This window comes from Malus domestica, chromosome 12 (genome assembly GCF_042453785.1).
Source record: "Malus domestica chromosome 12, GDT2T_hap1".
Lineage (NCBI taxonomy): Eukaryota > Viridiplantae > Streptophyta > Magnoliopsida > Rosales > Rosaceae > Malus > Malus domestica.
Window position 1 is genome coordinate 21,119,591 of NC_091672.1, and position 72,089 is coordinate 21,191,679.

Sequence of the window (72,089 nt, forward strand, 5' to 3'; positions counted from 1 at the left end):
TCTTCTTCTTCCTCCTCTTCTTTCTTCTTCTCTTCCTCCTCTTTCTTCTTCTCTTCTGGGTTCGGTCCCTTTCTTTTTTTTTCTTTTTTTTTTCTTCTTCTTCTTCTTCTTCCTCCTCCTCTTTCTTCTTCTCTTCTGGGTTCGGTCCCTTTTTTTTTTCTTCTTCTTCTTCATCTTCCTCCTCCTCATTTTCTTCTTCTCTTCCTCCTCTTTCTTCTTCTCTTCTGGGTTCGGTCCCTTTTTTATTTATTTATTTTTTCTTCTTCTTCTTCTTCCTCCTCCTCCTCTTTCTTCTTCTCTTCTTCTTCTTCCTCCTTCTTCTTGTGGGTTCGGTCCCTTTCTTTTTCTTTTTTTTTTCTTCTTCTTCTTCTTCCTCCTCCTCTTCTTTCTTCTTCTCTTCTTCTTCTTCCTCCTTCTTCTTCTGGGTTGCAGGGGTTCGGTCCCTTTTTTTTTCCTTCCAATTTCATGTTTTTAAAAAAAAATTAAAAAATTATTTTATTTACCACGTGGTAAACATTTGGCAGCCACATGACATATATGTGGCAGCCACGTCAGCATTTAACAGATCCATGGATGAAAAATGTAACAGTTGTATGAAATTGAAATAAAATAGTACTTGAGGTATGAAATTGAAATGTTTTAAAAATGTTGTATAAGATTGCAAATAGACCTCAAACCTGATGGGCTACTATGTAATTTACCCAATTTAAAATGTTGAAACATCAATTAAAAGTTTGGAGCAACAATGTGGACAACTAGCTGCACAAATCACAAAAAGAGAAAAAGGAAAATTTCCTAGCCAAACAGTTCCAAATCTAAGAGGTACAGAAGATTGTTGTGCAATAAGGACTTTGAGATCCGGAAAGAGTTATGACAACCGAACAAATGAAGAAATTAGCATTGTGCAACCAACAGCAAAAACATCTAAAACAGTTACTAAAATTGTAGCAGAACACAACCTGGCAGAATCTAACATTCCCACAGTGCAAACTCCTGAACATGTTTATGAGCCTCCAACACCATACCCAGAAAAATTGATTCCAAAGGCTAAGGATCAGCAATTAAAAGATTTTATGCAAACTTTGGCTAAAGTTCATACTAATTTGCCATTGTTGGAAGCCGTTAGAAAGATTCATTCCTATGCCAAATTTTTTAAGGATGTTTGCAGTAAGAAAAGAAAGCTTGTTGAGTCAGAAAAAATTGTGCTAACAGAACAGTGCAGCGCTGTCTTATGGCATAAATTGCCTCAAAAGAAGAAAGATCCAGGGAGTTTTACTATTTCTTGCACCATTGGAAATTGTGATTTTAGTAGTGCTTTATTTGATTTAGGTGCTAGTGTAAACTTAATGCCTTATTCTGTTTTTAAACGTTTAGGTGAAGGTGAGCTGAAGCCAACCTCCAGCATTATTCAATTGGCAGATTGTTCAATTACCTATCCTAGAAGGGTCATTGAAGATGTTATTGTAAAGGTGGACAATTTATTTTTGCCAGCTGATTTTATGGTTCTAGACATGGATGAGGATTTGAAAACATTCATCATTTTAGGCCGCCATTTCATAGCAACAGCCCCGTACTCTTATTGACGTTGAAGTCGGAACACTAACATTCCTGGTTGAAGATCAAACAATTGTTTTTAGGTTGTTTGAAGCTACCACACATACAGGTGAAAAGAAAGAATGCATGCGTGTTGATGCATTAGATGGTTTACCTAGTGCTGAGTTTATGACCAGATCATCAACTGACCATCTGTCCATAAAGCCTCCAAATTTGATTTGTGATTGCATAAGTCCTAAAATGCAACAGCAAAGTGTGCAGCATGATTTCCAACCGATTAACATTAAGAAAAAAACATAAAAAGTTGCAAGGCAGCCCAAACTTTAAGAAATTACAGCCTTGTAAAAAGGTGTGATTGTTGAATTCCAGTTTTAAATTAATTCCAGGGAGACAAGCGTCTCGGTGGAAATGCCCTTATATGATTAAGCAGGTTTTTCAAAATGATTACATGGACATTGAAACAGAAGGCAAGGGTTGTGTGTGCTCAAGGTCAATATGTATTTACTAAAGCCATTTCTAAGGAAGTTTAGTGCAAGCGAGTCATCAACTCTGAAGGAACAAGTAACTTGATCACTAGCCTTCGGCAACGTCTAGCTATGGACATTAACTAAAGCATTTGTTGGGAGGCAACCCAATTTTCTATCTCTACTCTTTCTAGTTTCTTTTAAATTCGATGAAGTATTTTATGGTTGTTAATTTCGTTACTATTTGTTTCACTTACTATGCAAATAAAAATAAATAAAAAAAGAAACTGAAAACATAAAAAATTAAAAAAAAAATTGAAAACTACAAAAATATTTTGTTTTTAATTTATCTTTTTCTAGCAGTATCTCTGTGAATTTGATACACAAGTCTACGAATATGCATGTTGCTTTCAAAACATTCCAAGCACAAACAAGAGACTGAAATGAAAGTACTGGATGCACCCAGCAGCAAGGCTACTTTACTATCAACCACAACAGTTACTTAAAGCATAAATAAATGAAGGAAATATGGAGCAAGTTCGGGATTATACCTATGCAAATGCGCATCTGGGATTTTCTCTTGGCTTCCTAGTAGCTCTAGTTAATTTTGTGTCGTGCTGGACTATTCGAAGCTGCAAACACACAAACCTTGAACATTAGATATAAACTCAGCAGATCATTATTACAGCATTCAAGTTTGGGGGTAGTCAAGACTTAACATTGTAATAAATTTAAGGAGGATGAGTTATACCAAATTTGTGTTCGCAGATCTGTGTGTTTCGAGTTCATAGATCTGTGAGGTTAGGGACTCTTCAAGTATATATCTTCATTTTCCTTGTGGATCTCTAGCCCCTACCATAGAAGACCTTCGATGTGAGCTCGTACAGGGACGAATCACAGGGAAAATAAAATTAGTAAATATGTATATTGCACAGAGTGGGAGGTGATTACCGTTGCATATTCGAAATGGTCTCAATCTGCATGATTGGACTTTGAATCTTTGGGTCTGAGCATCTCAAGCATTGCCGGTGATGATGATCTGAGCTTGAATCCATGATGCTTTGAGGCATGGGAGACGGAATGTTTGGTTGAGAATAATGGCTAAAGGTGATTATTAAGGTGTTATTTCAGAAATGAAAAAGAGAAAGAGAGAGGGCTGAGAGGGATAGGTTTGAAATGAGAGCAATTTGAGATGCTTTTCTGATTTTCTAAACACAAAGAGAGGCCTCGGTTTCTAAAAATAATAATATTATTCTTCTGCAAAGGAGATGGGAATGGACAGCAAAGAGCCGTTTAGCTCTGGGTAGGAGGCTAGTGGAAGGGGATCCGTTGCGTGTTCAAGAATAGCTAGGGTTTTTCAAATGACAAATGCAGCTACTACACTAGGTTATATTGTAGTTGTTGCTAGGATTTGACACATGTGTGGACTTGTACATGTTGGTCAGTGCGTCTTATCAAGTTTCCAAGCTACCACATCCTGCTTTCGAATCCCCCAAAGTGTCCAATAGTGTTTTATATCTCCACATTTTTATCAGCACACCTTCGCAAATTCACAATTTCCCCCCTTTGGATGACTGGTGTGTTAGTTTCTTTTTTTTTCTTTTTTTTTTGTTTTTTGTTTTGTTTTATTTTGTTTTATTGTTTTTATATTTTTCTTTCCCAATTTATTTTCTTAGGGGTTTTTCTTTATCTTTGATATTCGTTCTCCATTTTCTAGGATTTAGTCGTTTTGTTTCTGTTCTTGTTTCTTCTATTTATTTTCCACACTTTGAGGACAATGTGTGATTTAAGTTTGGGGGTGGGAAAGTAAATTTTAGATTTTTAATTTTTGAGTCTTGTCTAAAATTTTTGTTTTTAAGTTAATATCCATAGATTATTTTAAACGTTAGAACAAATGGACATGATGAAGGTTAATCCCACAGTAGGGTCTTTTCTATTTATCGTTGCTTAGACATTAATTCATGAATTATACTTTGAATTTTGCACATCACACCAACATGGTTTGTGGGGAATGAGAACACTTACTTTTTGTCTAAGTATATTTTATTATTTTTGTTATATATAAAATAAAGTTAGTATGTGTTTTAAAGTAATAATTGTTCCACCTGAAACTTTGCCTAGTAACTGGGCCAGTCCTGCCTAATCAGCAGTGATTCTCATGCCAAACGGTAGAGTTTTGGCATGGGGTAGGGTGGTTAGTTGGTTTCGTAGCCTTTTCAGCTCGAGCTAATAAGTCCTTAGGGGTGATCTACACCTAGTGCCCTAAAGCCCTAGTGGTTTGGGAGTCATTGACCTAAAGCTTGCTACATGGGTTGGATTGAAAAAAAAATTATATAAAAAAAAAATTGAAGAAAAAAAAAAGAGAATGATTATATAAGTATGTGAAGTATGAATAAAAGGGATGAGAGGTAAGAGTTTTAGTCGAGTCTCTTTAACTATGATGGTTCACTTTATACTAAATGAAGTTTGTGAATTCTTTTTTAATTGATTCTAAATAGCTTAGACTCTATGGTGGGATTAGGTGGATCGTTTGAAAAGATGTTCTAGTTTTTAAAATTTGATATGGATTGCATCTTGAAGGTGGAAGTTTTGTCTTGGTTAAGTTTTAGCTAGGTGTCTAGTTGTTAAGTTTTTATTTTTGTTTGAGTCTTGTTTTGCTTGAGGACAAGCAAAAAGCTAAGTTTGGGGGTATTTTGATGAGTGAATTTTATATTATATATTCAACCCTATTCTTAGTATATTTTGGTTAATATTTTGGAAGAATTTTGATACTCTGAATTGTATTTCCAATATAGGACTTTCGACTTCATTTGGAGAAAAACATGGTCAAATTGATGAATTTTGGAGTAATTCTAATTGGAGGACGTTCGTGAGTCACTTTGGTTGATCGTGTCAAAATATCAAACTTTTCCACCAGGCGGTTATTTTCTGGCAATAGAATAAAGGAGCAGTGCGCGGTGCTGGAATAGTGACATTTTGGCTTGAATTGCGTTTTTGGAGCCCAAAATGACCTCAGATGGGTTCATAGCCTTCTGGATATGTGTTCAGAACGTCTCGATCTTCAAAACAAGCTATTATGGGCCGGATTTGGAAGAGATTTGTGGCTAAAACGTGGCTGGACAGTTTCCGTGCAGATTGTCCTAGTTTAATTAAAACTCTATTTTCTAAGTTATATTATTATTATTTAGTTTCCTAGTTGGAAGAAGAGACCTATGTCTTAGGGTTTGTGCGATGGCTTAGCAAATATATGGCGTTCTTAGTTTTTGGCTACGCTTTCTTTTATGCAACTTTGGAGACAGAGAATAATTGGTAGGGTTCTTGGAGATTTTCTACTTTCAGGTTGTTTGTACCATATTTGACCAATCCCAAAACTACTGAGCACCGGTCAACGTTATACTGTCAAGGACCCAAAAAAGTTTCACTCCAACCAAGAGGCCAATCACAGTGCGACACATGTCGACATCAAAAGCCAATCATAGCGCGACCCGTGTCAACATCAGAAGCCAATCACAACACGACACGTGTCAATGTTAGAATGAAACTAGAAACTCTCTTCTATAAATAGAGATCATTCTCTCACAATATTTCCTAATGTTATTTGTACTAAATCATTCACTAGTACTCACTAAATGAGAGCTTGAACATATGTACTTGTGTAAACCCTTCACAATTAATGAGAACTCCTCTACTCCTTGGACGTAGCCAATCTAGGTGAACCACGTACATCTTGTGTTTGCTTCCCTATCCCTATCCATTTACATACTTATTCACACTAGTGACCGGAGCAATCTAGCGAAGGTCACAAACTTAACATTTTCTGTTGTACCAAAATCCTCACTGATTTTGTGCATCAACATTTGGTGCCGTATGTGGGAACGACACTTATTCCCACTCTCTTCAGCTTTGTCAAGCTGGTTTCCATTATTCGTACACTCTCTTTTGACTAGGCATCCCTCTCCAACATGGGGAGCGAAGGAAGCCACAGCACACAAAATGACACCTCTCTTGCACCTAGTGCGAAGCAATGAAAGAAGAAAGGAAAGAGGGTTGTTCTTCAAGCTAAAATCGATGAGCTAGAAGCTCATAACAACAAGATAGCAATGAAGAATGAAGTCCTCTAGGAGCAGTATGAGAAGCTCTTTGAGACGCTCCACAAAACTAGGCGTACTCTAACATGCGAGCTCGTTGTCCTTGTGGATATCAACCATCTTCTGGGTGCCCCCAACACGGAGGGTCACCTTCCTTCGACATGGGTATCCCTGATGAGGAGCGAGCTAATCATCAAAACATTGATCAACGTGAGACTTCTCTCAACCCAGCTGCTTCGACTCGAAGCAGGAGAAGTGGAGGAAGACACCTCCTTGCAGAAGGGTTGGAAGGATCAAAAGCCGTTTATCGTGACTGCCGAGACTTCCTAAAGCAACGTCAAGAGAATCCCCTCCACATATGCTCGAAGATCAATGACCCAAGGGTTTCTGAAAGACTCAGTCCCCTCCCACGACCCAAGCCAGCTGCCAATCTAGGGAAGGAACGACATGTCCTAGAGGAACATGAAGGTACAGGGGACTCTGAGGTATTCCGACAGACTCGCCCTAGAAGTCAGTAAGGCGAGTCCAAGGAAAAATCACACGTCCTTGCTCAAACTTTCCTACTTCCAAGAGGCGATAGAAACTTACGAAAGAAAATTCCAATGGTACATGACTCCACTCAGGACTCCCTTGTCCTATGGCTTATTGAGGAAGTAAACAAGTTGAAGGCCGAACGTCAAGCCGAGATACTTAACTGGAACCAACCCAGGCCTGGCTCTCTCACAATGAGGATTCTCGACACCCTCCTTCAAGCAAAGACAAAACAAAAGCTTGGTTTACAATTCTATACTGGAAGGGAAGACCCAATTGAACACCTTAACCTCTTTGAGTCCACCATGGCATATCGGATGCACATCGACGAAGAGCGATGTCTTCTCTTCCCCTCCACCCTCTCTAGCGGAGCTCTAAATTGGTATTGCCATCTTCCACCTGAGACAGTAGACTCATTTGAGAAACTGAGGAAACTGTTTGTCTCTCAACACATCTTCCAGACCGATCGCTTGCATTCTGCAGATGACTTGTACACTATTCGCTAGAAGCCAGACGAGTCACTACGAGAGTATGTCGGTCGTTTCAGCCATGAGTATTCTTGCTGCGCTGAGGCAGATGACAAGACCGCCCTCAAGGTCTTCACTGCAGGCCTACGTGATTGTTTCTTCAAGTACATAATTAATGCCAACACTTGGAAGACTTACTCTGAGGTGATGGCACATGCTTACAACCATGCCTCCGTCGAGGCAATGACATATCAAGGGAAACCCCCCACAACCACCCTTTATCAGCAAGTAAGGAGTGGAAGCCAGATCTAACCAAATGAGAAGACCTCGACCTTCCAAACGGCAGCGATACCTCCCCTGCCTTACTTAATACTTTGCAAAGTCAACAGACATATCAATCTCAGGGCAAAAGGAAAAAATTTCATCCTCACCAGTCTCATTTTAGTAAAAGGAGTAAGGGACACTATCGAGATAACCAAGGGTATCGCCATGATAATCCCCGACCCCAGGCAGTCAACACAATGGGTCAAACACGGGTCAAGACAGCCCTTACCCCGAGGTATGAGGCATACACACCTTTGAACGCCACATGTGTGGCCATTTACCCCAGCATAGCACACTTGATACCGAAGCCAAAGCCGAGGCACCCGGATTACAAGCCCACGAAGAACACGGGCACGTTTTGCTGCTACCACGAGCATAACGGCAATGACGGCGAGAAGTGTAACACCCTTCGTGATCATATTGAAGCTTTGGCACGTGAAGGAAAAATTGATCAATTCCTCCCTCACCCTCCAAGGGGTAACCGTAACCAACGCCAGGTAAATGTGATATATTCCATAAGTGGTGGCACACCTATATCTAAATCTTCCAACAGGACCATGAAAAATAGTGAACGACCTTTAAGGTCTGGCCACCAAGTGTTTCACATGGAAGACATCAGGGGAGGTAAGTATCAAAAGCCTAACTAGGATCCAATATGTTTCTACCCTAAGTAAGAAAGAGGTATCATCTACCCCCCACAACGACCCACTGATCGTGGAAGCTCACATAGCCAACTTTGAAGTATGGCGAATCCTGGTAGACACGGGGTCTTTGGTCAATATCATGTTTGCTGAAGCTTTCAGGGTACTTAATGTAGCTGAACGCTTGCTCGATCGCTCGATTTCCCCTCTGATAAGCTTCTCCGGTGATATCGTGCAACCTTTGGGGAGCATACACTTACATTTCACCATTGGTACAGGCCCTTACATAGCTACCATTACCACTAACTTCCTGGTGGTTGATTGCCTAACAGCATACAATGTCATCTTCGGACGCATAGGCATCAATGATCTCAAGGCCATGGTATCCACACATATGTTGTTGATGAAATTTCCAACCCTCTATGGCAATGGTTACATCAGATGAGATCAACTTAGTGCACGATCATGTTACAACACTTCGGTCAAGCAATAGCACCTGCCTGTGCCCAAGGAAACCCTTTCTATACATGACCAAGTCATAAAGACCAACCCAGACGAAGCCAACTTGGATCTTCACGGTGGCAACAGTCAACCCGACGATCCTCGAGATGACTCTTTCACCCAGCAAGCACAACCCGCTGAAGAGTTGGAGAATGTCTCTATCTCAAAAGATTATCCGGATCGCATGGTGAAGATTGGCACCACCTTGTCATTACCCATTCGATTGGCATTGATCTCTTTTTTGCAAGAGAACACTGAGGTCTTCGCCTGGTCATACGAGGACATGCCAGGCATCTCTCCCAATATCATCTGTCATCGCTTAAGTATTGACCCCAAGACCAAGCCAATGAGACAGAAGCGAAGATCTTATGACGCTGAACAATATAAGGCAATGAAGGCAGAAGTTAAAAAACTCAAAGGCTTAGGCTTCATCCGCGAAGTCAATTATCCAACGTGGGTAGCAAATGTTGTCCTTGTTAAGAAAAATCCGACCAAGGAAAGTCTCCTGCTCCAAAAGGTCTTGTGGAGAATGTGTGTCGATTACACCGACCTAAACAAAGGATGCCCGAAGGATAGTTTTCCTCTTCCTTTCATAGACAAACTTATAGACTCTACGGCAGGGTGTGAACTTCTGAGCTTCATGGATGCTTACTCAGGATACAACCAAATACTCATGAACCTTTCGGACCAAGAACACACAGCCTTCACTACTGACAGATGACTATATTGCTATAAAGTCATGCATTTCGGTCTAAAGAATGCAAGAGCAACTTATCAGAGACTGGTCAATTCAATGTTCGCCGAACAGATTGGGAAGAGCATGGAAGTTTACGTTGATGATATGTTAGTCAAGAGCAAACATGCTGACCAACACATCACCAACCTATCTGAAACTTTCACCATTCTGAAGAGGTATCGAATGAGGTTGAACCCCAACAAATGTGCCTTCGGCGTAGGCTCTGGCAAATTCTTAGGTTTCATGATAAGCCAACGAGGCATTGAGGCTAATCCCGAGAAGATCAAAGCAATCCTCGACATGAAGGAACCGGTAACTTCAAAAGACATCTAGAGCTTTACTGGCAAGGTGGCAGCCTTAACTAGGTTCTTCTCTAAGGCCACAAACAGATGTACGCCTTTCTTCAAAGCACTTAAGGGAAGTAAGAAGTACATTACATGGACTGATAAATGTGCTGAGGCATTTAAGAACCTCAAAGACTACATGAGTAAAGACCATTTGCTCTCCAAACCTGAGGTTGGTGACACTCTCATTATCTATCTGTCGGTATCGGCTTCACCAGTAAGTTCTGTTCTCATTCGAAATGATAGTAATGTCAAACGGCCTATCTACTACGCTAGCAAGGCCTTACAAGATGCGGAGACACGATACTCCAACATTGAGAAATTGGCCCTAGCATTGGTCATGTCTGCTCGAAAACTTCGCCCTTACTTCCAAGCACACTTCATCATTGTGCTTACCAAACATCCTCTTCGACAAATACTTCAAAGTCCTGACACTTTTGGGCGAATGATCAAATGGGCGATAGCATTGTGTGAGTTTGACATCTCCTACCAACCAAAGCCAGCTGAGAAGGGCCAAGCAGTGGCAGACTTCATCGCCGACTTCACATATCATGTTGCTATTGTTTGTACGCCTAAAGAAGTGGTTTCATTACCCTCGGACGCTCAGAAAATAGAACCAACAACCTCAGCATGGAGTCTATATGTTGATGGCTCGTCCAACCAACAGGGTTGTGGGGCAGGACTAGTCCTTACGACCCCTGAAAAAGTGGGGATGGAGTATGCTCTTCGTTTCAAATTCAAGGCGTCGAACAATGAGGCCGAATATAAAGCCCTCCTAGCAGGCTTACGTTTGGCCAAACACCTTGGGGTTAAACGAATTGATATCTTCAGTGACTCCCAATTGGTGGTTAACCAGGTCACCAACAACTTTGACGCTAAGGATAGCTCCATGGCAGCATATCTGGCACAAACACAATTATTGCTCAAGCACTTCCACTACCAAATCACCCAAATTCCTCGAACGGCAAATAGTCATGCAGATGCTTTGGCTCGCCTCGCCTCAGCGGTGGAAGACAAGATTAGGAGAAAAATTCAGGTCGAATTGTTAGCAGCACTAAGCACCATGGTTGCGGAAGTGTGCAACTTACAACAAGGAGATAGTTAGATTACCCCGATTTATAGATTCCTTACTCATGGCACCCTTCTAAATGACAAAGTCCAAGCTAAGCAGATTCGATACAAGGCTACCCGTTACTTGATCATTAATGACCAACTCTACAAGCGGGGTTTTAACCTACCATACCTAAGATGCCTTACGCCCGCAGAGGCAGAAATTGTCCTTCAGGAAATACATGAAGGAGTCTGCAGAGATCATGCTGGATCTCGATCCCTAGCACACAAGGCTTTTGGCCAAGGATATTACTGGCCAACACTCCACCAAGATGCCATCAGAATATCCCGCTCATGTGATAAGTGTCAATGCTACGCAACTATTCCTCACTCCCCTCCCGAGCCGCTCACTCCTATGATCAGCCCTTGGCCCTTCGCCCAATGGGGACTTGATTTGATCGGCCCAATGCCTGCAGGGAAGGGCAAGGTTCGGTATGCAACCGTTGCAGTTGACTACTTCACAAAGTGGGCCGAAATAGAACCTTTGGCAACCATTACTGAGGTAAAAATAGAAGACTTCGTACGGAAGAACATCCTTTGCAGATTCGGCATTCCCAATGTGATAGTCACTGACAACAGACGACAGTTCGACAATAATAAGTTCAGGATGTTCTGCTCTAAGTTCAACATGAACTTATGTTTCGCCTCTCCAGCTCATTCCCAGTCTAATGGACAAGTTGAAGCCATCAACAAAATAATTAAACGAACTTTGAAAACCAGCTTGGACAAGGCTAAAGGTTGTTGGCCATAATTTGTACCCCAAGTTCTTTGGTCATACCGCACTTCGTATCGGACATCAACAGGAGAAACCCCATTCTCACTTGTCTTTGGTACAGAGGCAGTTGTCCCAGTTGAGCTTGAGCAAGCAACGTTCCGAGTCCAAAACTACGTGCAAAACGAAAATGACAAACAACTTATCCTTAACTTAGATCTAGTCGAGGAACACAGAAACCAGGGTCACTTGAGGAATGTCGCCTACAAGTAGCGCATCTCTAACTACTATGACTCAAGGGTCAAACCTCGTTCTTTCAAAGTGGGGGACTGGTTATTGAAGAAAATATTACTCTGTAACAGAATCCCAAGTGAAGGAACACTTAGTCCAAACTGGGATGGACCGTTTGAAGTTGTTGGCATCAGTTGCCCTGGCTCCTACAAGCTTAGAAGCTCCGATGGCAAGACCCTTGGCCATCCATGGAAAGCTAATCACTTGAAGTACTATTACAAGTAAACTCACATTGTACAAATGTTAAGCTTCAGCCGTTCGGCATCTTATGTAACGAAGACTATTTGGCATGAATTCAATAAAGAGGTGATTTACACAAATCGATCCTAATCCTCTTACATTCCTAGCAATGAAACACTCGGGTTCAAAGCTTCAACATGAATGATTCCAACATGAAACAAAGTCTAAGTATATGTCAACAAGACTATACAAATAAACGAACAGTTTCACAGTATATTCATTCAATCATACATTCCAACACATTCATACATAAGCCAACTGTGCTTTGAAAGGGTTCAACATATTTTGTGTCATTCGACACTTGCTACAATGTGCCTAGACACCTTGCCCTTATTCTCACCAACCAGGTGATGAAATGTGAAGAAGGAACTCATTTTCATGTCACCAACCAGGTGATGAAATATACAACCCGTACTCTCCTTCATGCCACCAACCAGGTGATGACATGTACAACCCGTACTCTAATATCATTTGGCAACCTGCCACTCATGTCATCAACCAGGTGAAGAAGGAACTCATCTTCATGCCACCAACCAGGTGATGAAATGTACAACCCGTACTCTCCTTCATGCCACCAACCAGGTGATGAAATGTACAACCCGTACTCTAATATCATTTGGCAACTTGCCACTCATGCCACCAACCAGGTGATGACATGTACAACCCGTACTCTCCTTCATGTCACCAACTAGGTAATAAAATGTACAACCCATACTCTAATATCATTTGGCAACTTGCCACTCATGCCACCAACCAGGTTAAGAAGGAACTCATCTTCATGCCACCAACCAATTGATGAAATATACAACCTGTACTCTCCTTCATGCCACCAACCAAGTGATGAAATGTACAACCCGTACTCTAATATCATTTGGCAACTTGCCACTCATGCCACTAACCAGGTGAAGAAGGAACTCATCTTCATGCCACCAACCAGGTGATGAAATGTACAACCCGTACTCTCCTTCATGCCACCAACCAATTGATAAAATGTACAACCCATACTCTAATATCATTTGGCAACTTGCCATTCATGCCACCAACCAGGTGATGAAATGTACAACCCGTACTCTTCTTCATGTCACCAACTAGGTAATAAAATGTACAACTCGTACTCTAATATCATTTGGCAACTTGCCACTCATGCCACCAACCAGGTGAAGAAGGAACTCATCTTCATGCCACCAACCAATTGATGAAATATACAACTTGTACTCTCCTTCATGCCACCAACCAGGTGATGAAATGTACAACCCATACTCTAATATCATTTAACAACTTGCCATTCATGCCACCAACCAGGGAAAGAAGGAACTCACCTTCGTACCACCAACCAAGTGATGAAAGCAACTCACCATTCATTTCACCTACCAGAAGACGAGTGGTACAACTTGTACATGTGAACTCCTATCATTCACAATAATAAAAAACCCTCAAGTTTAACAACTCAACTAGAGGAGCACTTATGCCCAACAAGAGTTATAGTCACCAACAAAGTCTTATTGCAAGCCAACAACAACTACAGTGCATGACATACGAAGATCAAGCTATTCAGCCCTCTTGCATCTGCTTCAAACATTTCCCCTCTGTAACAATGCAAACACTACAATTTGTAGAAAGCTTCACACACTCTTGATCAAGACAGTGTGAAGGAAAACCAATTTATGGTGCCAACAAGAGCTTCATCAATGCAGGGCAACCACAATTCTCAAAAGCTTCACACACTCTTGATCAAGACAGTGTGAAGCAAAACCAATTTATGGTGCCAACAAGAGCTTCATCAAAGGAGTTCAATTACAATTCTCAAAAGCTTCACACATTCTTAATCAAGACAGTGTGAAGCAAAACCAATTTATGGTGCCAACAAGAGCTTCATCAATGGAGGGTAACCACAATTATCAAAAGCTTCACACACTCTTAATCAAGACAGTGTGAAGCAAAACCAATTTATGGTGCCAACAAGAGCTTCATCAATAGAGGGCAACCACAATTCTCAAAAGCTTCACACATTCTTGATCAAGACAATGTGAAGCAAAACCAATTAATGGTGCCAACAAGAGCTTCATCAAAGGAGTTCAACCACAATTCTCAAAAGCTTCACACATTCTTGATCAAGACAGTGTGAAGCAAAACCAATTTATGGTGCCAACAAGAGCTTCATCAATAGAGGGCAACCACAATTCTCAAAAGCTTCACACACTCTTGATCAAGACAGTGTGAAGCAAAACCAATTTATGGTGTCAACAACAAGAGCTTCATCAATGGAGGGCAACCACAATTCTCAAAAGCTTCACACACTCTTGATGAAGACAGTGTGAAGCAAAACCAATTTATGGTGCCAACAAGAGCTTCATCAAAGGAGTTCAACCACAATTCTCAAAAGCTTCACATACTCTTGATCAAGACAGTGTGAAGCAAAACCAATTTATGGTGCCAACAACAAGAGCTTCATCAATGGAGAACAACCACAATTCTCAAAAGCTTTACACACTCTTGATCAAGACAGTGCGAAGCAAAACCAATTTATGGTGCCAACAAGAGCTTCATCAATGGAGAGCAACCATAATTCTCAAAAGCTTCACACACTCTTGATCAAGACAATGTGAAGCAAAACCAATTTATGGTGCCAACAAAAGTTTCATCAAATGAGTTCAACCACAATTCTCAAAAGCTTCACACACTCTTGATTAAGATAGTGTGAAGCAAAACCAATTTATGGTGTCAACAAAAGCTTCATCAATGGAGGGCAACTACAATTCTCAAACCTTCGAAGCAAATTCAAGGTTGTTCGAAGCAAATTCAATTTATATGGTTCATCCAAACCTTCGACTACTACAAGGTGTGGTTTGCATCACAATCTCTTGCTCAACAGTGTGGAAGCAAAATTTGTATATGTTATCTCTCCCACATTTTCAAATTTCTAGTTTCCCAAAAAAAAAAAAAAAGAAATTCAACAAAGCTTCACCACAAAAGCATCACCAACAAAAGTTTCACCAATGAAGGACAACTACAAATTCTCAAAAGCTTCACACTATCTTGATCAAGATAGTGTAAAGCAAAATCAATTCATGGTACCCAAAAAAAAGCTTCAACTCCAAAGCTTCACCTACAAAGCTTTAACACAAAAGCTTCACCAACAAAATCTTCATCAATTGAGGACAATTACAAATTCTCAAAAGCTTCACACTATCTTGATCAAGATAGTGTGAAGCAAAATCAATTCATGGTACCCAACGAAAGCTTCAACTTCAAAGCTTCACCTACAAAGCTTCAACTCCAAAGCTTCACCTACAAAACCTTCAACGCAAAAGCTTCACCCACAAAAACTTCAACACAAAACCTTCACTTACAAAAGCTTCACACTATCTTGATCAAGATAGTGTGAAGCAAAATCATTTTTTGGTGCCCAACAAAGCTTCAACCTCAAAGCTTCACCTACAAAGCTTCAACACCAAAACTTTAATATATATATATATATATTCAGAAATTCGAAAATTCGAAAAAAAAAATTCAAAAAAAAAAATTGCCTAGGCCTCCTCTTCTTTGGGCCTAACAACTTTCATAACAAATATATATAAAAGAGTTTTGGGCTACCACTTATAAAGGAAATGCCTCATTCGTCAACTCCCTCGACCGAAGACTTGGGGGACTCCTACCATATGCTACTGCACCTTGATACTCGGAAGTCTCACGACCACTCAATGACTTGGATTTTTCAACTCTCCAAACGAGAAGTTTTCCTCACTCGGAAAATTAAGGGAGCACTACCTCAACCTACATGCTTCACTCACAAAGCTTCAACATACAAGCTTCAACAAAAGGAAAAATTCAAAGAACTTAGTGAAGAAGGCCTTGATGTATTTAACACAATACGTTGAAATGAAGCAAAGCTTGTTTATTGATATCTCCGATAAGTTACAAATATGTACATATACATGAATCAAAATAAACAAACAAGAAGGAGCCTTCACAAAAGTTGCTCAGGAGAAGTCTCAGCAGTTGGCAGAGCCCCAGAAAGGGGAGGCACCAGAGGGTGATTATTCGGAGCCTCAGTACTAGGCAGAACCCCAGAAGGAGGAGGCACCAAAGGTTGATCATTTGGAGCTTCATTACGTGGTACAGCCCCAGAAGACGAAGGCAATAAATGCCTTTGGAATAAACTCACAAACCTCTGATGATCAAGTAAAATCTGACCATCAGATTCCTGCAGCTGGTCGAGCTTCCTCTTCATGTTTGTAGCATAGTCATGTGCGAGCATGTACAACTGTTTATTCTCATGTTTGAGCCCTCTGATCTCCTGTTTAAACTTATCACTTCAGCCACCAATGATTCAACTTGGCGGGTTCGAGCAAATAGGCGTTGGGCCATATTAGACACAGAATCTGCACACTGAACACTGAGAGCCAGAGAATCCTTAACAGCCAACTCATCAGACCGTTTGGAAAGTAGTCTGTTATCTTTGGGAGTGAGAAGGTTCCTGGCCACCACCGCAGCAGTCATATCATTCTTCATCACAAAGTCTCCAACGGTAAGATGACTAGTAGGGGATAAGAATGATAGGCGCCATATGTTGCCTTGAGAAGGCATTGCTGCCTCTTCACCAAAGTTCAAGTCAAAACAACGGTCGGATAGGCCAGACATTCTCAGAAATGATGAAGCAGAAATGAGGTGCAATAAATCATTGAAATAAGGGGAAATTTCCTACAAGCAATAACTCTCTGAATAAACTTCTTGCACACAATTGGTGCCCTTATAAAAGAAAGGGAAACAGGGTCGTTGGTTCAAAAATCGAAGAGGCACCACTCTCCGAATTCCAAATAGGCACCACTCTCCGGATTTCGAAGAAGCACCACTTTTCACACACAACATCAATTCTTCGGGTACCACAGATAACTTTGCCAAAGATTTCTGACAAAGTTTAGACACATAAATTTTGAAGGTCCAGCTACCCTACTATTACCCACAGGGTAAAGGAACAGCACCACTGCTTGATAACTAGGAAGTCCTAATGTGTGTCAACTTTCGTGCTCTGTGGCAAAGTGGACTGGCAAAAATGCCCAACCTTTACTCACATTCGAGAAAACACTCCCAACAAGATTACTTGCTCAAAAATCAAAGAGGCACCGCCCTCCGAATCTCGAGAGTCAAACTCCTAACAGGATTACTTTCTCAAAAATCGAAGAGACACTGCTCTTCGAATCTTAAGAGTCAGACTCCCAACAAGATTGCTTTCTCAAAAATCGAAGAGGCACCGCTCTCCGAATCTCGAGAGCCAAACTCCCAACAAGATTGCTTTCTCAAAAATCGAAAAGGCACAGTTCTCTAAATCTCGAGAGCCAGATCCCCGACAGGATTGCTTATTCGAAAACTGAAAAGACACCGCTTTCCGAACTTCGAGAGCCAGATTTCCTTAGATAAAGCTTATCTGCAATCTTCACACGCAACATCAGCTTTCCAGATACCACATACCACTTTTTCAAAGCGCTCTGACAAAGTTAAAACATGTGAAGCTTGCAGCCCCCACTACATTGTTATGGCCAAGAAGGGTAAAGGAATAGCATTATTACTTGCTCAAAAATCGAAGAGGCACCGCTCTCCGAATCCCAAGAGCCAGATTCCCAACAGAATTGCTTTCTCAAAAATCGAAGAGGCACTGTTCTCCGAATCTCGAGAGCCAGATCCCCGACATGATTGCTTGTTCGAAAACCGAAGAGGTATCGCTCTCCGAACTTCGAGAGCCAGATTTCCTTGGATAAAGCTTGTCTGCAATCTTCACATGCAACATCAGCTTTCCAGATACCACATACCACTTTTTCAAAGTGCTCTGACAAAGTTAAAACACGTGAAGCTTGCAGCTCCCACTACATTGCTACGACCAAGAATGGTAAAGGAATAGCATTACTACTTGTTGTTAGGGAGACTTCTATATATGTCGACCTCCATCCTCCACGGACAGGCAGACTTGCAAAAATGTTCAACCCTTCCTCATATCTGAGAGGGCACTCCCAACGAAGCCTCTCGAAATACTCAGCTTTCTTCCCCCCCCCCAATAATACCTATGCAAACTAGCCATACCAGAGCAAGAGTATCTCATATCATCAGGGTTAAAAGCAAGAGTATCCCATATCATGCTTTTTCCCTATCTTTTCCTTTAGCCTTGTTCTTACCTGCAAGACAAGGAGAAAGAGAGCAATCAGTCAGCACTTGGAATCAAGCTTCCAGTCAAGAACTGACTGCCTGGAACCCCTTGCCTGATTACTTACCTGGCATTGCTCTCGAGTACTCATCTTCAACATCTTATGCTTCCAGAGACGATACCACATATGCCTAAGGAACAGATAGGGCAAGTGAGAAAGATACAAGGAAGCGTGTGGAAACAAGCGTAACAGAACACGTGCCGATACATCCACTACTTTGTCAAAAGCAAAAGTATCCCATATCATCAGGGTCGAACGTACTCTAGATTTGATGGACTTGTTTTGACCCTCAAATTCTTGAGTCGGCCTTATACTCTGGAGGAAACCAGAAAACCCTCAAGCCCAGTTCAATAATAAGCATGTGGAAAGTTACTTCTTCAAAAGTAAAAGTATCTCATATCATCTCTTCTCCATTTGCTTCTCCTTATCCTTGTTGTTGTTTACGACACAAGGAGAAGGAGAACAATCAACCGGAAGCCGAAGTCAAACCTCCGATGCAGGTTGCTTGCTTGGAAGTCTGATTGCTTACCTTGTCTGTTACCTCTTTCGGCAAATCTCCTAGCTCGGCGACTTGGGGGACTCCTACTATAGGGTTTTGTATCGCATTTGACCAAGCCCGAAACTACAAGTAAGCTTCAAGTGAAATTAATACATTACCTTGTGCATCTTCATCGATTAAAGATACCACCCCTGGATGGAGGAAAAGTACTTCCAGAGAAGATACCACATCTACATATGAGACAGATAAGGCAAGTGAAAATGATACCACACTTCGATACTTAGAAGTTTCATGATTACTCAATGGCTTGGATCTTGCAAGTCCCCAACCGAGGAGTTTTCCTCACTCGGGAACTTAGGGGAGCACTGTTTGTACCATACTTGACCAATTCCGAAACTACTGAGCACCGGTCAACGTTATACTGTCAAGGACCCAGAAGAGTTTCCCTCTAACCAGGAGGCCAATCACAATGCGACACGTGTCGACATCAGAAGCCAATCATAGCGAGACACGTGTCAATATCAGAAGCCAATCTTGCATGTTTATATTTGATCTGAACATCATAGACGGATTGCATGTTAGATATACGTTTTCGCTTGAATATCACAAGGAAAATATGCATTAGGAAAACCTAACATTCAAAGCATGTATGTGGAAATTCATAAGTAATTGATAGAATTGCATAGGATTGTGACGGTGACGGCTAAACCCTAGATTTCTCCAAATTGTTAATTTTAAAAAACGTTTTTCTTCTTTGCTGTTATTATTTCCAGACTTTCAGATTTCTTTTATTGTTAATTTAATCTATTTAAATTCATAAATCTCAAATCTTTGATAAAATCTGTTTTAATAATTAATTAAGAGTTAGTTTAATCACAAATTAGTCAAACAATCTTTGAGGACAACGAACTTGCATGAGCATCTATACTACAATTACCTTTTATTCTTGAAAGTATTTTCAATGATTTAACCCTATTTGCACAGTACTAAAAATCCTATCATTATTCAATGTCCAATTTCCTTCTAAACAACGCGGAAGCTATCTCCAACCTCACAATAAACTCCGATGTGGTGGAAGATGCTGCAAATGAGCAACAATCAAATGATAATGATGATAATTTGGAATAGTTGCATAAGTATTCTGTAATTAGTTCTGAAAATCAGATAAGTTGTCTATTGAAGATTATTCAGCACCATAGAAGTGTCAATTTCCAATTTTTCTCGTTTTAATTTTTTTTTAACTTTTTTTTTTTAACAAACGATATTATCTATATACTAAGCGGGTGGGAGGGTGGGCTAAGTCTCAAAATAGGCTAGCAATAATGTGGTTTAAATTCGTTTTTTGCGAGAATCGAACATATGACCTCTCAATTACAAGTAAAGAGGAATATCATTATACCGTAGTACTATATGATAATTTTTTGTTTAAACTTTAAGAAACTTGCTTTAGATATTATTCAATATGATTTTAATATATGTACTACGTCGCCAACAGTTCCCAATTGAGCAAACCATGACAGTCACTAGTCGACCTATCGTAAAGCTAACGTGTGTATAAAATTCGACTCACTATACATGTATTAATTTGGAGAACTAGCTCGGGCAGTGTCGGCTTAGCAGGTTACCTTGGTAATCAGTTGAAAGTTGAAACATTGGGTAATAACTAGTTGTAAATCGATTTACAAAAAATCTAGATTATTTTTCATCTGTTTATAATCTTTGTGGTGGAAATATGTATGTAAACTCTTATATACATATATACTGTGTAGTGAGTTGGGAGCATTTAAATTTCAACTCACACATAAAGTTATATATGACATAACGAGCGGAGAAAAGACCACTTTACTTTTATGCAAGTAATTTAAATAATTTTGCGGTTGATTTGTGGGTGTAGACCCATATTAGTTTGGAGGCTGTTTACTTGTTAGGATGAACTGATTTGGAAGACTAGTGAGAATAAAATCGTAAATATGATGTACCAGGAAACCTTGTAATAATTGGAATTTGGACAGCAAAAGCGGTAACTACATAAAATATATGATTTTAAAATCTGACGGTTGCCTTTTTACTTTCCTTTTAACTTTCTACAGCATCATTTACTATATGGAAAAAATTAAAGTGTATTAATTTAAATTTTGAACGATTTTAAGAGAGTTACAAATTTATGGCGTGTTTACATATGGGGAAAGGATATGGCCGAATGAGAATCATTCCCCATTCCTGATTATTCCTCCGTTTACCAACTTAAGCGGGATGAACAGTTCTACAGGCCTCACATAAAATTAGGAATTCATCTCCTAATATTGTCAGAATTGGATTACCTAGAAGAAGGTAGTATTTGGATTCCGGGGAGAAGGCTCCATCCGGAATCAAATTTTCCTTCCCAAAGTGCCCTGCACCTTCAATACTCATTTCCATCTTCTCGTTGTCCTCCGCCATCCTCTCCAGTAGCTCTCTGCTCCTCCGCCACCTCCTCTCGCTCCACCACCTCAAAATCCTCCACGTCCTCTTCCATAGGATTCGGCACAACAAAATCAACCCAAAAATGGCAAGCATACGCAAAGTAAAAGTCAAATCTTAAGTAAATCCGAACCCAGTTGCCACCATTGATAATAACAAAAAATTCAGCAACAGGAAACGGAAGTGACGGAGAAGAGAGTGGTACCAGAGAGGTCGAGGGAGATGAGCGGGTTCAGGTGAGAGAGACCCAAGAAAGACCCGAATTGGAACTCAGGGTTGCGGAGTCCCAAGCTGAAGCGCAAGCTCCGACGCCCGCACATCGCCAAAGAAGAAGCGGTAGGAACAGTGATCTCTCCGCCAGGATGAGGCTATGAGGCATGGGTTCTAGATAATGCCAATTTGGATGAGGACAGTGGGAGGTTAAGTAAGTAGATAAGCACGAGAATTCCACTAAAAAATCCAAAAATAAAATAATAAAAGTTTTACTAAAAAAATAATAATGGTTCTCTCTTCTAAAAAAAGAGAGAGAAAGAATAAAAGATTTACTAAAAATAATTAGCATATAAAATAGATTAATTAAACTAGGGGTATTTTAGTAATCATAATAGTTTTCATTTCGATTCATGTGAATTAGTAAACAATAATATAGATCAATGTCATTCCTACTCCAATTCCAGACGGTTTTAGTAAACAATTTCAAAATGAATCTGATTCTTAGTCAACAGTAGCCAATTAACATAGGTTGTCCTAATTGCAGACTTTCCTCCATAGTCAAACAGGAAAAAGGTTCCGATCACTAGTAGCTGCTAAGAGGTGGATCAAGGAAAATCGAGGTGAGCAGCCACATGAGGCATTCCAAGCACCTGATGTTTCTAAGGTGAGCTCATGAGTTTACCTACCTATCCAAGAAAATAGGATGCACAGACTTGTGTGATAAACTCCAAAAAAAAAAATATATATATATATATATATATATATATAAATAAGTAAGCATCTATCTCTGCATATATAGATAATTGTGTGTGTGTGTTTATATATATATATATATATATATATATATATATATTTTTTTTAACTCAAGTAAGCCTCTATCTCTGCATATATAGATAGTTGTTGACTGTTGACGTATGTAATATTTAAGATAGTTGACAACTATTTGATGGCATTCATCAAGTCGTGAATAATTGATGTGTTTGGTGTTATGGTAGGCCTGGCAAACAGGTCGTATTTGTCATGTTTGTGTCGTTTTCATGTAACACATATTATCTTAACGGGTCATGTCGTGTCACACCCGTTATCTTAACGTGTCCTTAACAGGGTAAAGTAACCCAACATGTTATGACCCATTATAACCCGTTAAGAAAAATATTTTTTTTCTTCTTAAAATTGCACATACCACACATTGCCACATAAATATTACTTCAAAACATTAAAATACATTTGTCGTTTAAGTGTTACATCTACACTTGAAAATAAGAGTCTAATAAACAAACATCCATACACTATTAGTCTATTACAAAATATTAAATGTGCAAGGATATGCAAAATGAAAGAGTTTTTGTTTTCAAGGTTGTGAAGCCTTTCTCAAAAGTTTAAACCTTGCCAATGGAACTCAAAGCTTGCATGTTATTCCGTTTACAAAATCCTCAATTTTCATCGATCATCATGATGGGAAATATATAAGCACACAAATTAAACCCTCTTTGTATCAATTGTAGTAAAGTATGTAAGTAGGGATCGTTCTAGGCCGGGGATTAGGAGGGATTGCTAAATCACTTGGAAACTGACTTGAAAACGTAAAAACAAAGTTTAAAACACTAACTAGACTCAAAGAATGCAAAACTATACTTTAAAACACTAAAACAAACCAAAAGACTCAAAACAGCCCCTAAACACTCAAAACTACCTTAAACACACAATCTGGGCAGTTTTGGGACTCTAACACAAACTTGGACGAATTTTGGTTTTCTAATGAACTAAAACACTTAAAAACATAATCTAAGACAAGTTCTAATTAATATGACTCAAAGAAATAAGATGGGGTTGATTTTGGACGAAAATAATTAAATTAAGACAAGAACAAAGTAAACAAATTCTTAGACAAATTTAAGTGAATCAAAACAGATTGTAAAATGAATTTGAATGAAACTTATGGATGGAAGGCTAGCTAGGAGGTTCTTCTCCACACATGTCACACTTGCATACAAAACGATTTCCAGTTGCTTTTCGATAAGCTATGAATACTCAACGCCCCAAATTAACCGTGAATTGCACTAATTAACCCTCAGTTTTTCCACAAGTTATTGGATTGGATGATTGCATACGACAACCCAAAACATTCCCTACAAGTTCCCTACATGAATTGCATAATAGAGATACAAGCACGAATCATTAAGTTCTATGAAAAACATAAGCATTGACGAGGCACTCGTTACTATGATTTGCATGAAACTTATGCCAAGAATTTACTTAACGTGATTGTGACTAGCAACCTTCACTACTTGTGAATATAAGTTCATAACGATTAGGTGAAACTCCCTTATATTCTAGCGTTAAATTCATGCACGAAAATTAAGCGTGCACTCTCAACCAACATACACAAATCATTTTTTATACGATCGGATAAGTAAATTGAATTCACAACTTATGAATCACAACTGGATGTAATCAAATCATATTGCAAGTATGAACATGGTTTCGAAGCACCTCCTAACTAAGAGGGGTTTAGTCCCTCATACTCACAAAGCAAAGATACATAAAATTAGACATTAAAATCAAAGGAAAGAAAACACCTAAAATGCTCCAACTTGGGTAGCAAGTGCATCCAAGAATTCTCCTTTGCTTGCTTGCGGCAGATTGCTTTGTGGACGGATTTTTGGGTAGTTTTATGATGTAGAATGGATGGGGAATGGTATGGAAAGGTTTAAGGTAAGTGTGGAGGAGTGTTTGAGGGTTGGAGGGTGGTGGAGAACTAGGCAAAGAGGGTGGAAGAAGGTGGAGTGGCTGTTATGTTTTCTAGGCACTAGAATGGTGTTTTTGGGGTGTTTTGCTACCTAGGGTGAGTATGGACGAATTTCTGTGATGAATGGTGAATATGAGAGTGTGAACCCTTTGCCAAGGGGTGTAAACATGTATATATAGGCCCCAAAAACCTTAGAGAATCAGGTTAGGCTAGGGAGAATGCACGGCAAAGAGTGTATGTGGTGTGCAATGGTCTAAGGGTGAAAATGAAGTGATGATGCAAAGTGTGAAGGGTAAAATGGAGTGGTCTTGTAGCTAGGGAGCATGAATGATTGTGTACATTGCATAGAGATGGAAAGGGAGGTGAACATGTGTCAATAAATGGGTCAAAGGTGCAGCAACATGTGGTACACAAGGCATGGGATTCCAAATGTGAATGATGGAGCATCAATTGGTGCATGTTATGGTTGTGAAAGTTGTATAAAATTTTGTGGGTGAAGGGAACAAGAGGTATCAAGCAATTAAGTGTAATAATTAAATGAATTGAAGCATGAAATCAGAAATTATGTAGGGGACAAGAGTGATCAAGCAAGGCATGGGAATCCAAAGGGAATTCTATGTTGTTTTGCATGGCAATGAAGGCAAGTTAGGGTGACAAATTTTTGGGCTGAGTTCTTCATCTTTTGGACCATAATTCTTCACATTCTTGGCCTCTTTAGTTCTCAAATTCGTCCATCCACTTTGGCCCAAATATGTGACATGCATTCCAAGCTCCATTTTGCTCTAAAATGCTCCAAAATGCATCTTCTTGCCTACTTTGTCCATAAAATCTGAAAACACACGAAAATGACTTTAAACATTAAAATAACTAAGGAAACACGACATAAATGCACAAGAACAAGCCAACTAAGTCGCATAAATATGCTCCTATCACATCATGACATAAGATTTTGTGGTATCCACTAGTGTAAATATTTTAAATTGAAGATCTAATTCATTCATTGAATTCATATAGGGTCAAGGAGTGCAACTGTAAAAAATCATCAAAATCAGAGTTAAAATAACCGTTAAATCGTGATTTTTAGTTAATAACCGTCGAAACGTTTTGTCTCATTACTTGATCTCTGAATGTTTGTTTTTTGCGATTTTTGGTGTATGTGATCTTGAAGCATATACAAACAAGTTTGACGGTTTGATCGTTGAAATTAGTTTCGTAGAATGTGTATTCCATCAAAACCATAGATTCACTAACACTTAGAGTTTATTTATACTTTCATTAAGTATAACTAGTGTAAATATTTTAAATTGAAGATCAAATTCATTCATTGTATTCATATAGGGTCATGGAGTGTAGTTGTAAAAAATCATCACAGTCGGAGTTAAAATAACCGTTAAATCGTGATTTTTTGTTGATAACCATTGAAAAATTTTGTCCCGTTACTTGATCTCTGAATGTTTGTTTTTTTCAATTTTTGGCGTATGCGATCTCGAAATATATACAAACATGTTTGACAGTTGGATCATTAAAACTAGTTTCGTAAAATGCGTATCCCATCAAAACAATAGATTCACTAACGCTTAAAAGTTTATTCATATTTTCATTAAGTATAACATAAGATTTTATATTATCCACTAGTGTAAATATCTTAAATTGAAAATCGAGTTCATTCATTGTATTCATATAGGGTCAAGGAGTGTAGCTGTAAAAAATCATCAAAATCGGAGTTAAAATAACCGTTCAATCATGATTTTTCGTTTATAACCGTTGAAAAGTTTTGACTCGTTACTTGATCTCTGAAGGTTTGCTTTCTGTAATTTTGGCGTATGCGATCTCGAAGTATATACAAACATGTTTGACGGTTGGATCATTAAAACTAGTTTCGTATAATGCGTATCCCATCAAGAGTTTATTCATATTTTCATTACGTATAACATAAGATTTTGTGGTATCTACTAGCGTAAATATTTTAAATTGAAGATCGAGTTCATTTATTGTATTCATATAAGGTCAAGGAGTATAACTGTAAAAAAATCATCAAAATTTGAGTTAAAATAACCGTTAAATCGTGATTTTTTGTTGATAACCGTCGAAACGTTTTGTCCCGTTACTAGATCTCTGAATGTTTGTTTTTTGCGATTTTTTGCTGATGCGATCTCGAAGCATATACAAACAAATTTGACGGTTAGATCGTTGAAATTAATTTCGTAGAATTCGTATCCTATCAAGTTCAATGGTATACATATATTTATTAAGTAGATTTAAATTTATTTATTTTGTACATATAACACTTAAGAAATTCAATGGTATGTATATTTAAGCCGATTCAATTGTCACCAATTTTTAATTTTTAATATTTAATTTAATATATATATAATTATTATTGTTTTTAGGGGTATAAAATTGTTAAATTAATATATATAATTATTATACTAATTTTTTAGGATTATAAAATTATAAAATTAATATTTTGTTTATTGTGTATCGTATTACCCACGTATATACCTGAACCAAGCAGTTATCTTAACAGGTGCTTATCGAGTTACTCGATAACGACCCGATTTGTTATCGTGTCAACCCGAATACTTGTTAATTTTGTGTCGGATTATCGAGTCGTGTCAGGAATTAGCAGGCCTATGTTATAGTATATTGCTCTCATGCACGTTTCAATGAGTTCAGAACCTCCTCTAGGTAGCACTAGAAGGAAGAAAGCAACTAAACATATGTCCTTTGACTTTGCACACCCACTTGAAAACATAACATGGGTCTTCATTGACACTGAGAATGATGGATGGAGGCCGTATGTGGGAGATACTATGGTTCCGGATCTGGTGAAGAATGTTTGGGCCGACACATTTTTATATGTCAGTTTAAGAAATGTATGAAGAATCTGCTGTTATTGGCTTGATGCGAATGATCACTAGACATTCAGAATGCTTTTCAGCTGTTTTATTCATTATCCTATATAATAACAGTTATCCTATAGATGTTAGCGTAATTTTGTCTTCTTTTTTTTATTTTTTATTTTTTTTAATAATATACGTTATTGAAAACGAAAAAAGAAAACTAATATGATTATCAGGAACAAAACAGAAGAAACGCGCAAGTGTAATCAATTTTCAATCCAAAGTACCATCAAGCCATTTGGGAAAATACTGTAATTAAACCTAAGTAGAGGATATATTATCCAATAGAAATATATCTTTATCCAAGAAAATGAGAACTGGAGTATATTATATTAGTGAATCTTTACTTGGTCCTTAGAAAAACGCTATATAACTCAATGTCAATGATGGACCCTTGGATTCACTTGTAATTTTTTTGATTTGGTTTTAGGGCTTTTCATAGGTGATCGTCTGATTCCTGTAACATTATTTATTAGTTTTTTTTTCTTTTTTTTAAAAAAAAAGGGGACCAGATTCGCCAAGGCAGTCCACCTTTTCGGGAGCCGGAAAGACTCATAGAAACATTTCAACCTTCTCCTGTCTACAATCGTGTGATTCACCATTGATTCTCTCTAGCATTACCCCCTTCTCAATCCCAAATTTTATAAGTATCACTCTTCAAGAGTTCAAAATATGGAACTCAAAAACAAGAATCACTTTTATTGTTAAGATTTTCAAGTTCACTATAGGACTGATTTCTATATTATTGGTTTCACACTCGGCTTTTTCATACCATTGTGAAAGGCCTTATTCAGTAATAAGATTAATCATCATAACCTTTACTATTTAGTACCTTTAAGCATGTTTGTTTAGCTTCACTAAATTTGACTAGACTAGATTGGACTAAAAGTTAGTGTAGTCCAGTGTTTGTTTGCAAGAGTGGCTAAGTTTAATGAGATTAGGTGGGATTCACTCCGACTAAAACACTCGCTAAGTGGTCTTAGCAAGACCCCCTGAGAAGGAGTGGAATGCTAAGACCTCTTCTCCTTAGCTTTGCCCCTACCCAATCCCCCCTACTTTCTTTCTTTCTGCATTTCCTCTCTTTCTCTCTTTGCTCGAAGCTTCAGACATTCATGGTAACCCATATTCTTCCATCGTCGACATCAGCCCTGATGGCAGGACAACAACTACCTCGTTGCTCATGGTGACCCAAATTCTTCTGTTGACAGCATTGTTGCTCAAAGATGGTGACCTGGGATTTTGAGCGAAATTTCAAGCAAAGTTGGGTACAAGATTGAAAACTTTAGCATCAGGTGCAGTGACTCTGAGTGATTTTTCTTGACCAACTGTGATTTGCCCAGAAAATACAGGTACCAAATCTGAAGAAAATGGAAAAACAAATACAAATAAAGCGTTGGGAGAGGGGACAATATACAGAGGTGAAATGAGAGAAAAACGAGATAGGAGGGAGACACTCGTACAAAGAAAAAAATGGGACAAAAACGGGGGAAAAGGGGAAAGGGGAGGAAGAGGCGGAGGAAAAATGAAGGTTATAGAGATTGGAGAAGAAGATGATTCTAGAAAGAAAAAAAAACAAAAAAGATAAAGTACAAATAAAATATTAATTGATATATACTAAATTAATAATAAAATATTAAAAGATAAAGATTAAATAATATAATACTATAGTCTTGCTCGTCTATTCAAAAATACTACAGTCTTGCTTCTTAGTCCAACACTGCACTAAATAAGTTTAGCTTAGTCTATTCTAAGTCAGTCCAGCTTAGTCAATTCGAAACCAATTCAGCTTAGTCTCTGAAGTTAGTCTAGTTCGAGATAGTCTGATGCAACAAACGCATCTTTAATGCTAGCAATTTTTGCACTAGCCTTTGCATTTGAATTTTTTCACTTTTTCACATGACACGTACGTGTTATTTTTTATACAAGAAAAAGACATTTAATGTTTTTGAAATTATATTTTTCAATTTGTAATTATTAATTTATTATTATTATTATTATTTGTAAAAAAAATGACATGTGTGATTTGAAGAAGTGAAAAGATCCAAGTGCAAAGATTGCTAGCACTCTGCTTTTTGAAATTTGATTTTCAAACAAGATATTTTTTTTTTCTGTTCATTTTAATTGGGAGAATAAAAAGTTCAACGGTACACAACCAGACTCTATGTCAGACCTAAGAAAAACACCGAGTGAAGATTCATTTCAGCCCACGAAAAACTCATGAAGTATAATGTCAGTTGTTGGTTTCATTTGCCCACAGTATATAAGGAAACATAATGGCCTAACATGTAGTGAATTGATGAGTTTTGACTATCAATTGGCCCTCTCAAAATAAAAAATGTAACCAACTTTTCAGACAATTTTGGTAACGTAAATTAAAGGCTTAAATATCAAAATAGTTCATGTGTTATAGTTACATGACCAATTTAGTTCTCGTGCTTTTAATTTGGTAATTTTAGTTCTCATGTTTATCTCTTTTAGTCAATTAAGAACATTTCATTTAATCTCTCTAAAAAAATTCATAAGAAAAATTATATGAGATATAATTACCCTTTCTCTTTACATAAAAATGCAAATTAATGAGAAATAACACATATAAGAGATAAAACTTCCAATCTAAAAAATGATTAAGGTTGTGACATAAAAAAGAGAGGGGTAATGTTAAGAAGGAGGTCGGGGAGTTGGGAGGAGAATAATTTTTCTTTTCATTTTTAATTTTAGTTCATTTTTTAATATTTTAAATCAAATAAATAATTTTATAATAATATATATATATATATATATTTTTTTTTTTTTTACAGAAGATGGAAATGTTCTTGATTGGCTAATGAAGATTAACATAAGTACCAAATTGGTCAAATTGAAAACACATGGACTAAATTGACCCAATGACTAAAACACATGGATTATTTTAAACATTTAAGCCTAAATTAAATGGTTTGCATTTGTTCAAAAAAAAAATTAACAAAAGTTTCCACGTTTAGGGGCCGCACCCAAACGAAGAATGGTTTAATTAGATTACTAGGGGTAAACTCTTGGGAAAATCCCGTTAGAGCAATATGATATATATATACACGGCAACATATTCATATTTGGATTTGGGACTATGAATGTAAATGTGTGACGAGAGAATCTGGCTCAGATTTTATCAGGCACTTTCCCTCCATTTGCCAATACCACCTTTCGTAATTGGTAACAAACTGAAAGCTCACCTAACCTTTTTTGCAGGCAGTGTTTGCTGAAGGTGCATGAAGGTCGACCCTCTCTCAGCCCTATAAAACTGTAACACTTTCTCTTCCCCATCCCATCCCTTCTGCTTTGCGCCTCGTATCGCTCTCTGTCTTTTAGTCTCTTTAAAACTCTCGCTCTTCCGCTCTCGTTCTCTCTTACTTTCTTCATCAAGATGTCTATGTCCGCAGAACCCTCATCTCTTGATGTATTTACTGAATCTGAAAATGACCTCTCTAAATTCCCAGAAGCCGAGTTCGTGGAAAGCCATGAGATACAAGCCCGTGTTGATCCAAAAGTAGTAATTAGACCTATGGAGGGCTATAGTAGTAGTATCCGAGAGCAAAAATTGCAACAAGTCAAACGCTTGCTTCGGAAAATGATTTCTGTAAGTCCTTGCCTCTTGACTAATTCGGACCCTCAATCCCTAATTAAAAGTACTTGGTATAATATGAATTTGAATATATGTTAATTATCTCACCATTTCATTTTACACAGGCAAAAACAGCAGAGTTGAAGGCGAGGTGGTCTGATCATGAAAACATGCAAATTGTAGTATACCAACCGCCTAAATACCCCATGAATATGACACCAAGCCTCCAAGTATAATTTCATTCGTTTAATTATAACCCTATAATATATGTGTGTGCGTTTCACTCTCACCTAACCTTTTTTTTGCATATCCACCAACAGGTAGCACAAGTCCAAGACAAACCGACAAAATCACCAACCACGGTGATCGGAGAGGAGGTGGTGTCATTTGAACTGCCCACAGAATTCTCTGAGGATTTAAAGACGGTATGTATATACATATAGCTTTACTATTATATCAACTAATTGTAGTGTGAAATGTCTAATAATAGTATCATGTGTTTGTGAATGGCTACAGTTGATACCGGAGGGGTCTCCTCACCGATTTTCTTTCTCTGAAAGACTAGTTGGCTGGAGGATTACTCAAAGACGACGAACCAAGGGAGGGAAGGACACGGTAATTTAATTCATTCCCTTTATATATAATATAGATATTGAGTTTTTTTTGTTGTTGGAGAAATTCATTAAGTAATTTTGAAAACTTAGTTTTCTTTTCTTTTTCCCCTAAAAACCCTAGATTTATAAACTGTTGGTTAAAATCTTTAAAATCCATTGGAGTAAAGTAATGTCATATGTTTTTTTAAATTGAAATGTTTCATGCAGTTCTATAGACATGAGAAATCAAACTCTTGGTTGATGAGATCGATTGTCGAGGCGGTTAGATTTATGATGTATGAGAAATTCCCTAAACAAGGAGGGGCAAGCTCAGATGACGAGGTGAGTTAGATTGATCAATTTAATATACGTAATTGATTTCATTCACTATATATATTGTATATATTTCGCATATAAAACTCTGAAATATATAATATACGCAGTTGATTTTGCTCACTATACAATATTTCTTGGTTAATTTTTAGGAGAGAAGGACAAGTTCAGCACCGAGACAGAGAAAAGCTTCGGATGTTGACTGTTACAACAATAAAATTTCAGAGGAAAATATGCAGGGTTTTGATGGCGAACCCTATACGGAAGAAAGGGTGACAGAATTTTTTAAGTCAGCCTATGAAAACTTGACGAACCTGAAATTTATTGATAAAATGGAGACCGAAAGAAAACCTGTGAAGGTTCCGCAGCAAAACCCATCTCCACCAAGCATTTTTTCCTGCAGTTCTTCTCGAGAAGGACATGCTAACAGTCCTTCCGGTCCTTCTATGTTCGGTGGTGTAGAAGCAAGAGCAACCGCAACGGCTGAGAGATTACAGGACTTTACAGTCGATATGTGAGTTATCCGAGATTAGAAGACATTCGGATAACCCCCATGCGGCCTCTGTCATAGCCCAATAATGTAACTTGTTATTTGAAAATTTGAGCGAAATAGTGTACCTTTTTTCTTTATTCACACCATACCACCAACTTTCCCAAGTAACAAAAGTTTATTCAAATGAAGCAGACCCGAACTTGATGTCTCCTTTGTGTCTCATTTCTTATTTCTTTTACACGTGTCGAGCCATTTAAACTTAACCTTAACTTTTAATAAAATTATAAAACTAAAACTAAAAATAAAGAAACTCGTAGCCACCGCTTTCCCACACACCCCGGATCTCGACAGTCTCCCGCCCTAGCAACCCAGGCAGTTACCCACGCCGGCCAACCCCATTCCAGGAGCGGCTACCCCAACTCCTGTTGCCAAAGCCTCCTCCATCTATCTCTCTCTCTCTCTTGGCCCAAGATTGAAATAATTATGTTCCCATTCAATATCCACAGTCAAATCAAACTTCTGTCAAATTAATTTCTGGGTAGAATTTAAGGAAAACTAATGAAAAGTGCTTGAAAACTTTGAGTTTTAATGATAAGGACAAAATAAAGGGTAAAGTGAATAGTACCAGGATTGACTTTTTAGTGTAAAAATGTGGTTTTTCGTTAAAGTGAACAGTACCGGGTGCTTTTCGTTAAAGTTCCCTATAATCTATTGTTAATTTTCTTAGGAATAATGTCACTAATTACGGATATAATCTGAGCTTTGGTTGAAAATCCCAATAGAACATATCTTCTGTAAAAGTTTTAACAAATCCTGAAAATAATGAAAGAAATTTGGGGAGGATTTGATGGTTATATATGAAAGGGAAAGTGAACCCACAAAGAGGGGAAAGGAAACCCAAGAGTAAAATTAATAATAAGTGGGTGGGTTCATCGGAAAGAGAGGGAAGAGTAAAAGAGGCTTTGCCGGCGGTGAAGAGAAGCGTCGTCGGCGACTATGGGATGGTGTGGTTTTGTGAGTGACCATCGAGAATGCGTTGTTTTTTTTAATAATAAATTTTTACTTTTCTTTTTAATTCATTCTTGAAAGATTAACGCTGTTAAATTTGAGGTTAAAGTTCAGGACAGATGTCAAAATGGTAGAAAGGAAACACATAAGAGACACCAATTTAGAAACACCAGACCCGTGGCTAGAAAGGAGTTCTATTTTATTTTTCAAGAGACTGCTATATGTGCTCATTGTAAATGCCTTTCTAAGAGCAAACACCTCAATTAATTTGATAAGAACAAAAGCCTGAAATGAGTTCTATTTTATTCTTCTAAGAGACTGCTATATATGCTCATTGTAAATGCCTTTCCAAGAGCAAACACCTCAATTAATTTGATAAGAACAAAAATTAAATTTGAAAACCCAAGTGAGTCATGACAATTGGTGGATATGAATTACCTTTTGGGACATTGAATGTAAACCTACAATTTAAAAGAAAGTGTTCTTCGTTCTTCGTTCTTCGTTCATCGTTCTTCCAAGATCAAGCCCCGACGGCCCTTGGATCAACAATCATCCACCAATTCAAGATCAAGCCCCTACGGCCCTTGAAGAAAGTGTTCATCATTCATCATCCGTTCATCCTAAGAACAAGCCCCAACGGCCCTTTGGATCAACAACGTCGACAAATCCACATATCCAACCGTCCTTCAAGATCAAAGCCCAAAAGCCCTTGAAGATCCGTTCACCACTGTTCTTCAAGATCAAGCCCAAAAGCCCCTTAAAGATTCGTTCATCACCCAAAAAGCCCTTGAAGATCCGTTCATCACTGTTCTTCAAGATCAAGCCCAAAAGCCCTTGAAGATCCGTTCATCACCGTTATTCAAGATCAAGGCTCAACGGCCCTTGAAGAAACGCTCATCCTCATGATCAAGCCCCAACGGCTCCTTGAAGATCCGCTCAAATCCACTTTCAAGATCAAGCCCACGGCCCTTGAAGAACGTTCATCCTTAGATCAAGCCCAACGGCCCTCAATCGCACATCCACAAATCAACACCTTATGGAGAGCGAATCAGAGGATCAAATTTGAGAGAGATTGTAACCCAAAATCATCAAATACAAATATTATTTTGTGCATGTTGTTCTTGTCGCTTTCGTTTCAGGAAATTTTCGTGTTCACAGAGTTCTATTTTATTCTTCTAAGAGACTGCTATATATGCTCATTGTAAATGCCTTTCTAAGAGCAAACACCTCAATTAATTTGATAAGAACAAAAATTAAATTTGAAAACCCAAGTGAGTCATGACAATTGGTGGATATGAATTATCTTTTGGGACATTGAATGTAAACCTACAATTTAAAAAAATCGTCAGATATATTTCTAACTTTTTTTTTTCTTTAACCTTTATCGAACCACAAACTTTCCTAATTGGCAAAAGTTATCCAAATGAAGCCCGCAATAAATTCTATTTTTTTCAAGAAACCTCTGTGCTCTCATTGTCCATGCCTTTTATGCATGTTTTATTTGTTTTATACCTCTGTTTTATTTGCATGTTTTATGACAATTGGATTGGGAAACTATGACGAATTTTTGGGACATTGAATGTAAACATGTAATTTAAAAAAACACTAAGCCAGATATTATTGAACAATTTTTTATTCAATTTTACAGCTTCACCAACTTTCCTAATTGACAAAAGTTTATACAAATGTGGGCCCCGCAATAAACTCTTATTTTTGCAAGGTCCTTCGTTGCTATAAATTTAGACCTACCCCTTCTCTTCCATACATCTGTGTTCAATTTCTCTCCTCTTCCTTGTACTTTTGCTGCTTATATTCTCTTCATGAAGTACTCTCTCCCTTTCCTTCTCTCTCTCTAGATCTCTTGTCTAAAATGTCTTTTCTATGTGAGAAAACTATATCATCAGCAGACAACTCTGTCGAGTTTAGATTAAGGACTGGGAGATCAAGTGCACAAATGGAAGCTAGAGTTGTTGAGGGCTCTAGTTCTAATGACCAAAGTCATGAGTTGCAAGTCAATCTTCACAAAGCATTGTACAATTAAATTCTCCAAGTAAGTCACTGTGACTCTTTCTTCTAGCTAATTAAAAACCCTGCTTGAGTTTGGTATGTACAAATTATATATATGTATAAGATGAGTTTTAGAGGATCTATTTTATACCTTCAAATGCTAATAATTAAACCAGAATTTGAACATGCATGCTAGGTGGCTTGTCCGCTCATCTGATCTTTTTATCGGTACATATAGTGACCATATAATTGACTTTGATATACTTATATATAGAGAAGTGTAGAAATGTTCTCATGACTCTCACATAACTTTCTTTGCCTTTCATGTAACAGGAAGGAAAGAAAGCCAGCACTACTTTGGATGGGATAAATATTGTCGACTCATTCATGCTTCTGGAAGATCTCCCTCTAGATGGTCTCGACATTGAGAACGTAAAGCACTTTTCTGTATAGACAGTGATCTATATCATGACAGGCATATTTTTTCTCCAGCTGATTGTACTTGTTAACTGCAAGAATTCTATGAGTAGTTCTCTTTTTCTGAAAATATTGAAACCGGTTTGTATGAATGGGTTGTATGTATGAGATGTTATCCTCACCATAGCTTGTCATTCACCTTACATCAACCACATCAACCCTTCTCCATAGCTTGTCATTCACCAATCACTTTCCATAGCTTGTCATTCACCTTACATCAACCATTCTTCATAGCTTGTCATTTACCAATCACTTCCATAGCTTGTCATTCACCTTACATCAACCTTTCTTAGTTACTTGTAAAAGCTTCTTTACTTGTAATTTGGTTTTTGTTTTTCCACTTGTTAGGGCAGATTTTAGGGATTGTGTTTGTGTAGTTATCCTACAATCTATTGTAGCTTTCTTTTGGCTCTCAATAAGAGTTGCCTTCACTCTCTTGTAATCTTCATAATGAAATATACAACAAATATTGAAACCAAAACTCAACATGGTATCAGAGTAGGAACCATAGGGTGACTCTGTTCATTTTTTTTACTTTTTCATTTTCTCATCATCGATAGAGATGGTAGAAGAAAATGTGTCTAGTGCCGACAATGCATCATCCTCTTCCCCAAACTTAACCCAAGGGGTTGAGAACAGTCTAAATCAACGACTCTACTTGGTGCTACTGAACAAGTTCAACTACCTTCCTTGGTCAAGAGCTGTGTCACTTACTCTATGAGGAAGATCGAAGCTAGCGTTTATCAATGGAAGCTCTGAGTCCCTAGAATCCACTTTACCAACTTACGATGCATGGCATGTTACTGATCAGCTGGTCATGTCCTGGTTACTTAACTCCATGGAGCCAAAACTGTCTGAGCTTTTCAGCTACTCAGAGTCTTCCCTTCTTCTATGGGAGTCTGTCAAAGATATGTATGGTAGCCAAAACAACTCAGTTCGCATCTTTCAACTGAAGAACAATGTGGCTAGTTTAAAGCAAGGTGATCACTCCTTTGTTCAACACCTTGGAAGTATGAAATCCATGTGGAATGAACTCAACATGTATCGTCCACACACGACTGATTCCACTGTGTTACTGAAGAGGGCTGATGAAGACAAGGTGTTTCAACTCTTAGCAAGCTTGGGAGCGGAGTATGAAGACCTACGTAGTCACTTGTTGATGACTCAAGAGCTACCCTCTTTTACCAATGTGTGTCATGCAGTCCAGAGAGAGGAAATTCGACAAAGAGTGATGAACGTTGAGCTCAAATCCAACTCTGAAGCTAGGGTTTTCACGACAAATTGTTGGAAATGTGCCCTAAAGCCAATCATGTGATGATACTTTACGGACATTTCACATGTTAAACTAATCTAGTTTTACATATAAAGGGCAAAGATTATTGTTTGAGCCGTCTCATATAAATGTTATATGCTTAAACGATAAAGTCCAAGGAATATGTGATTGGGAGAATGTAATCTAATGAAGTTAGATTCATGAGACCATTCTTTCGTAGACACATCCTAAATGTTCCTGATCATAGGATTGTCAATTGGACATTGACAGTCCGTTAAGATCGGTACGTACTATGTCTTCTCTCAGGGAGAGTGATTAGTCTCGAGTCATTGGTGTGTGTGACATCAAGACAAGTACGTAGGTGCTCAATAGAGAATGAGTACACTGAACGTGATCAACGAAGAGTTTTCATATTCCATGTCACATAAGAACACATGGTTGGGATAATGCAAAGTAGTCCTTTGACCTGAGGCATCACAGTTGTCTTGTGGTTAAGTCCTTGATCTTTGATTATGTCAAAGTCACCCCCTCGGGGCGTCCACGGCATCGTTGGGGTCAAGTGACTTAGCTATGGAGACAAGTGAATGCGCAACAAGGGATATCTAACCTTCAAACAGTTGAGGGAGAATACTCTATGATATGATTTAGAATCTCTGGCCAGAGTATGAATGAGATTAGGGAATGCGTTCCAAATCACATTCAAGTAAATCATATAAGCACAAGATTCACATTGGATAGTAGACATGAACAAATAAACTATCAAACCAAACAATGTGGTCAAGAGTATTAGATTAGAGAAAGACCGTATTGCATTTGTAATCCCGAACTGAATAGGTTCTCTAACCTCTTCTAATTAGCTTGGGTAACCATGACATGCTGCTAGGCGTCAACCATGGTTTGTGGAAGCCCTAAACGTGTGTAATCACTAAAGGGAGAATTGAAAATAGTTTCAATTCACAATCGATGTAAAATGGTTTTAATCGCCCACTACCTCACTAAAAGGAACCTAATGGATCGCACACCATAAAAGGTAGAGATTGAAGATTAAACGGAAATGAGTAAGAATGATTAAATGGTTTAATCATTTATTTATGGCAAAGATTAATTAATATGTTAATTAATCAAACGAATAAGTTCGTTAAAGACCTCGGGGATAGTTTTGGACCTTAAGGCCCAATGGGCTTCGAACGTCAAGCCTATTAACTTAAGTTGTATGACAATTTAATGAATAAAGATTCATTAAAGCCCAAAAGCCCAAAATTCCTTAGGTGGCCGGCCATATGGTGATGAATTAGGGTTTTGGTTATTTAGGTCACTTAAAGAAGTGACTATATAAATGACTTTATAGCCAAATATTCATTAAGGATTAAAAGGGTTTATTTTTGGGGAAAATTGGTGAGAATTGTCTCTCCATTTTCTCTCTAAAGAGGCCAACACCTTGGAGGGTACATCTAGCAATCCTACTACTCCAAGGTCACTCATTTCTTCTACAATCTAACCTTGGTGAAGAGACTTAGAGGTTCTCAATTTTGGGAACTTGGAGAACCTATTCTTCCATCCAAATCCATGGATCTAAGAAGCAAGGAATGAATGCCCTATCTCTTTGGGTGATTAGTCTTTGCTTATGCAAAGAGGAATCTACAAAGGTATTAATTTCAACTCACTTTGTTTTGAGTTGATTAATTGGTTCACCAATCTACTAGGCTTTGAATTTCATGGTAATGTTTTGTTTTTGAGTGCATACAAGCATGATTCCGCCTTTAATTGTTAATTGCATGCTATATGATGTTGCTCAAATGAACATGTTTTTCAAAATAATTCCTTCAAGTGGTATCAAGAGCCTAGGTCTAGTAGTTGGTGAATCCTTTTGGGTTTTGTAGTTCATAAGTTTATGATTTAAAAGTTGTAATTGTTACAAGCTTTATTCTTGCTTCTTTGAATGTAAATTTTGTTTGAAAATTTGCCATCTCAAATGTTGTAGATGTAGTTCATATGAGGATGAATATTGGAGCTAAAATTTGGTGCCATGATTTTGGGGATTTTCGGCCAAATCCAAAGGGTGATTTTTTGGGTTCATGTTTGTCTTGTTAAAAGTGTTTTAAGGTGACTTTTGTAACCCCTAAGTACCCTAGGATGTTAACATCATTTTGAATGGTGAAAATTTGAGTTTTATGGCTTGAAAACATTCATGGAGCTCTTATGGGTTTTCATGGATGTTCTTCATTGTTCTTGATGTTCTTGCCAAGAACTAAAAGGTTTTGTGTTTTGATTCAAAGTTTTGATTATTTCATAAAGTTTATGTTATATGTTTTTCAAATGATTTATCATATATTTAAAATATTAGATATTTGATTAAATAGCAAAAGAAATATATATCATCATTATGAAAGGTAAAAGAAAAGGTGATAAGAATTTCTTTTCTTATGCACCACTTGAATGTTTTTGACAAAACTAATAAATCAAAACACACACCACACCTTTTATCCCTAAATGGCCGGCCACCCTATTAAAATAGGGTATTTTTGGGGCTTTTATGCAATTACATAAAGTTTTGATACTTTTGTGTATTTGTACTTTGACCCGAAAGTTTACGTTTTGACGTTAAGGCCTAAAAACGCTAAAGGACAAATTGTTTTGCTCCTTTAATGAAGTTTTGAGTTTATTTAAATTTTGGGTTCTAGTTGTATTTACATGAAGAAGTGACTTTTGTGTTTTTACAAAGTGACCCCAAAAGTTTATGTTTTCGCAATATGGCCCAAAAAGTTGTGGTTATTGCATGATGGCCCAAATAGGATGAGAACAAAATTGTTTTGTCTCTTTAAATGAGAATTGGATTTTCATTTTGTTTAGCTCCACTTAAATCAATTTTATGGATACAAAATCCAAATGAAAATGTTGCATTCAATTTAATTAGTTAAAATGTTAATTAATTAAATGATGATTATGAACCTAAGCCTATAATAATTGAGCTATGTGAAAGGCCGTTTCAAATTTGTTTGAACCATGGGAATGTGTAGATAAGATTTTGGTTGTAATTTGAATTGTTCAAATGTTGTAATGAGCATAAGCTCACTTTTACTTTGAAGTATTTCTTTCTTGCTTTATATGATATGCATGAAAATGAAGTAATTGGGTCCAACGCCCCTATGACAACACGCCTTAATGTGATTAAACGCGTAATTAAAATCAATCTCCATCCCTAGACCGAGATTCAACACAAGGCTCGTGTTGAATCTAAACAAAGGTTCATAGTCATCCTAAGGCCCTAAGGCAACTATATAGTCCATCAAATGAATGCAAACCTTATGTTAGTAGTAACATATACTCTTGCTTTAAAAACCGTTTTAAAAGCATAGTGGGAGTATTATGTACAACTAAAACAATCATATGGACCAATAGTTGTAATAGGACCAAAATTGTTTTAATAGAGATTAAAATGTATATTGATATGTGATGAGACCTAAAACCCTCAACCAAACCATTATTAAGTTGATAAGCGTGAGAGTGCTTAGAACACTCTTTCGTGGCCTTCCACCGTGGTAGGCTTCAATCGTGTGTGACTCATACACCGTATTCGTCCAATTCTGGGGTTGCAAAGTATGTGCTTACATTCAGGAGAAGTCTATACACATATGATGAAGTGAAAGGTAGGCAACGAGTGTGGCCAATATGGAGTTCTTCTGAGGCCATTCTTGAACCCCTACTTGAACTAGCATGGTGGGAATGACTTAACTAAGTGCAATGGTGCCAATATGGAGTTCTTCTGAGGCATCATTCTCTAGAGGCCAAACGAGATGGGTACTTGCATTAGTTGCAAATGAGTAAGCGTACTCTCTCATTATTATTGTTGCTAGCCAATATGGAGTTCTTCTGAGGTGGGCTTGGTAATAGTGAGTCTCCCATAACCTACTAAGAGTTTCATCCAAAACTCTCGAATTCCCATGAGGGATATGGAATTTGCCAAAAATAGTGGGTGGTGCTATTTTGATTTAAAGACCCGAATCAAATGGCTTAAAATCAATCAATTTATATTCGTTATGTATTTGTTTACCAATATATTTGCAAACGCTATCCAACACTTGACAAATAAAAACCGAATGTTTTAGTTTCCGTACTTAGGTAACACAATCCCAAAGAATGTCTTAAAAGGATTGCATATGTATCTAAGTAGTCTCATCCTCACAATCTTACTATTGATAATGTATCATTAGAAGAATATGTTAGAAAAGGTCTATCATAAAGAGGACAACACTTTTAAAATGTCATAATTCTTCAATTACAATTTGTTGTATGAAGAAATAGGAGTTGCTTTGAACAACTCTTAGTCAATACAAACACTTAGTGCTTGTTTCTTTGTTGCATGAACAAGGAACTTGAGAAGAAAGCACAAAGGCATGAACACTTAATGTGCCATGATTCTTCATTTACAATTGTTGTATGAAGAAATGAGAGTTGCCTTGTACAACTCTTGAAGGTTTGTAATTATGTTTAGAACATAATGGTTGGTTGACAAAAATAGTCCATTAACATGGACTTATGATGATTTTGAATCATTAAGTGTTGAAGTGTTAAAACACTTAACGAGACGGAAACTAGGCAAGGACTTCACCTTTGTTTCCCTATCCTAATCGTTCACTAAGCTTATTGTAAACTATGTAGTGAACAATAAACCACATGCTCTCCAAAATGTTTGATGTGTATAACACAATTGAAAAAGGTTTCAAGAGAGATAGTGGGAGTTTAGGGACCATGACTATTGTAGTCAAAGGAGAAGTCAAATGAAGAAGATAAATAACTCCAAGGGAACAAACTTTCTTTATGAAAGGATGGACATTGGAAGGGGTATTTGCAAGAAATGTCTTGCAAGTGTCAAGAACACACCTTTCGAAGGTGTTGTAAAATGTTCTTGAAAAGTTCAAAACAGTTGGTTCTTCTACTTGAATGCTTGATTCTGTATTAGTAACTATGTTTTACAATCATTGTAAAAGTGTGGCTAATAAGAAGTAGAAGATTAATGAGAGAAGAGAAAGTACTTCACATTCGAAACGTGAATCTAATATAGATCTCTACGAAAGCAGATGGTACTTACTTCCTCATATGAACTACCAAAGAAATTGGAAAAACATAGATTGTCTTTATATTCCAATTTTAAGGAACTAAATTCCGTCACTATGTGAAATGGATAAATGTTTTGTTTGACAAAACAATGTTCTTTATTAATCAATGATTGGATTATGGTAATCTAATTAATTATCTCTATAGTAGAGATAATATGGTAGTGTTAACTGTTTAGAAAATAATGATGCTTAAAACCCAAAAGGTTGCAAGGTAGTGACTAATCCCAACTAAAGTTGTGATACCTCTAAAACATAAATTACGAGTTGGTCATAGATGGATGCTTTGGATCGTTAGATCCGGATCCAATACCTTCTTGTTAAAATTGTATAGAGGTGAAATGTTCGAATCTTTATTCTTTTGGAAAGAAGAAAGAATCACAAGGATGTTGAGGTTAATTCACTTAGATGTTAGTGGCACTTGTCCACAAACATAATACTACTCATGTTGGATAACATTCACCGAAGATCGCTCTCGGTTGGACTATAGTTTATTTTGAATAAACACAAGTCCGAATACTTTGCAAAATGTTTCAAAGAATTCAAGAAATGTAAGTTGATGAGTAAGACATCTAAAGTATTTACCTCCTTAGATTTGATCCAAGGAAAGGTAACACTTTAGATGAGTTTCCATGAAAGATATCAAGGAAAATAGCATCATAAGATAATGTATTTCTCCATTAGGAGAAGAACGAACTCGAATAAGATTTAGTTCGTTAGATGTTATCTATTACCCATATATAGGATATATACTTCTAAAACAATATGATTGTCAATGAGAAGATCTTCCAATATTTTCATGACTCCATAAGATGTAGTTGGAAAGAAAGTCAAATCTTAAGCATGTTAAAGATTTGGGATTGTGTGCTAATAAGCAATATTTGTTTGATAACAATCTTGTAGGATATCCTTAAAATAACTTTTGGATATCGCTTCTATAAACCAACTAGCAAATGTTGTTTTGTTGGGTAGTTCATTGTAATTCTACAATGTGATTTGCCTAAAAGCAAATGAATGAGAGATAGAACTCAAAGAATGGGTTCTTTGAGAGACAAGAAAGTAATCAACAAATATAACAACCTAGTTCCTATACCTCAAGCTCCAAGGTAGTCGATATGGATTTATAAACCATCTCAGTTGAATGGTTTTGAACTTTATGACTATGTCATAGAGTTGCACCTCTTAATTCGAAAGAAATAAGAATAAAATCCTTATGACTACATTGAGTGCATATACGATATATACTCAAGGAAATGGTAAAGTACCATTTGACTTCGAAATAATGAAACCTTCATAGCTAATTGGTAGCTTAAGGTGACTACAATCAAATAGAATGGTTGACTTTAAAGGAACCATTTTTGACGTAGTCTTGGTTTCAATTAATTCGAAGATTGCTAGCTACAACTAAATGGTGATTCAATGTTTGGACATTATTAAGATAGTCTTGATAATATGTCTAAAACTATAAATCACAAGACATGTAAGTTGTAGAGATCCATCCATCATGGATCTTAGCAAGTTAGTGGGAGCTATTTGCATTTTATAAGAAAAAGGATCAAATCGTTTGATTTCTCATAAAGATGTAAATGAATCTTTTGTTTACTAGTTTTACAAAAGATTAGTGGGAGTTAATCATGTTCCTAAAATTTAAATATATATATGATATATTAATTTTGGAAATGAAAAGAATACTTCTTCGTTAAAGTTATGACTTTAATACATTATATGAAGATAGAATGTATATGGGAGATATAGTCTATATCCATGGGATGGAAATCTATAATGATATATTTCATGATATAATTGGATTATATCAATCCCTAATAATAGACAATGGATGCTAGGAAGTTTCTCATATGATGATAAACTTCAATAAGAAGGACGATTCTAGTGAAACTAGCAAGTTGCTCTTCTCAAATGGAATGTACCCTTTGACTCCCAAAGAAATAATGCGTAAATAGAATCCTTTATGCATACGCAGAAAGGTGATTTATGTATTTCATATTGTATGAAAAACATTGATATGAGTTATACCTAGAATGGTACAAGACGATATCAATGCAAGCCCAGGATCAGAACCATGGCAACTGTCAAGTGAGTCCTTAAGTATTTGAGAAATACTAAAGGATAGATTCCTCAAAGAATGAGGAAGAATTAGAGTAACGTAATGGAAGCGTAAATGTATTAGATTATGAATCTAATCCATCATTGGATGTTTCTTCATTATGAATGAAGAGATAAACGAATATCTCTTTATTATGACTAAAGAGATATTTGGATGGAAACATTAAAGTAATGACTTTAGTGTGTTCCATTATGAATGCAAGATATATTGCCATATAGAAGTTTACAACAATGTTGTTTGGATGGGAAAGTTCATTTATGAACTCTCTATTCGGTTCCAACCAGAAAGTGTATGACACTAATGGGGCGATAGCTCAAGCCTGGGAATCAAGGTCTCATCAAGATCCGAACTCAAATGAGAGACTGAACCACATGATTGAGAATCATGTATAATGGTGACGTCGTTATTCTCAAGGTTGCTTCTATGGATAACACATATAGATATCCACTGTCTAGGCCTACTATTCAGCCATTTATGAAATGACTACAGAAGAGGTATCATCAAGATGACCAAGCTGATTGGCTCTAGTGCAAGTGGGAGATTGTTGGAAATGTGCCCTAAAGCCAATCATGTGATGATACTTTACGGACATTTCACATGTTAAACTAATCTAGTTTTACATATAAAGGGCAAAGATTATTGTTTGAGCCGTCTCATATAAATGTTATATGCTTAAACGATAAAGTCCAAGGAATATGTGATTGGGAGAATGTAATCTAATGAAGTTAGATTCATGAGACCATTCTTTCGTAGACACATCCTAAATGTTCCTGATCATAGGATTGTCAATTGGGCATTGACAGTCCGTTAAGATCGGTACGTACTATGTCTTCTCTCAGGGAGAGTGATTAGTCTCGAGTCATTGGTGTGTGTGACATCAAGACAAGTACGTAGGTGCTCAATAGAGAATGAGTACACTGAACGTGATCAACGAAGAGTTCTCATATTCCATGTCACATAAGAACTCATGGTTGTGATAATGCAAAGTAGTCTTTTGACCTGAGGCATCACAGTTGTCTTGTGGTTAAGTCCTTGATCTTTGATTATGTCAAAGTCACCCCCTCGGGGCGTCCACGGCATCGTTGGGGTCAAGTGACTTAGCTATGGAGACAAGTGAATGCACAACAAGGGATCTCTAACCTTCAAACAGTTGATGGAGAATACTCTATGATATGATTTAGAATCTCTGGCCAGAGTATGAATGAGATTAGGGAATGCGTTCCAAATCACATTCAAGTAAATCATATAAGCACAAGATTCACATTGGATAGTAGACATGAACAAATAAACTATCAAACCAAACAATGTGGTCAAGAGTATTAGATTAGAGAAAGACCGTATTGCATTTGTAATCCCGAACTGAATAGGTTCTCTAACCTCTTCTAATTAGCTTGGGTAACCATGACATGCTGCTAGGCGTCAACCATGGTTTGTGGAAGCCCTAAACGTGTGTAATCACTAAAGGGAGAATTGAAAATAGTTTCAATTCACAATCGATGTAAAATGGTTTTAATCGCCCACTACCTCGCTAAAAGGAACCTAATGGATCGCACACCATAAAAGGTAGAGATTGAAGATTAAACGGAAATGAGTAAGAATGATTAAATGGTTTAATCATTTGTTTATGGCAAAGATTAATTAATATGTTAATTAATCAAACGAATAAGTTCGTTAAAGACCTCGGGGATAGTTTTGGACCTTAAGGCCCAATGGGCTTCGAACGTCAAGCCCATTAACTTAAGTTGTATGACAATTTAATGAATAAAGATTCATTAAAGCCCAAAAGCCCAAAATTCCTTAGGTGGCCGGCCATATGGTGATGAATTAGGGTTTTGGTTATTTAGGTCACTTAAAGAAGTGACTATATAAATGACTTTATAGCCAAATATTCATTAAGGATTAAAAGGGTTTATTTTTGGGGAAAATTGGTGAGAATTGTCTCTCCATTTTCTCTCTAAAGAGGCCAACACCTTGGAGGGTACATCTAGCAATCCTACTACTCCAAGGTCACTCATTTCTTCTACAATCTAACCTTGGTGAAGAGACTTAGAGGTTCTCAATTTTGGGAACTTGGAGAACCTATTCTTCCATCCAAATCCATGGATCTAAGAAGCAAGGAATGAAGGCCCTATCTCTTTGGGTGATTAGCCTTTGCTTATGCAAAGAGGAATCTACAAAGGTATTAATTTCAACTCACTTTGTTTTGAGTTGATTAATTGGTTCACCAATCTACTAGGCTTTGAATTTCATGGTAATGTTTTGTTTTTGAGTGCATACAAGCATGATTCCGCCTTTAATTGTTAATTGCATGCTATATGATGTTGCTCAAATGAACATGTTTTTCAAAATAATTCCTTCACAAATCACAAAGCAACTGGTGATAAGGTGCTTGGCAAGAAAGCAGATTGGAAATGTTCTTATTGCAACATGAAGAGACATTTGAGAGAAAAATGTTGGATTCTTTATCCGGAGTTAAAGCCTAAGTTTGATAGGGAAGGCAGGATGATCAAAGATGGGAAGGGTTGAGTCACTCCAAAAGCATTTCATTTAGCTTGTTCCTCAACTGATGTGATGGCCAATTTCTCAACAAATCATGTGTCCTTGATCAACGAGTTTGCTGTTTTTCTTCAAAAGAAGCAAGGAAGCACTGAACCTGATGAAATGACACCTGAAAACCCTACTGCAATGCTAGGGAAATTTGCTGGATTCTTGGCTTACTCGGAGAACACATCGAAAGGCAATATTCCAGGTATTATCAGTGCCATTTTCACTGCTCTTAGTGCAAATGTTACACATGATTTTTGGATTATTGACTCTGGTGCCACTGATCATATAACTAATAAACCCTATAGTCTCCACGATTTTCAAAGAATTATTGATCTAATTCATGTATCTGTTGCAAATGGGAAAGGGGAACCTATTCTAGGGAAAGGAAAAATTAGATTGCTAAGTGAGCATACTGATTCCACTGCTTTCTATGTACCTTCTTTTCCTTTTCAGCTCTTGTCAATAGGAAAAATCACAAAAACCTTAGACTGTCTTGCCATATTTTCCCCTCACAATGTTGTGTTTCAGGACCGAGTTACTCAGAAGAAGATTAGTGAAGGGTTCTTCTTGAATGGACTCTACTATCTCTCAAAGGAGTCCAATTTGTCAACAAGCTCAGTGTCAACTTAAGTCAAGTTCAGGAACACCAACTCTGGCATCAACGCCTTGCCCATCCCTCAGAACTTTTGATGACCAAGTTCTTTCCCTTTTTTTGTAAAAACACCCTGAAGTGTGAAACTTATCAAATGTCAAAAGCCACTAGACTTCCTTTTGTTTCCTCTAATTCTAGAACTATTAAACTTTTTGAGCTTGTTCACTCTGATATTTGGGGTCATTCTCGTGTAGAATCCTTTGATGGATATAGATATTATGTTACATTTATTGATGACTATTCTAGAGTAACCTGGTTGTATCTTTAAAAACTTAAAAGTGATTTGTTTGATGCTTTTAAAGACTTTCACAACCTAATCACCAATCAATTTTCATCTAAGTTATATATATTAAGATCAGATAATGGTACCGAATACACTTCCAATAACATGAGTAATTACTTGAGCAATCATGGCATTTTGCATCAAACTAGCTGTGTTGGTATACCACAACAAAATGGTGTGGCAGAGAGAAAGAATCGAGACTTATTGGAGAATACTCGATCGCTTATGATCCAAATGAATGTTCCTAAGAAATTTTGGTCTCAAACCCTACTCACTGCCACATACATCATTAATAGACTGTCAACTCGAGTGTTGAATACTAAATCTCATTTTGAAGTCATGAAGGGCAGGCTTATAAACTTGTCTCACCTCAGGACCTTTGGTTGTACTTGTTATGTGCACATTCAAGCTCTCCATCATGACAAACTCGACCCTCGAGCTGCCAAATGTGTGTTTATGGGATACGCCAGTTCTCAAAAGGGTTACAAAGTGTACAACCCTAACATGGGGAAACTGGCAGTCTCTAGAGATGTGCGATTTGATGAATATTCACCTTATTTCCACAAAGGGTTGGAGACTAATGCTAATATGGAAGATCTTATGGACCTATTTCCACTACCTATTCCAGCAGAAATTCATGAAGTTACTCCTGCTCATATCAGCACTGATAATTCTCAACTCACTGAGAGTGTAATTGATGCAGTGCCAAGCTCCTCTGGACCATCAGAAGCTCAACCAAATCAGCAAGCTATAAGTGCACCAAGAAGAAATCCTACACGAGATAGACATCCACCAGTGAGGTTACAAGAGTATGTTACTTACACTGCAAGGCATCCTATCTCTGCAGCCATTTCTTATCACAGATTCTCATCTTCTCATACTTCTTTCCTTAACAAATTGTCCCACACTTTCGAACCAAGGAATTTTCATGAAGCCACATGCATGCATGTGGCAAGATGCTATGACTAAAGAGCTTCAAGCTCTGAATGTGGTGGATCTTCCAAATGGCAAGAAGGTCGTGGGAAGTAGGTGGATATATAAGACCAAATTCAACTCCAATGGAAGCATTGAAAGACACAAAGCACGATTAGTAGCTTAAGGCTTAGCTCAAACTTATGGCATTGACTATAAGGAGACCTTTGCTCCTGTTGCCAAAATGAACACAGTGAGGGTATTGTTGTCTGTGGCAGTCAATAATGCATGGCCCTTATTCCAAATGGATGTGAAAAATGCATTTCTTCATGGGGATCTTGAAGAAGAAGTGTACATGAAGTTGCCTCCTGGTCATCCAAGAGAAAATGAACCCAACAAGGTCTGCAGACTTCACAAAGCCATATATGGTCTCAAACAGTCCCCTCGAGCTTGGTATTCGAAGTTTAGTTCAGTCCTTAAAGCTGCAGGGTTCAAAATGAGTCATGATGACTCTTCTTTGTTTGTTCGAAGTAGTATTGCTGGCAAATTGATTATGCTTATATATGTTGACGACCTAATTATTACGGGTGACAATATAAGTGAAATCAAGACGCTTAAGCAGTCACTTCACCAAAAAATTTCCATTAAAGACTTGGGGCCCTTGAAATACTTTCTTGGAATTGAGGTGGCTACCCCTTCAAATGGATTGTTCTTGAATCAAAGAAAGTATGTTCTCGATCTTCTAAATGAAGCTAACATGATGGAATGTAAACCAGCTCGGACACCCCTAGCTAGCAAACTTCAGTGGCATAAAAAAGGTGAACCTCTCTTGGACCCTAGTGTTTATCAGCGAATGGTTGGGAAACTTATTTATCTCACAATTACTAGGTCTGATATCTCATATTCAATTAGCCTAGCCAGTCAGTTCATGCACTCTCCTACTCTAGTTCACCAGGAAATCGTCAAAAGAATACTTCGATATCTCAAGGGCTCAGTAGGAAGGGGGATAATTATGAAGAACAATGGATCAAATCACATCTTGGCCTACACAAATGCTGACTGGGCTGGAAATGCCCTTGATCGAAAATTCACAACAGGTTTTTGCACATTTGTTGGAAGGAACCTTGTCACTTGGAAGAGCAAGAAACAAACTATTATTGCTCGATCTAGTGCCGAAGCTGAGTATATGGCTATGGTAGCAACAACCTGTGAACTCATATGGTTGAAAAGTCTTCTTTCCGAGCTCGGATTCATAAGCATGGCACATATGTCCTTGTATTGTGATAACCAAGTTGCCATGCACATTGCCTCCAATCCAATATTCCATGAAATGACCAAACATATTGAAGTTGACTGCCATTATATTCGTGCTCAAGTTCAATCCAAGGTGATAGACACCGTGTTTACACGCAGCCATGATCAACTTGCTGATTTATTCACAAAAGCACTAGACTCTACTCAGTTTCAGCGTTTGTTGTGCAAGCTTGGATCAATCAATCCCCTTGATCCAGCTTGAGGGGGTGTATTGAAACCGGTTTGTATGGATGGGTTGTATGTATGTGTTGTCATCCTCACCATAGCTTGTCATTCACCTTACATCAACCACATCAACCTTTCTCCATAGCTTGTCATTCACCAATCACTTTCCATAGCTTGTCATTCACCTTACATCAACCTTTCTCCATAGCTTGTCATTTACCAATCACTTTCCATAGCTTGTCATTCACCTTACATCAACCTTTCTTAATTACTTGTAAAAGATTATTTACTTGTAATTTGGTTTTTGCTTTTCCACTTATTAGGGCAGATTTTAGGGATTGTGTTTGTGTAGTTATCCTACAATCTATTGTAGCTTTCTTTTGGCTCTCTATAAGAGTTGCATTCACTCTCTTGTAATCTTCATAATGAAATATACAACAAATATTGAAACCAAAACTCAACAGAAAATGAATGTTTACTTTGCAGTTATTCATACAGAACAAATGAATTATCTTCTAGGAGTTGAAGTGGTTACCTTCATACTTTATGAAGCATACCTATCTGATAGACGAAAGAAAAGGAAGGCGGAAGTAAATGCTGAGGAATTAATGGTTGATAATGAGAGCTTGTTCGAAGGACTCAGGCTGCTAAACGGGAAAGATTTCAACCCACCATAAATTTAGCATACAATTATTTTTCAATTACAAGTGATATTCTGCACTAATCTACACTACAGGGATTGAGAGTTTGAACCTGAAATGCAGTGAGTCAAAGAGAAAGACGCTAACCATCAAGAGAATCCACCACTTGCAGCAGACAATTTTCTTTGGTTTGTCAGTTGTTGGATTTTAACACATGTGGATCATTTGTTGAGAGTTGTACCACATCGGTGAGAGACAAGGTTTGCTATGTGCTTATATGGTCTTGAGCTACTTCCCATATTGCCAATTGGTTTTATGGTGGAACCTCAATTTCATCATGGTATCAAAGCGAGTTGTCCTCGTGTGAAGCCAAACGGCCACACGCGCTCCACGTCACCCAGTTGTTGTCCACGTGTAGGCTTGAAAATCGGCCACACGTACGGGGGCGTGTTGAGAGTTGTCCCACATCAGTGAGGGACAAGGTTTGTTATGTGCTTATATGGTCTTGGACTACTCCCTATATTGTCAATCATTATATGTCTAGGTGAATGTAAAATACCAGACAGTTTTTTGTGCAGTATTATCTACTTCTTTTTAATTATATGAGTATTGACATAGTTATAGAATTATTGCATATGCCAATGCTATATAGATTAGCCTTGATATTGCATGACGATAACGACAATTTGAATCTCTCTTATTCAATTTTTCTATTATTTATCAAATTGGTGGCATGCATGCTCACCGATTCATTATTAGAATTGGAAGAAATGAAAAAATAGGAGTTGGATAACGATAAATTAGAATCCGAATTTTTATTAAAGTTGTTTACTACTTAGTAATGGAGTATTAAATTTCCTTATTCTAAATAAGAATTTTTTATGCTAGTTGATAGAATTTAATTTGCATAACAACATATACTCATAAAATCCAGTTTATCCATGTTGATCATAACAATTTATCTGTCGGGGACAACTATTGATGGACGAGCTCCAGCCGAGTTGCTCTCCGGCATCTTTACGAGCGCACCCTTGTAAAATTCGAACTTCATGCGGGAGGCTCGACCGATTCTGCTATGGCTTGACTCAAGCTTCTCAGTCAATTTTCTTATTGGTCCAGTAGGCTGGCCCAACAGTTCCAGCTCAAATTAAACGATCCTATGGGAGAGATTTTTCAATGCGATCGTTACACGAGATAGTACATCACGTGTCGTTAAATAAATAGTGAGATATGTGTGTTAAAAAGTTAATAACTTAAAAAATAAAATTTCTCACCACTTACATAAAAATATATGGTGTACTACTCGTGTTCCCATCATAATTAAAAATTTCTCCCTGAATCTGTAGAGCAAAAAGGCAAGACGTAAAGAAAATTTTGTTCCCTTTTCCACATGCAACACCCTTAGCCTCTGCACTTTGTTGGACCCCCTCTTCCTCCAACCTTGGCACCACCGAGTGCGTTAGGTAAGCTTAGGGGTTGTATCTGGTGGAATTCGTGCCACCAACACCACCTCATCACGAGCGTCGTCCTCTCGGTGCTCTATGCCTGCCTCTTGTGGGATATTCATCATCATCACAAAACGGCTATATTCCTTGATGTAAGAGTGCTTGCACAAATCCAAACCTAATACAAGACACCATGAGATAGTGACACATGGAGATCGAATAGCATGTAAGCCATAAACTAGGAATGAATCTAAGAGTTAAACTTGGGCATCTGATCTCGAGATGCCATCCTACAAACGAAAACATAAGGACAACACGACAAAATTCTTGGAGCAAGCACAGTATGCTAATTAATCTCTAACACTCCCTTCTAATTACTTACTCACTTAACTCCAAGCATTTCCCTGAGATATATAAATCAATCCTTTGATAGTATCTTAATAAAGATATCTGCCAATTGTTCCTCCGTCTTGCGGTAGACTAGTTTAATCACGTTCTTTCACAGAACTTGCATATATATATCTTCAATTGACGTGCTTTATCTTTTGATGATAGGATTTCACCAACAACCCCCCCCCCCCCCATAGATATAAAGATCAATGACATAAATGCCACCAACTCTCAAAAGTCTGGAATCAATTTAAAATTTTGAGCCAAATATTGTCTAATACCTTTCCCTTACTTTCCTAATCGACAAAAGCACAATGAAAGACAAAATTTCACGAACTCATAAAAACTAGAGGACAACTGGAACTGGAAAAAATGAGTGAATTTTTTAATGAATTTTTTAGACATTAAATGTAAACATGTAATTTGAAAAAATTGAGCCAGATTTTGTTTAGCCATTTTTTCTATAATTTTATCGTCAACTTTGCTTTTGCAAAACTTTATCCAAATGAGAGCCCGTAATAACTTTTTTTTTTAATTTCAAATACCTCCGTGCTCAATGTACATGCCTTTATCAAATTGATTGAGTTGATAAGAACAAAATTAATTTTGAAAACGTAAGTTTTTGAAAACTTTCAAATCAAGTAATAAGCTAAGAAAAAACACATAGAGAAAAAGAAAAATGATAGAAATATCACTCTCTTAAAATCTTAGAATTAGTTTATTTTCAACCAAAAATTGACTAATACTTTTCTTTTAATTTGTTACTGGCCCACCAACTTTCATAACGGCAAAAGCACAACAAAGACAATGTTGTCACATCCCGGTCCGACGCCTCACTACATCTCGGGCTCAACTCTTTCATAGTATGATATTGTCCACTTTGAGCCCTCACCACGCCCTCATGGTTTTGTCTTTGGGAACTCACACGAGAACTTTTTAGTGGGTCATCCATTCTGGGATTGCTCTCGCGCAAACTCACTTAACTTCGGAGTTTCGATAGAACCCGAAGTCATTGAGCTCCCAAAAGGCATCGTGCTAGGTAGAAATGAGAATATATATAACTTATAGGATCCACACACCTTAGCGATAAACTCACCAAACACTAGAGTCGTGACAATTATACCGGGGCAGATGAATGAAGTTTTGAGACATTGAATGTAAACATGTAATTTGAAAATTTGAGCCAGATATTGTCTAACAATTTTTTCTATGATTTTATTGGCCCTTCAACTTTCCTAATTGGCAAACCTTTATCCAAATAAAGGTCTGCAGTAATTTTTTATTTCAAATAACAATCAAGTTCAATGTACATGCCTCCATCAAAAAATCGCCTCAATCAATTTGATAACAAAATTAATTTTGAAAACCCAAATTTTTGGAAACTTTAAAATAAATGTTGTCTAATATTTTTCCTTTCGTTTGTTACCGGCCCACCAACTTTCATAATCAACAAAAACACAACGAAGATAATGTTACCAACTCACAAAGCGCTAGAGTTATGATAATTAGAACCGAGAAATATGGATGAAAATTTTGAGACATTAAATGTAAAACGTGTAACTCGAAAAATTGGGTCAGATACTGTGTAATGGTTTTGTCTATAATCAGTAAACTTCCCAATTGGAACACCCGCAATAATTTTTTTTTTTTTCTAAAACATCTCCGTGCTTAATTTCCCTATAAATCTAGAACCAGCATTTGTTCCCTACATCTTTGTGCAGTCTCTCCATCGGTCCTTGTAGTCTTGCTTCTATTCCTTTCACAAAGTAGTTCTCTCTCTCCTTAAATCTCTTCTCCAAAATGTCTTTCTCATGTGATATAAGTATGCCATCATGATACCTTTTGAAGATCTTTCGAATTTAACTTCAAATGGTGTTCAAAATATTTTTGTTGCACCATCCTCCACACCTCAAATGGTATTTCGAGAAGTCCTACCCTTTGAAAACCATGAGATACAGGCCCCTGTTGATCCAAAAGGTATTATTAGCCCTATGGAGGGCTCGAGTAGTACTATACATGAGGTACAGGCCCCTGTTGATTTCTGTAAGTCCCTGCCTCTTGACTAATTTGGCCCCTCATCTCTAATTAAAAAGTACTTCTTGGTTTAACTGGAATTTGATTATACGGTAATTGACGGAACATTTTCAGTTTACAAAGGCAAAAACAGCAGAGTTGAAGGCGAGGTGGCCAGAGAATACAGACCGTGGAAACCCCGAAAACATGCGGATTGTAGTATACCAACCGCCTCAAGATGCTGACCCCATGAATATGACACCAAACATCCATGTATAATTTCATTCGTTTAATTAACCCTATAATATGTGTGTGTGTGTGTATGTTTCATTCTTACCTAACTTGTTTTACATATCCACAGGTAGAACAAGTCCAAGACAAGCCGGCAAGATCGCCGACCACGGTGATCGATGAGGACATGGGTGTCATTTGGACTTCCCAAAGAACTTTGGGAGGATTTAATGACGAGGTGAGTTAGATCCAGCAATTTAATTATATACACATCTATATGTATATATTTTTGACATGTAAAACTTTAAGATATATATAATATAAACAGTTGTTTTGTTCAATATACAATATTTCTTTGTTTGTGTTTAGGATGAGACAAGATCAGCACCAAGGAAGAGAAAAGCTTCAGATGCAGAATGTGCCCCAATCTAAAGAAAAAAACAGAAGCGATGGAAGAAGCGGGAACAAGAACTGAGATCGCCTATATGGAGGAGTGCGAGATGATTGCCCCAACTTGGAGGACACCGTGATGTATCTCTGTCCCATTACCTGGTGATCTCCATGCATGAGATTTAAACGAGAATGTGTTGATTCAAAACTGTTAAGTTTTTTTACTTTCAGTTTTGTTTCATCATAAGACTATAATATTTTGGCTACTTAATATTATTGTCTAGTAATATTTCTCTGTTACTTGTAATTAAGTGAAAGGCATTAAGTACATATATGTGATATGACGAGTTCAATACTAATATATTTTGCCACTTGTTAATCTAAATATATCGTTGTATAAAAAAAATGCATGGATCTAAAAGAGCGAGATTCATTCATTTGGTCATTTTTATCATATTTTTTCACTACATATTTTGCACATAATCGATCATGGAATGCATCAATGAACACTACCCGTCAAGAAACAACATGATAGGTGAGGAATTGATGATTAGAGTTTAATTTGCAACAAATTATCAAATGTGGTTATTTTTTTAACACGTTTGTAAAACCTCTCCATAACCCTATCAATTAATAACCTTAAAGTCATAAAACAATTATAGTCTCAATTTGGGCTAGTTATGTATAGGAATAAACTCCACATTATAATAAGTTATATATTTTCTAGGTCTCGTTTTAGTGAAACTTGTCTCCACATAGTGATTATCAATAAGTATGAAAATAATATGCAATGTCATAATTTAAAGTTTAAAATGAACTAATATATTTCTTTAAAGTTGTTTTTGCTTTAAATTTTTAGAGTTGATACCACGTCTTTGAGCTTGCGGATACATAATACCTCGTCAACATGGACATCTTTTTGTTGAAGCCAAATATCTCTAACTTCTCAAACATGTTTACAATTTCTTGGTATGGGAAAGGGATCCTCTCCGGATCCCTTCCACCAAATCCACCCAATCACCTAAGCCAGACTCTTGAAATTTGACTCAACGGCTAAAGTTATTATACATTTTAAAGGGGCTCCCTGTTTGTAGCTATTGGATCAAATTAATTAATTTGGTGGATTTGGTGGAAGAAATCCGGAGAGAATCTCTTTCCTTTGATATGCTACTTTGGTACTATTGTACTGTCGTCCTCAGGATTAACTCCTCCTTCTTGTTTGATTGCATTAAAGATTTATTCTTATGTTAAAAGGAAAACTAATGAAAATGACTTGAAACTTGAAAACTTTGAGTTTTAACCAAAATGACAAAAATGTGTTGTAAGTGAATAGTACCAGAATTGACTCTTTAGAGTAAAAATGTACTTAACGTTAAAAGTGAACAATACTATAAATGTTTCGTTAAGACTCTCTATATCAAAAGCATACACAACTTTTTGCACAAAACATGAATAATTTCAAATTGCATTGGGTGTATTGTATGTATTTATGTAATTTGCTTAGAAAGAGAGGTATGAAATGAATGACATCATTAAATACATACATGCACTAATTTTGAAAGATTAGATGTCTTCCTTTTACTATTGTTACATCTTGAAGCCAAAGCACAATGACAACAGTGTCACCAACTCTCAAATTACTAGAGTCATAACAACTAGATTCGGGCAATTATGAATGAACATCTGGGACATTGAATGTAAACATATAATCAAAAATTTGAGCCAGATATTTTCTTACATTTTTTCCTTTAATTTTACCCGCCCACAAACTCTTCTAATTGACAAAAATATCCAAATATATAGCCCCCATGATAAATTCTATATTTTCTTTCTGAAGATCCGTGCTCACTGTACATGCCTTTTATTTTAAGGAAAAGTAACGAAAATAATTTGAAAACTTTGAGTTTTGATAAGGACAAAATAAAGGATAAAGTGAATAGTACCAGGATTGACTTTGTAGTGTAAAAATATGGTTTTTCGTTAAAATGAACAGTATCGAGAGCTTTTTGTTAAAGTACCCTTTATTTTATGAAGTTTCCATCCTTGTTATAGATCTAGAGCTGACATTTCTCTTCCATACATCTGTGTCAACTTCCCTCCTCTTCTATTATTGGCACTCCAAAAATTTCATTGTGCACTTCAAACTTTCTACATTTAAAAAGAAAAATATACTTATGAAAATGCATGATAAGATTTTTGGAGTACCAATAACATTACTGTGGATGCAAATTTCCGTCATCTCTTCCTTTGACAAAAATGCACCTACAAAATAATAACATATAAGATTAAGGTCAGAAGTCTTACGCGCCCACGATGAATGGGAGCTTTGGCCGAAGAATCTCCAATGTCAAAGTTAGAATTCTAAAAAGAATGTGTTTAGGAGTTTGTGGGTAGCAAAATGGCTTAGCATTTTAGAGGGATGGTAGGGGTATTTATAGGAGAGTGGCCCGCCCCTTTTGGTGGAGAGTGGACGGCCATGTATGGTGTAATTGGGGTGAATAATTGCAAGATATTATGTGAAATAATATATTGTAATTAACATGACAACTATTACTAAATTAAATCGGAAGTTTTGGGAGTTACCTTTTGAATAAAATCAATAAGGAATTGATGAGGAGTGATGAGAGGAATATGAAATAAATTTCATATTTGATCACCTTTGACTCTTCCTTGATTGAGCTGTTATTGTCTGTTGCATGTGCGTGGGAATCCCGGTGTGCCTCTAGGGTAATCTTGTTTTTTTTAACCCAAAAGTTCACGTGTCACCTCCATGATTTTTGGATTATTTTTTGCTCCACAATTACCCTATAGAGAGCAGCCAAGCTTCCTTAGAATAAGAGAGAGCAGTGGCAAGGGGATTTGGATTTGCTTGGCAGGAAGAAGGCTTGTCCATATAGAAAGCAGCAGAGCTTCCTCTATAAGGAACTAGATCCCAATCCGTTCTCCTTGTATTGACCCTGCAAAAATTCACGAGTTAAAAAGTTAGACAACGAGTTAGATTCACCCTTTATATATTCTATGTCAAAATCGAAAACAGATAAAATGCCTTGCCATCTAGCAAATATTTGCTTTGAAGCCAGGTTCTTGACATCTTTTAATAAAATATCCTTGGTTGCCTTATAGTTCATCGTGATCTGGAATTGTTTATTGAGAAGGTCACTTTCAAATTTTTTGACTGACAATTGATAGAATTTCATTCTTTGCTAGGGACTAATTCTTTTGTGCTGGTTTTCAGACCCTAGAAGTAAAGCGAACCAACCGTTCTTTTCCATCTCTAGTTCTTTGTTTCAGAACTCATCTGTACCCTTCATCAGAATCATCAATTTTAATTATTTTAAAATCTTCTGGATTAGCTAGAGCTAAGCATGGCAACCCTTGGGGTTTTCTTTTTGACAGTCGGACAACCTGAGTATAACTTTTAGTCCAAAGAGCAGGGGTTTTCTTCAAGCTCTGGTATATGAGCTTGATATCCTTTGCAAGATCCTTATAGAAGTCAACGACATAGTTAAGACTTCCCAAAAATCTTTGTAGTTTCTTTTTATCTAGAATTTCATATGGAAATTTATCAGCAAAAGTAATGGCTCAACCAATGGGTAACTTAACCCCTTGTGCATATTATGACCTAAAAATTGAATTTTTGTTTGAAAGAGTTTCATCTTTTTGGCTGAAACAACTAAGCCTGCGTTACCACTTTCAAGAAGATATTAATATGTTTGAAGTTTTGTTCCAAAGAGTTAGAATAAATCAAAACATCATCAATGTAAACAATAGTGAAAGTAGTATAAGGATTGAAAATATCATTCATAATTTCTGGAATTCGGGAGGAGCATTTTTCAATCCAAAAGGCAACACGTTCCATTCATAATGTAATGGCACATCAAATGTAGTTTTACACCTATCCTTTTCAGCAATTTAAATATGCCAATAACCATATTTCATATCGAATTTTGAAAATATTAGTACTTAATTCAGCATGTCTAACAAATTCTTCTTATTATATTAGGAATGAGATACCTTTTCCACCTAAGACGTTTATTCAAAGGCTTGTATATTATAACTAATCCGGGAGCTCCTCATTCTAGTTCAACCGCATTCTCCACGTAAAAAGCTAAGCAACTTCACAACGAGTAGCTTTTACGAATCAACTTCTTTTCAAGAAGCTTGGTTATTTCCTGTTGACAGATTTCCATTAACCTGTTATTCATTTGAATGGGTCGAGCCTTTGTTGGAATCTTCTTTTTATCAAAATCAGGCTCACAAGGTAACTCAACAATGTGCCTTTTACCATCCCAAAAAGCACTAGAAATTTCAATGGACTCAACCTTTTTTTTAACTTTAGTAGTAAGTTGTTTTTTTTTTTTAGAGGTTGCACTTGGTGCGATGGCAAGTGCATTCGTCCATGAGCGGTAGGTCTCGGGTTCGAGACTTGGGAGCAGCCTCTCCATAAATGGGGGTAAGGCTAGCCGACATTCACCTCTCCCAGACCCTGCGTAAAGCGGGAGCCTTGTGCACTGGGTACGACCAGTGGCGGATCTATTAAGGGACCATGGTGGTCTCGGGACCACCCGAAGCTCGGAAAAGTGGCTGTGAGGATCTTCAAGGACCACCCAAATCTGGGCAGTGATGGAAGAAGAACAGCAGCCATGGCTGCTCTGGTCGTGTGCATTTCAGAATGGGGAAGAAGAAAGCCAATTTTTTTTAAAATGACTTGGCCAAAACGACGTCGTTTTGAGCCAAGTCATTAAAAAAAAATTAAAACCTCACTGCCCACTCACGTGAGAACCCTCAGACTCAGCTCATTCACACAGCAATCACAAGATTCACAACTTCACTTTACCAAATCGTTCAACTCTCTTCGTTCTCGTTACCAAATCCTTCACACAACAAGGTCCGCTCTCGTTCCTTACGGCGTCGGCATCGATCAACTCTCTTCTGCACTGCACTCTAGTTTCTGAATCTGAATCTGAATCTGAATCAGGTTTGTACTCTCTTCTCGCTCTCGTTCCTTCTGCTTTGCTTTAGTTTGCTTGTATGGTGTTGGCGTGTGGATGTTTCTCTATTGAGTCGAAAGTGGCGCTTTTTAGTTTTCTGTAAATCAAAGCACAGTTTTGTAGCTCCTAAATTTTTTCCCGATGCAAACACTCTTGTCTGTCTAAGATGCTTATAACCTAAGAATCCAAATCTCATTGAATGAAGCACACTAACAGAACAAACCCTAAATAAACAATCAATTAAACAGCACCAATGAGTTTTGTGAGTCCCAACTACGTACCTGAGGTATTATTTATATTGCTTTCGTGCCTTTTGCTATAATCAATTAACAGGGAAGAATGTTTGGCCACATTTTCATGCCTTTTGCTATAATCAAAGAAGGAATAAAAAATTAACAGGGAAGAATGTTTAGCTTTCGTGTATTGGTGTTATTATAATCTTTTGTTTTGTGTGTGTCTGCATTTTGCTATATGCATCTCTAGCATTGCCATAGTGTTCATATAATATTTGTTTAGTTTCATCAATTGATATAGATTTTTTTATTAATTGATATGTTTAGTTGCATCTCTAGCCTTGCTCAATTGTACCCTCAGGATTTTACGAAGCAAGACCTATTGACACTTGAAGATCAACTCGATATTTATATTCATTCTATGCGTTCGAGAAGTGACTTTTCTCAGTTGCAAAGCATTAGTGATCTTGCTAAGAAAATGGTGGAAAAAAGGTTACATCGAGTATTTCAATATGTGTATTTACTTATTGAATTGGCTTTGGTTTTACCTGTTGCAACTGCTTCAGTGGAGAGAGCATTTTCTGCCATGAATATCATTAAGAGTCCACTCCGCAACAGAATGGGGGATCAATGGTTAAATGATAGCTTAGTTGTTTATATTGAGAAAGATGTTTTTTCTTGTATTGACAATGAAACTATCATGACACGTTTTCAAAGTATGAGATCCCGTCGTGGACAAATTTAGTATTTCTAGGTTGTTTAGCACAAAGATTATGAATGAAATTTGTAGTTTGCCATTTATTTGTTCAATGATATTTTCGTCTTGTTTTTTTTTTTTTTTGGAACTTTTATATTGGGACCACCCTAAGTTAAAATCCTGGATCCGCCACTGGGTACGACCTTTTAGTAGTAAGTTGTTTTTTAGTCCTTTTAAAATGTATTTCTTCTTTCAAAGAACAAATGAATTTTTCTTTATATTGATTTTTTTTTTTTTTGTATGGAGTTAACATACTGTGTCTAGGCCTCTCTAGAGAATTCAAAATTTCCCTTAGTACCTTCAACTTTAGTTTCTATGCCCTATTTAGAAACTTTAAATGGGTACAACATGTTAATAAAGGGAGTTTCTAAAATCACATCATGGTTTAGACCTTGTACTGTTAAAAAAAGGTGTTTCAAAACACACCTCATCTTGAAGCATCTAAATCTGACACTTGTATTGAATACTCATTGGATGTTCAGTTGCATTTTGAAGATTGTGTAAAGTTTTTGAGAAGTACTTTGTGGGTAAAACTCCTTCATTTATACATTTAAGGTCTGCTTCAGAATCAATCAGTGTTTTAACTTCGCCCAACTTCTCCAAGTCTAAACTCCGACTACCACCACATCATACCTCTTTCTCAACCATACCACAAGCAAACCACACACACAGGGACACGCCTGCTACAATCTCTTTCCACTCTCTCTCTGACTCTCTCTCTCTCTCTCTCTCTCTCTCTTTCTCTCTCTCGATCGATCGATCGAGCAACTCTGAAGCCCCAAATCGAGGTATTTATTTCAAATTATTTTCGAAATCTAGGGTTTTGCTTCGAATTATTTTTTGAATTAAGATTGGTATTTCAAGAATCAAAATCTAGGGGTTTTTTTAAAATTTATTTTTCTGTGGTTCATTTTTTTGGTTTGTGAAAATTAGGGTATCCGCAATTTTGATTGTCTCTGGATTTAGATTTCTGCAATTGGATTTTTCAATTTGAATCAATTAATTTTGTTGAAGGAGGAAGGAAGCAACCTTATATGTATGAACCTCTCTGTGAATGGAGGGGAACACCACTTGCTTCATAATTGATCTATTTCTCAAACCGTACCAAAATACCAAACATTATTAGGAATCCCAAAGGTAGTTGAGACGTGCATCAGCATTAACAGAAACCAAACAGGAACCTGAGGCATTACAATTGCTCGTGATTGTTCTATGGTCTTATGAAGTGTACTTTATAGACATTATATGTGATAATATATGTGATAACCCGACCCTAACTTAACGATTTTATTGATTTTAAATTAGTGAAATTATGAAAATGCCCTTGAGGTAAATGCATTGATTTTTTTTGTTGGAGCATCATCTTGTGCCACATGTGTGGCTGAGATGGAAAGAAGTTGAAAGAAAAAAAAACATATGAGACACTGCCAGAGAGCAGCAAGAAAAAGGGGAGAAAGAAGGGAAAGCAAGGGTTGCCCAATCAGAGAAGAGAGGGATGAACCAATTGGGAGAAGAGAGGAAGAATGCTGCCCAATGGGAAAAGAGGAAATGAGGAGAAAGGTGGGGAGGGGAGGGACACCGGATCCCTTGCTCTATTTTCTTCTTCGACCCGACCCATCGAGATTCATGGAATCCAGCGACTTTCTCGTCGTTCTTCTAGCAAATCAAGGTAAACCATTACCTAGAAACAATTCTTTAGCCTTCCCTCTTCATTTCCACCCAAAATTAGAAGGAATTTGGTTTTAATTTGGTGGAAAACTCCCCGATGGGATTCACGGGTGTCAGCGGCAATTCCGCCATTTCTGCAGGTGCTACCGTCAATCACCACCCTTGTTCAACTCTTCTTGAGACCTAGATCAAAGCCCAAATAAGTTTGGGGGCGGCGGAGCTACGATTTCAACGAATTGAGGAACACCCAAATTCTAGGGTTTCGGCGGGTTCATGGCGATTTGAAACTTTTCCCAGCCAAATTGGACTTGGCCACATGTATAAGAGCTCCACTCATTGAGATCTACATTCCCGTAAAATTTGAGAATTTTTTGAAATATTTGAATTTTTCGGCAAGTCAGGGCGGCGCATGGGCAGAGACACCACTTGACCTCCCTATGCTAAAATGGGTGCCCCAATTCCATAGTAGACATCCGATTGACGAAAATCCGTTGTTTGGTTATATTTCCGTTAAGGGCCACCACTTGGTTATTATATAATTCGACGATCCAACCATTGGATCACACCAAACTTTAATATGTAATTGTACATAATATTTAAGGATATTAAGAACTGATGGATTAGGAATCTGACGTACGGATCTTCCCGGATGGGTTTTCTAAATTTGTAAATCTAAATGTCGACCGCCACTTAATTTTAGTGATTGGTGAAGATCCGACCGTTGGATCATTTCGAAACTTTAGAAGGTTGTTCTAGAAGCTTATTGAGACTCTTGGGAAGTTACGGATAGGAAATTCAAGGTGAAAATCTTTTAGATCGAGTTACATAGGGTTGTGGACCCTATCGTCGACCTTTGACCGACAATTGACTTTTGGTCAATGGGTTACAAATCATTCTAGAATGTCCTTAGGGATATGTTTTATGTAAGTTCCGTGTTTTATCGATAAGAATTCTGAGACATTATTTGATATTTGTTCTATGCGAGGATCGTTCATGACGCCTCGATATTGGTATTAGGAGTTGTAGCGCGGACTTCAAGTGAGTGGGTCTTTTCCTTTTTATAGTGTGTGTGTGTGTGTGTGTGTGTGTGTGTGTGTGTGTGTGTGTGTGTGTGTGTGTGTGTGTGTATGATTGATAGTTTCCAGTTATGCATTTGAAAAAGAATTTCTTATGTACATTTGGATTAGACTAAAGTTTATAAGAATTAGCAAAATGATGGAATTTATGAAATATGTTACATCCTATGGGATGCATAGGTATACTTATAATCTTTGATGCCATAATTATATCTACGGCTATGAATGTTAGTATGTTGATTAGAATTATCAAATCAATGTGGCATGCTAATATTTATGTAGTCTGCTCATCATTGCTACACCCCGGTGTTAGTGCTCACCTAGGGCCAGGACCAATCTTTCACGTGTATGTTCACCTCCACACCGTACGCTCACCTTGGATCCAAGTAGGTGTCAGTCCTGTCGTACAGGTTGCATTAGGCAATTCCGACTCATATGTGACCGTGAATAGCGTCAGTCTTCACGTTATTGTAGCACTAAAGCGTATATTATGATTACACCCAATCATGTCGTACAAGTTGCATTAGGCGACTCCGACTTATGTACTAGCATAGATTGATGAGCATCAGTTCAGTCATACAGGTCTCATTAGGCGATTCCGACTTGTGTGCTAGAATAGATTGATGAGCAGCTTATTTTACTTATATTACTGTTGAGATTTTGTGTTTTGGATGTCCTGCCCTTAGTTACAAGATATTGTGCAGTAATGAGTTCTTGAGATTTTGCAGGCTATGGTAAGTATTTTTATACTATACGTAGTAAGTATATTTTGGAAACTATACTTATTTTACGGCGAGGGGTTACAATGTTTTCAGAAAAGTTTTTATAAAACTTTATTTTCAGGAACACTCACCTTTGTTTTTCGCCCCTCCAGGTTTTAGTAAGAGAGCTTTCTTATCGACAAGGATTCTTGGAAAATCTTGGTGTAGATGATTACCTTCAATGGTATAATTCTCACCCTATCTTACTATACTATACTTATACTCTGACATCACGTGTGAAATAGGTTCATTCCCGCTCACACCGCACTCTTATATTTAGTCACTTTTAGGTTTAAACTTATTTACATATTCCACCACACTACACTTTATGGCTTCGTCACCTTCTAGGTGTCGGCCAGCATAGCTCGATTCGGAGTCTATGTGAACATTCTGGATCGAGGTGTGTCATTATCTAGGTTTACAAGGAGAGAGCAATAGTGATTATATTCCCAACATATGAAAGTTTTTTGCTGCATATTTTTACTTGTATGGTTATTCATCGTTATTGTTTGTGGGTTTATAAGTGATTTCATGCACGATGTGATGATTGAGAAGGCAATAGTTATTATACTATCAACATAGAAAAGTTATTTTTGCATGTTTACATGAATAGCTATCAGTCGTTAATGTTTGTGAGTTTATTAAGTGATTGCATGCACGAGTACGATGTGATCAGTGAGAACAATAGTGATTATATGCCCAAGAAAGTTTTCTTTTTTTTCTTTCCAACACTACATGGATGGTTATCAGTCGTCATCAAAACCCTCCTCTAATTAGACATTCAAAAGAAGAAAAAGACTCCAGGCTACGGATAGATGTATGGAGTCCGCTGTGGAAACCCAACAAAGGATACTCAATACTCAATATCCTTACCCAAAAAAATAAAGAAAACTTTAACGAAAAACTCCATGTACTGTTTACTTTAATGAAAAACCACATTTTTACACTAAAAAGTCAATCCTAGTACTATTCACTTTATCCTTTATTTTATTCTTATCGTTAAAACTCAAAATTTTCAAATCATTTTTATTAGTTTCCTAAAAAATAAAGGATACTCAATGCCCGGTTAGACTTGTCCTTGTAATATGAAGAGTTCAAATCCCCTTCCTCGTAGTTAGATTTGATTAAAACAAAGAGCTAGATCATTTTCAGTTAGTTTTTAACAAGGAAGCATAAGTTTTCGAGAAACAAGTAAAAATATAATTGTAATAGCTGCGAAAAGATAATACAGTCCTTCAGTCCAGGCCTATAGGCAGTCGGTATAAGCAATTAGACACCTATGACAGCATTTCTGAAGAGAATACATACGAGATCAAAAGAAAGAAAAGAGACAACAGAAAACAGAAATTCGGACATCATACACGTCCACAATGAACATGTATAACACATATTTCTCACCGACCATTAGGCTCAGCAATCATTGGTCTGCCTCCCATCTGCTCGAGAAACTTGGAGAGACGCGAATGCTTTGCGGCCCATTGGTCAGCCAACTTCTGCTCCTTCGCTTCTGCATCTCTCCTTAGCCCTGCTAATTGTTCCCTGTATTCTGCTTCGATCCTGTCAAGAGCAGCGTTTTGCTCTTCCCTTAGAGCCTTTACCTTCGTTTCAATCTCTTCCATCTTCTCCCTCCTCCGACTAGCCTTCTCTGAATCCAGTTGCAACTCCACCCTTCTTAACCTCCACGATGCTTCCTTCTTATGCGCTGCCCAAGCACGGTGCACTTCCTCCAACTCTCTGGAGCACTCCAGCAACTCGGATATCACTAAGTTCTCCCCAGAAGCAGGAACTACCCCATGATGGGGCAAATTCCCAAAAACAAAACTACTATCTGATCCTCTATCCTGCTGCAGCCAAGGGATTGGAGGAGAGGGTGCCACTGCCGAGGACAGGCTCAGGGTAACAGAAGGAGATGGTGGCCTCACATTGGAGGACACATTGGAATTAGAAAGCCAAGGAGGAAGAATCGTTGGTGCTGGAGATGACGTTTCGGTATGAAGATAGGCCCCATTTGAAGTACCCATGAGATAGGTTGGGGCAGCACGCTCCTTCACTAACTTCTCAGCAAAAGTTTCAAGAATTCTATCGTATTTACCCTCCACAATAGGGTCAGCTGTCTTGTTATTCTTCTGTTCTCTCTGCTGCTTCTCTTTGAACACTTCCCACCACTTGCCCAATCTCTTAGCCGTACGACCAGGGACTTCAGCAGCAATTTTCTTCCACTTATTTCCGTGTTTGGCTTGAAGACAAATGACAAGGCGTTGCTCCTCTTCCGTTAGGGATCCTTTCTTAATGCCAGGTTTGAGATAATTCTTCCACCTTTCTAAGCAAGATTTGGCATCCCTGTCTAGGGGTGTGTTCATGCGCTGTGATACAAGGTTCCACTCCCTTGGTCCATATTGCTTCACATATGCACTTAATAAAGCGTCCTCTTCAGCACTCCAACGTTGTCTCTCCTTCATTTCCAGGAGCAAGTATAACTGTCCATTGCCTCAAACCGAAACTCCTCATAATGTATCTGGAATCAACAAGTCGCTATATTAGTCCATCTTCTACTGTGATGCAATGACATGTTAACGTCCAAAATGAAATTAACATCTGGATGGGAAGAAACTAAAATAGCTAATGTTATGAAACACAAGAAGCAGATACACCAACCACCTGATCGAAATAATGAGGCTATTGTCTGCATCAAACAATCAATTTTCTTTAAAGGAATGAAATTGCAGCAACTACTTGCATGCTCCTTTTGAAACCACAACAACAATTTCATCACCGATGCATGCTTTTAAGACAAGAAAACAAAGAAACTCCGTAAATTCCTAGTGCCTTCACCAGCCATCTAACAAGCAATGCTCAAAAGTTGATCTTATGAAATCAAATCAAGAAACCCAATTGCTCAGAAACAAGGTGACAAATGAAAACTGATATTCACGTTTGGGCAGCGGATAGAGGTTTTTAGCTATCCAATGTTGATGTTAGGGTAGTTTATTTAATTCTTTCCAAAATTCCAACAACTAAAAACACTCAAAAGTGACACGACACTTTTGAGTGTCAATGATCAACCAATTAACAAGTCAAACAACCTCTATGGCTTATGGTAGGGGAATAACCCAATTGAGATTTTTCTCTTTTTCTTTTTCTTTTTCTTTTCTGTTTCGAAGTTCAGATTCATAAAATGGGTTAAAATCACATTTAAGCCCAGGAATATATCAGACTTTAAAGAAAAACGCTCCAAAATTAATAGACTTAATGATGGGAGAATGACACCGAATGAAATTCGACAACTAAGAATCAATTAGAGCATCACAAGAGAACAGCGTTTTAGTATAAAACTTATAATTATCGAGTGTGTTTTTTTTTATTTCTAATTTACCATCATGAAAATTTAATCAATAAATATGATAAAATTTACCACACATTTACTTTCCTACCCCCATCAAATTCATCAACATATCAAAGTACAAGAATTAATATAAAAAATGAGACAACACACTTAAAAATCAGTAAATTCCAATCATCAACCAAACCATGCAAAACAATTGCCACTAAATCAGTCTATTACAGCAAAGTTTCGTCAAAAGAAAACCAGCAAAACAATTAAAAAGCACTTCTTTCAGTTTTAAATAAAATAGAGACTAATTGCAGATAAAACTAAGAACAACCCAATATCTTGTTTCGGTAAAAGATAATGATTTTCCTCATAACCCCACTAACCAAATTGCAGAGTCGAAGAAAATCAAAACTTTTAAGCCATAAAGTACGGAACTTTTTGCAAAATTATATGAAATCCGGAAATTAGGAGGATAAGAGAGAGAGAGAGAGAGAGAGAGAGAGAGAGGGAGACTTACATTTCTGCTTAAGTGCACGACGGAACCAGACTTCGTCTACGACGCATCCCCGCCTGACTGATAACAGTGAGAATTGGGATGATGATCAAATAGAGAAAGACTTGATCTTTCTGTGTTCTTGAAACAGACAGAGAAAAGGGTGAGAGAGAGAGAGAGCTCAAACTCCAAAAACAACCCTAGAGAGAGAAAAAAAATCCCGGGCTAGAGAGAGAAGTGAAGAAAACGGACAGAAGAGACGAGACTTATATGTAGAGAGAGAGAGAGAGAGAGATGGGATGAGACGAACGAAGAGGAGGGGAGAAATCTGACAAAGAGCGTAAAAGGAGGGCACGCGAATGGAGAGCCAAGGAGGCAAATACAGCCGATGACGTCGTTTTTATTTCTATTAGGGGGAATTTAATTCAACTAAAATCAAACAAATAAATATTATTAAATTTTAAAAAATAGAAAAGGAAAAGAAAAGCAAGATTTATGCTGCTGTGTTTGTTTGAGCTCCACCACCACCGTCGGCAAGCCTCAACGACAGTTCAAAATTCATAACACACAAAAAGCTGCTGGGCTCCTGCTGCTGCTGTGTAGAGAGAGAGAAAGAAACAAAGAGAGGAGAGAGAGAGAGAGAATGTGAGTGACTGACTGGTGGATGAATAATAATGTAGGAGGCAGAGGGAGACGCGTACGCGCTCGATTCCAGCGCTTATATTGCGCCACCCACCGCATGTAGTGTTTTGCGGGAGTACTATAAGAACATGATGATTAGGTTTAGGGTTAGCATTTCCTCTTCCCTTCTAACTAACTATACAATACTAGTACCTGCAATTACACATCATATATCATTCATGTGTCATGCAAATCTTCCTACGTTAATTTTTTTTTATTTACTTATAATAAGATAATTCACGTTAAATTCTTTTAAATTATAAAAATTTAAATTTAAATATGAATGCAAATAATACATTGTTATAGACAACTTTTTAAGAATAAATACAATATTCATTAATGAAAGGAAAGATGTACAAAGTCGGATGAAGATAGCATGCATAATTGGGCCTTGATATTGATCAATTAAGCTTATTTTATTTTCTTGCGTTAATACTCAAGCAGCATTTGGCATACTCTCCAGCAACATAATATTTTTACTTTATTTTGAATCATTTAATGTTTGCCAAACAAATAATAATTATATAACATATCATTACACTGCATTACATGGACGTCAAATTATGGAAACAGACACACTACAACTGGGGTCGAATTTGGTGAGTGAATCAATGGCACTGGCACCTTAGGCCCTTTTTGGTCTATAAGTGGTTTGCTGAGGAGAAATGTTAGGTGGACTCTTTAGTAAGTGAAATTCTTCATCAACTCTTTGTCACTTCACAATTTACTTCAATTTACATGCCATTATTATCCGGAAGATCAGCAAGTCCTAATCGTTTAAAATAGATCTTATGGTTAGAAATTTCTTTTAATTTTTCACGCACAACACTCACATTCCTGAATTCTCTCCCCTTCTTGCTTGCAGTAGTTCCGAGTAAGAGGATTGACACCACCGACCAAGTACGTAGCGACAAGGAGTTCGACGGCCAAATTCGGCTCTTCCTCACCGAACCCTGTGTTGTAGCAGAATTTCTCCTTCACTTTCACATCTTCACTACTCACCAGTCACCCACCGCCATGACTGTCGTCATCCCACCCCCATTCCCTCCTTCCTCTCCCATCGCCTGCATCTTTTCCCCTCTAGTTTCATGGTTGGACGATTTCATCGCTTATACCCTTTATCCTTTGGTTTCATGGCCGCACGGTTAAATTTAATGGCCATAATTAATGGTTCTCGTTCACCAAGACCACTAGATCAAGTGAGTCGGATTTTTGAAATTTTATTTAACGGTAAAAAATTATTATAGCTTTTAATAAGTTAAAACAAGTAGACCGTGAGATAAAATTTCAAAAATTCAAATTACTTGATTCGGTAGTCTTTGTGAAAGAGATCTTTTCTCCCAATCACCAATACAACTGCATATGGGTTGCGGGCCATATCATTGCACCTGTCATTTAGCAGGTGAAGGTTTTTGAATTCGGCTGCATTTCTACGCATCATCATCCGATAATACTCATCATCCTATTTATTATCATTTGATAAGTTTAATTTGAAAATTTGTATTTAACAATTACAAATATCTTAAAATTTAAATTCATATAATAATAAAAAATACGGTGATAAACATCGTCATTACTTGAAAATGGTGATTAAAAATATTTCCCTTCTAAACCCTCCTCTCTAAAACAACTCAAAATCTGGAATTTCATTTTCAAAGCATGTTTAGACTAGAATTTGAGATCGGCTATTGAGGACCGAAACTTCAACATTATGTATAGTATTAAGGTGATTCAGCATATCTGTAGTGCACAATGACTACACTATTCCACGTAACTCATGTTCGCCTGTGCGAATTAAACAGAAATGTTTTTTTTTTTTTTTTTGAAGTGACCAAAGAATGTTTACGGTTACTTATAGATGAGAGTATCTTTAATGTTTTAATCTCAACATTTATTTTCAATTATGCTTGTTTTATTTAGTTTTTTGTTTTGTAATGCAATTAAGAGCACCCGTGCTTGCTGCATATCTGACCGTCCGTTAAAGATATCAAGAACGAATTGAGAGAAAATCCTCAGATTCCAAATCCATTAACATCAGGATCCTCCCAGAAGAGACAGGGCTATAGCTAGGGTTGTTTTGATGCTTCTACTTCTGCATATTTATCTCACACCGTATTAATTAGCACCCTACCCTACGAACCCATCTCATCACAAGAACGACAAGGACTTATGGTACGATACTCTGTTACTGTGGCTTTTTTTGCTAATCATATAACGTAATGTGTAAGTTTTATTAGGTAAAGCATTATATCATTCACACCGGTTTTGGAGGTGAAGAGAGTGTAGATGTAAATTTCCATCTTTTGTTTTTTTTTGACAAAATTGCACTTACAAAACAATTAACATCCTTGGTCAATACCAAGAGTCTCACGCGCTCACGATGAATGAGGAGACTTTGGCCGAAGAACCTCTGATGCTAAGGTTAGAATTTGAGAAAAAATGTTTAGAGAATTTGAAGAATTTTACAAGAGTGTTGAACTTGGTTTTTTTTTTTTTAAGAAAATTGGGTGGTATTTATAGGGTGTGGCCGGCCCCTTTGGGAGAGATAGGAACCGGCCACTTTAGTGGTTTTTTTGGGTGTGATTCACAATTCATTAGTTAATTAATGAATTAATTGAGTAATAAATCAATTAATTATCCAATTAATATAATTTGAAAGAAATAATTTGAGAGTTACCTTGTGGGAAGGATATGATGAGGATGGATGAAATGTGTTTTGAATAATTACATATTTTGATCACTTTTGATCTTGATTGAATTGTGATTGTCTGCTGCTTGCGCATAGAAGTTTCGATATGCTTTAAGAGTAATTTTATCTTTTTTACACACGAAATCATGGGCCAATCAACTTGTCCTATTCCTAAAAATATTTAACTCGATTAAATCGGTTTGCAGTATTCATTATAAAGATGAAGAAACAATAAAACATATATCGTTCCAACATTTATATTATAATATGTAATGTATCAGCCTGTATTGTGAATAAATAGAAAAATCTTAGGAAAATTAAAGAAAAATATTTGAAAATTTTGAGCTCTAATGATAAAGATAAAATAAATGGTAAAGTGAA

At 37.3% G+C, this 72,089-nt stretch overlaps 3 protein-coding genes and 1 long non-coding RNA gene across 5 annotated transcripts; 3 read left to right on the plus strand and 1 right to left on the minus strand.

Moving 5' to 3' along the window:
- Positions 1-30,333: 30,333 nt before the first annotated feature.
- On the plus strand, positions 30,334-32,249 carry LOC103450284 (uncharacterized). The gene is made up of 6 exons (XM_008389622.4): positions 30,334-30,637; positions 30,748-30,852; positions 30,943-31,047; positions 31,139-31,237; positions 31,444-31,557; positions 31,701-32,249. The coding sequence occupies exons 1-6, from the start codon at positions 30,425-30,427 to the stop codon at positions 32,064-32,066; spliced, it is 1,002 nt and encodes a 333-aa protein (XP_008387844.2). The 5' UTR covers positions 30,334-30,424; the 3' UTR covers positions 32,067-32,249.
- Positions 32,250-34,831: 2,582 nt separating this feature from the next.
- On the plus strand, positions 34,832-35,634 carry LOC139190246 (uncharacterized). The gene is made up of 2 exons (XR_011574338.1): positions 34,832-35,099; positions 35,390-35,634. It is a non-coding gene; the product is annotated as an uncharacterized lncRNA (long non-coding RNA).
- An 18,460-nt stretch (positions 35,635-54,094) lies between these two features.
- LOC108174861 (uncharacterized) lies at positions 54,095-55,413 on the plus strand. Its single transcript, XM_017336393.3, has 4 exons — positions 54,095-54,437; positions 54,543-54,680; positions 54,769-54,876; positions 55,008-55,413. Exons 1-4 carry the CDS (start codon positions 54,264-54,266, stop codon positions 55,068-55,070), a joined length of 483 nt encoding a protein of 160 aa, XP_017191882.2. The 5' UTR covers positions 54,095-54,263; the 3' UTR covers positions 55,071-55,413.
- Positions 55,414-65,691: 10,278 nt separating this feature from the next.
- LOC103450230 (transcription factor AS1) lies at positions 65,692-69,202 on the minus strand. Of its 2 annotated transcripts, none has more exons than XM_008389542.4 (2): positions 68,363-69,202; positions 65,692-67,029 (listed from the first exon to the last, which is right to left on the minus strand). In XM_008389542.4, the coding sequence occupies exon 2, from the start codon at positions 66,971-66,973 to the stop codon at positions 65,909-65,911; it is 1,065 nt and encodes a 354-aa protein (XP_008387764.2). In that variant the 5' UTR covers positions 66,974-67,029; positions 68,363-69,202; the 3' UTR covers positions 65,692-65,908. The 2 variants fall into 2 exon arrangements, with proteins under 2 accessions (XP_008387764.2, XP_028945423.1); XM_029089590.2 differs by lacking the exon at positions 68,363-69,202 and adding an exon at positions 67,173-67,353.
- Positions 69,203-72,089: the final 2,887 nt, after the last annotated feature.

Coding starts and splice junctions, on each gene's coding strand:
- LOC103450284 (XM_008389622.4), top strand. CDS start 30,425: ATGTCTATGTCCGCAGAACCCTCATCTCTTGATGTATTTACTGAATCT. Junction 30,638..30,747: donor TGCTTCGGAAAATGATTTCT/GTAAGTCCTTGC, acceptor CATTTTACACAG/GCAAAAACAGCAGAGTTGAA. Junction 30,853..30,942: donor ATATGACACCAAGCCTCCAA/GTATAATTTCAT, acceptor ATCCACCAACAG/GTAGCACAAGTCCAAGACAA.
- LOC108174861 (XM_017336393.3), top strand. CDS start 54,264: ATGGTGTTCAAAATATTTTTGTTGCACCATCCTCCACACCTCAAATGG. Junction 54,438..54,542: donor ACAGGCCCCTGTTGATTTCT/GTAAGTCCCTGC, acceptor GAACATTTTCAG/TTTACAAAGGCAAAAACAGC. Junction 54,877..55,007: donor TGGGAGGATTTAATGACGAG/GTGAGTTAGATC, acceptor GTTTGTGTTTAG/GATGAGACAAGATCAGCACC.
- LOC103450230 (XM_008389542.4), bottom strand. CDS start 66,973: ATGAAGGAGAGACAACGTTGGAGTGCTGAAGAGGACGCTTTATTAAGT.